Source organism: Poromitra crassiceps (genome assembly GCF_964638095.1).
Source record: "Poromitra crassiceps genome assembly, chromosome: 17".
Classification (NCBI taxonomy): Eukaryota; Metazoa; Chordata; class Actinopteri; order Beryciformes; family Melamphaidae; genus Poromitra; species Poromitra crassiceps.
The window spans coordinates 24,567,485-24,639,573 of NC_139635.1; the positions used below are offsets into that span (position 1 = coordinate 24,567,485).

The 72,089-nt window shown below is 42.7% G+C and overlaps 1 protein-coding gene across 1 annotated transcript; it reads right to left on the reverse strand.

Moving 5' to 3' along the window:
* Positions 1 to 10,876: 10,876 nt before the first annotated feature.
* LOC310792273 (uncharacterized protein) lies at positions 10,877 to 34,753 on the reverse strand (the record flags this gene model as incomplete). The annotated part of the gene is made up of 9 exons (XM_083653995.1): positions 10,877 to 14,335; positions 14,417 to 14,839; positions 14,921 to 15,343; positions 17,622 to 18,068; positions 20,227 to 20,658; positions 23,698 to 23,859; positions 25,772 to 27,488; positions 27,684 to 28,064; positions 34,738 to 34,753. 9 exons carry the CDS (start codon positions 34,751 to 34,753, stop codon positions 13,069 to 13,071), a joined length of 5,268 nt encoding a protein of 1,755 aa, XP_083510121.1. The 3' UTR covers positions 10,877 to 13,068.
* Between the last annotated feature and the right edge of the window lie 37,336 nt (positions 34,754 to 72,089).

The following is a 72,089-nucleotide window of genomic DNA, read 5'->3' on the forward strand; positions in this document are numbered from 1 at the left end:
ATGAAAAAGTATTTGTAAAAAATTTTTTTACCCTCTCTGGCGCCCCTAACGGCTCAAGCGCCCCTAGCATTTGCCTAGTTCGCCTAATGGACGGCACGCCACTGCCGGTAGGCTACAGGGAGACCGCATCAGCCTTGCTGAACAGATCTGTATTTGCCTGGTTGTAGGTTGAATAGTTTTATTCAGGCTATGATCTGTGATGCATTCTGAGATATCCAAATTGACAGAGACTAGTGCAGTGCCCGTTCCCCCATGCACCACCCCGTGGGTGCTCCCCCCGCACACACACTGCACTCTGTCAGGTCCCCCTAAGCGCAAGTTTGAAGTCGATCCAACAAACGGTTCTCAAGATATGCGAAGAAAATACATACAGACAGTCCTGGAATAAGTCCAAATTGCACCGCACTCCATCGGGGTCCGAGCAGCGCACTTACAGCACACTCACCAAGTTTGAAGTCGATCAGATGAATGGCTATGGAGATAAAGCACTTTTTGTGTTGCCAGTAGGTGGCGCTATCCCAAATTGCACGGAATTCAGCTCCCTGCACTCCCTTGAGTCCCCCTAAGCGCACTCCCCAAAGTTGAAGTCGATCGGACGAACGGTTCTTGAGATAAACAGCATTTTTTATGTTGCCAGTAGGTGGCGCTATGCCGAATTGCACGGAAACAGGGCACCGCACTGCATGATGGCATGCAGCAGATGATGCTCATCCATAAGCAGTGGTGGAAATGGCCAGGTTTTACTCTGGGAACCCTACTTACACAGGATGGGGGTTCCTGGAAGTGGTGTTGCCCTAGAGCAGAGGTTCTCAAATGTTTTTCAGCGAAGGACCCCTTATAAGATAGAAAATCTACCGGGGACCCCCTCATTCTGATTTGTGATTTTGGGCTCAGCTTGTTTCCACGGTAACGTGCTTGACATTTAAATTCATAGGTTTGTCAGATTAGAATGTAATCCATGAACCATTTTAGATTTAAAGCATAACATATTTTGTTAAACCCCCCCCCCCCCTTTTTTTCTCTCCCTGAAAACCTTTCGCGGACCCCCTGGCAATGTGCCATGGACCCCTGGGGGTCCCCGGGCCCACATTTGAGAACCGCTGCCCTAGAGGATATTATTTCTGAATGCGTGACTCATTATAGCCTACCATTATAGCCACGTAAGAATCTCTTAGAAATCTCACTTAACTAAGATCACTGAGCTCTAGTGATTATTTCCCCTTGATTTTATTCATGACCGACTTGAGTATTAATGCTGCTTATTCAGCTTACAAATACATGTTCTCTCCTCCTTTCATAGTGCCCTCCCCCCCCCCCCCCCTCCTGCCATTCACTCTCAAGGAGTCCATTGTTGACTTAATTAACGACCCTGCGTTGACTGTTCGCACCTCCTTAACGACCCTATGGCCAGATCAGTTGGAGCTTAAAGGGAGCGCAGAACTGAAAACAAATATCGAACGTGTTTCGTGTCCGAATCGCACGGAAACAGGGCACCGCACTCCGCCGGGTCGCCATCAGCGCACCCCGCGCGTATCTTGAGATACACGAAGGAGAGAGAGACAGAAAGAGAGACAGACAGACGCTCCCGCAATTATAGTATAGATGACAGCATAAAGCCGCAACCCGCGGACTGGATCGAGTGGATCGGAGCGTCGAAAGGAAGAATGTCATTGAGTAACTGCAGTTCACCAATGAGCACAGTTGTGAATAATTCTACGCTTAAAAGGTGTGGTTATAATGCTTAAGGCCACATGTAGCGCCGACAGGAAGATTGGGACAGCGCCGGTCCACACGCACTAATATGGGCTGCGCCTGGCGCTAAGCGCTAATTTAAGGCCAGTGGGATGATAGAGCCCCATATGTGCACCCTTCCACATCAACTCAAATATCACTTAAATATCAAATAAAAACAAAACAGACAGACAGCACCGAAAACATAACCTCCATGGCAGAAAGTAAGTCAGCCGTTATGGCCTTCATGAGCCTACATCATTTCCATGTATGTGTGTGTGTGTGTGTTCTGACATATATACCACCAACAGAGCGCTACACTGCAGTATATATTTGGGCACCCCCAGATCATGGTTCATATGTTTTGAGAATATAAATATAGGGGCACAAGCAGCTATAGGGAGGAGCTACACTCAGCCCAGAGGTGGCGGGGCATTTTCAGTGGGCCCTTCTGAGTCTTTTAAAAGTCACAACTGTAAAATTGCTGAAATGTCCCCTGTCCTATCCATAAACACAATGTGTCACGTATTGAGCCAAGTGATACAGTAGGCTATGTCTAAGAAAGCAGACAGTGAACCTTGTGACTAGTGAACAGGGTCTGTCTGAGAGCAGGTCACGTGGGGGCTGGGTTTACCCAGGCTAGCTCTATGCATCGATTGATGAACATTTCAGCACCACCGCCGATGGACAGCGACTGGCTGCACAGACGATGGTCTGCCCATGTCACACACACCCTGTTGTGAAGCTCGATTAAAATATAAAAACAAATCTCTAAATCGTCATAGACGATGGTTTAGCTGGCTCAGCCTGGCTGGGGGCGTGGTCAGGGTGGGGGAAAACCCCCCGTTCTATCCATTCAGCAAAGTTAGAATTTAGCTGATAGCTCAGCCCAGGCAGACACGATCGGGGATTTAACCACCGCAGTAAATCTTTATTGTCACACGAACACTACAACACATGCATGCGGCCACAACACACTCATGCTGACGGTGGCCGGTGAAATATGTCCTCTGCATTTGACCCATCCAGGCTTGTCCTTTCCTCCAGGGGGCAGGCCAGGAGCAGTGGTCGCTTTTTCTTTCCAGCGCCCGGGGACCATCATTGGACCAACTTCAGATGTTGTGGTCACTGGTCGGATGACGATCTTCTGCATGTTTTTAGTGGGGGGTTATGTACGGAGGAACCCCCGGGTGCGGGGAGAACATGCAAACTCCACACAGAAAGGCCCTTTCGACGAGATAGCCCACCTGGGCAGTAGGCATTGAAGATATGGGGGGGTCACAACTCCAGCGCCCACAGCGTCCCAGGCGAGAATCGAACTCAGGACATTCTAGCTGTGAGGCGACAGCGCTACCGACTGCGCCACCGTAACCGTACCCATACCCGCCACCGTACATGTAGTCTTTTGGTGAGTCAGCCCATGAGATATATGGGCGGTTTTACCCCACTCGTGCGCCAGCCGTTTAACATCTTGTGGGCGTTCCCAGACATGCGGACTGTCTCTATATAGACACATGTTCAATCGGTCAGCATGGCCTGATGGTACCACTGAAATATTCTTACCGATGGTATATAAGTACAGATCTTGTTACCTGTAGTTACAGGCTAAATTCACTTCTTGTATCCCGTAGTTACACTGTAAGTACAGGTGTGGTACCCCGTAATTACCCTATAAGTAAAGATCCTGTTACCCTGTAGTTACAGGCTAAATTCACTTCTTGTACTGCGTAGTTACACTGTAAGTACAGGTGTGGTACCCCGTACTTACCCTATAAGTACAGATCTTGTTACCCTGTAGTTACAGGGTTATTTGCGGGCTGTATTCTAAAGCGTTACCGCCGGGGTAAAACACGGGGGTGCGAACCAGGCCTCAGTTCTTTTGTCCAGATTTGTTTAGCAGCTTGGAGACCTCCCTAAAATGGAACATTAGTGTACAATGATTCAATGTCCATAGAGAGCCAAAAATGTATCGACGTCACTTCCTCCAGCGTGACGCAAATCATGACCAACAGACACCGCCCGCCACCTATTATAGGATTTCAGTGAGCCAAGACAGAGGAGCATAGAGGCAAACAGACAACCTGTATCTGCTGTATATCCGATCTAGCGAGACCTTTGTGTTCAGCAAGATAATCTTCACAAATAAACACTTTTATGATTTTTTAAGTGTTTGCCTTCAAATTTTTGGGATCACTATGCTTCAAAAATAATAATTTGTGAATATTATCTTGGTGAACACAAAGGTCTCAGTTTAATAAGCTTTTGTTAACAGACCTTATTTCATAACCAAAAAAAGCCCACACAAAAATCCCATTGACTTAGATGCAAACTTTCGAGTTGCCCTACAAAAAGACACCATCCCTGCAGCACCATCTCTCTAACCCAGCGGTTCCCAACCTTTTCCGGTTCATCATGGCCCACTTGAAATGTTCACGGACCACATCCGACCATAAACAGTAAGCTACGGTGAGTCTGAGACCAAATTATGTCATAATTATTTTAAAGATAAAAGGAGCTGCACATCATTAAACAATGAAAAAAATGCATACATAATTCAAAATTTTCCACTAATCAAGACTATTTCAGACTCAAGGTCCATATGAGAAAATACATTCTCATGCATGCACGCACACAGGCAGTATAACAAACATACAGTACAGCATAGCCTTCACAAAAGAGAACTGTGCAGTGCCTCCAGAGGTGACTGATATCGAACATCCTTACACCAGGGATTAGCCAGCAGCATTCAATGTCATCTGAATGCGACACATTCAGATGGCAGATACATTTATACATCAGGTTCCTCAACAGTGCCTGGGGAGTGTTAACACCTACCGTCACAAACATCTCACTTGCAGAGCTCCATCTAGGTCTACTGAGCAATATCCTCATGGCATCATTATATATGCCACCCGGTCTCTGCATGCTCGCCCTCCTGTAATCTTACAAGTGGGCAGTATAGAGTGGCGTGCAGTATGCTGTAAACAGGGACACCTTCACTCCATCCATACACATTAAACTTGCGTGACAAGATATTTGCTTGTGAATAATACATTTTGCAGCATTACTTGTAAATATCATCTGGCATTTGTTCTGTGATAAAATGTGCAAGATATTTAACCTTATATTACAGAACAGTATTATTGAGGATATAGTCAATCCTGGTAAGAGCTGTCTTCGGTTCTCGTCCAGGCTGCGTAAACACTGGAGAGTCAGCCTCTATTTATGATCTTATGTTTGTTGTTTCTCTCTCTTTTTTTTTTTTTAACTGTATAATTTGTTGTGTGATGTTGATAATATGTATGTACTCTATAGACCCCCTGTGTGTCTGGAATAAAGTTTGAATTTGAAAATGATTTAGAAATAGCTAGTCTAAACTTTACAGAAAAACTACAAACTACAGTCAATGAATTTTCAATCATGATGAAACGTAAAAACAAGAAAGACTCTCCCATGGGCGAACAATAATGTCCAAAAGTTAATCAAGGATATATATCAGGGGTGAGCAACATTTTTTTCCAGAGGGCCATACTGATAACCTGACTCCGCCAGATGGGGCAGTATTGAGTTCACAAATTCGTCAGGTTACCATACTGACTTACATAAAGTAACCGAAGGGCCACACATTCGACTCATTAACTATGTATTATGTGTAATTGATTTACTTGTCTGACGAAGATTATCGAAATGAGCAATGTGTCTTGCTCTCATGGCTCATTTCCACCACATTTTACAGCCCTGCACAGCTCGTCACCACTCTGCTCTACTCGTTTCGACCTGAAGGATGTTTTGCTTCCACCCATTCCACCGCTGCTCGATCTGCCCCCGCCCACAACTGGTCGTCAAAGCGACCGCATATCTGCCCTCCGCCAATAGCTGAAGTAGGCTATAACATATAACGTTACAATTAAATCCATACACAGAACTTTTAAACTGTTTATGAAATACTGGTGCCTCTAAATTACCTACAGTGTACATGGGCAAATGTGACAATCGGCCAGGAGAATGGATATCACTTTGTTGTTAGTCAAACTCACATGCATGCACTGCGCGAGGGACGGGGGTTGCACTACAGGGAGGAGTGAAGCCCCTACCCCGGCGGCCTCTCACCAGGCAAGACCGTGGCTTCACCCCCGCCTGCGGCCTAGCGGAGCCGACACAAGGGCTTCCTGAGGAGCGGATTTTTTCTCTCTCACAACAATTGAAAACCACCGTCATGTTAAAGCCGAGTAAGGAGATCGATTTTATTTCACCAAAGCCGAAGGCAGCAACACAAAAGACTGATGGAAATAACATAACAGAAGAGAAGGTAAGCCCCACTAAACTGACAGTCAGTAGATAGAGTAAACACGATTCTGCCTGACCAATCAGTCGTCTACAGTGTTTTCACGTCACCGTATGAACCCGGGTTCACAGCACTAGAACCTCAACAGAGCAGGGACCAAAAGCAGCACGACTCAACCCGGGCTGTCCACGTTTTTGATCGGTGGAATGAGACAAAAAAGCGAGACGAGCTGGGCGGGGCCACGTTGATACCAGCGGTGGAAATGGGCCATAATGGTATTATGTATTTGGTGTATGTGTGTGTGTTATGCGAGTGTGCGTCTGTGTGTGTGTTGGTGTGTGTATGCGCAGGGGGTGGGGGGTGGATGGATGGGTGGCTGGGTGTGTATGGCGGAACTATCGTTTGCCATTTTGATGTCTTGGGTCCCCTACCATAAGCATTTGTTGCTTCTTTGGGGTCTCCCTTTCATGCGCCCCTCGTTGTAACTGTATTCAACTGTGAATCTGTATGTGCCTTCTGGATGCATGAACAAAATCAAATCAAATCAAACTGCAAACACTCCTGATTTTCGTGCATGGGAGTCTCTATTTTTAACACTCTCTCCCACTGCGATTGGTAATTTCTCCTGTTAATCTTCCGATATCATAGTGATACAATTTAAATGGCTTTAGCGGATGAGATTAACATAATGCTGTCTTTTATTGACTTTTTGTGGGTTGTTTTGTTTTTCTTTGAGGACGTTGGGTGCCGGATTGAGATGGTCCAGGGGCCGGGGCTGGCCCTGGGGCTGCATTTTGCCCATGTGTTCTGAAATTCTGAATTTAATCTTGAGAATTCTGACTTCAATCTCAAAATTCAGACTTTTTTTTCAGAATTCTGACCGTAAATTTGAATTCTGACTTTTATCTCAGAATTCTGACTTTATTATCAGAATCCTGATTTAAAGTTATAATCTAACATTTTAATCTTAAAAAAGTCACTCACAATGTTGATTGAATTTGAGGCTATGTCTATTTGAATGAAGCCTTTGCAGTATATAGTGACATTATGTGACATTACAGTTTGGATCTCACCTGCAATTACCACCCACTGCCATAGGTGTCACCCAAGAGAACAAAACTGAAATCTTAGAGATGATGACTGGATGATGATTAAACTCAAAACTAAAAAGACAAACAATAAAAGCAAGTGACCCTAATCATCTTCAGTAATATTAAATTGTGTGTGGTGTAAAAAAAACAAACAGACACTATTTGAATTCCAGGGGACTCCACTTAGGGTCGCGACCCTAAGGGCTAATGTACATCGCATCTGGAAAAGATGCGAACAGACCCACACTCATGTAATCTGTCAGACACATGCGGGATCCGACAAAAATAGAAACAGCTGTGTAATTTTTCCGTACCGCATGTATCGCCCATCTATTAACATGGGCGAGAGTCGATCTGGCAGTTTTACGGGATCCGCAACGCACCTGGTGTACATTGCCTGTAAGTTTGGGAACCACTGTAATAGATCAACAGCAGCAGCAAACAGAGCTTGAGCTCCTGATACTTGTTTTAATCTTATTGTGATATTTCTAAGTCTTGAAAGTTTTCCATTTGGTGTGCAAATTAACATCTCATGGTAAGCAAATTGCACAAACGGTCTAAAACAGTATATGGTTTCTACAACTTTTGATTTCTGGAGGATTCACTCTATCTCGGCCTACACCCTCTGCTTGCCTGAATCAGCCCAAGCCTGCAGCCCAGCTACTAGCAGGCTAGCCACCAGGCCAGCCCAGGAGCAGCCACCACCACCAGGCAGCAGCTAGCCCCAGGCCAGCCCAGGAGCAGCCACCACCACCAGGCAGCAGCCAGCCCAGGAGAAGCCACCACCACCAGGCAGCAGCTAGCCCCAGGCCAGCCCAGAAGCCACCACCACCAGGCAGCAGCAGCTAGCCACTAGGCCAGCCCAGGAGTAGCCACCACCACCAGGCAGCAGCTAGCCCCAGGCCAGCCCAGGAGCAGACACCACCACCAGGCAGCAGCTAGCCACCAGGCCAGCCCAGGAGCAGCCACCACCACCAGGCAGCAGCTAGCCACCAGGCCAGCCAAGGAGCAGCCACCACCAGGTTCCAGGAGGCCAGCACTAGCCAGTCATCACCAGGTACCATCTGCTGTGTGACTCGTCTTTAGTCTAGATCAGCAGATACAAAATGGCCATGAAAATGCTTCAAAAGGACATTGAGGAGCTGAAGGCAGCAGTGGAAATGATGTCTTCTAATGTGGAAACCATGATGAAGCAACAGGCCATCATAACAGAGCTGATGGGTGAGGTGAAGCAGCTCAAAAATCGAAGCATGGAACAAGAGAAGAAAATTGTTTTCCTGGAAAATAGATTGGACAGTTTGGAGCAATATTCCAGGATGATGTGATCATCTCAGGTTTGAAGGTCAAACCAAGGAGCTTTCTCCAGGCGGTGAAAGGCCCTGCATCGGAGAGCAGTTCTGAACATGAAGGGACAACTGAGGAACAGGTACAGTAACAACATTCCTCCGTGGAAAAAACATTGATATTAACATTGACAGTATTGAAGCATGCCACACACTGCCAACTGGGAAGCAGAACGACAGGCAAGCAATACCTTCCATAATTGTTCGATTTGCAAACAGAAAACATAAAGTAAATCTGCTGAAACAGGGTAGAAATTTAAAGGGCTCAAATGTCTACTTAAACGAACATCTCACCAAAAAAAATGCTGACATAGCCAGAAGAGCAAGGGCTCTTAGAAAACAAGGTAAAATTCAGTCCACTTGGACTGTCAGCTGCAAGGTCTTTATTAAACCTATTGGTGCAGCAGAGGATTCCTATGGGCAATGCATCAGTAGCATTGACCAACTTGATAAGTTTGACAGAGACCACTGATCTGTATTGTTTCCATCATTGTTCTTGTATGGGTAAAGAAATACATATATTATGAATGTATTTGAACATGACATTGACCCTGAGAGCAAATTCTTTAAAAATATAAGTAATAATTGTGCTTACTATACGGAAGAGAAGTTCAATAAGAGCATTAAATTAGATCAAGGATTATCAATCATTCATTTTAATAGTAGAAGCCTATATGCCAACTTCGGAAAAATTGAAGAGTATATAAAGCAGTTTAAAAAGCCATTCAATATTATAGCTGTGTCTGAGACATGGCTCAACCCTGAGAAGGGATTGGAGAACATGGAGTTGTATGGATATGAACTGAACTATAGGAACAGGGTGAACAGAGGGGGAGGGGGAGTGGCTTTGTACATAGACAGGAACCTAAGGTACAAGATAATAGAAAGTATGTCAACTATTATTAATGACGTAATGGAATGTATTACCATAGAAATTTGCATGGGTACAAAAAGAAATGTAATTGTCAGCTGTGTATACAGAACTCCAGGGTCTAACATTGAAATATCGGTAACACTTTACAATACTGGTGCAAACATGTGCATGAATGCATGCTTAACTCATGATGAATTAAGCCATTAATTGATGCTTACCGCATCATCAACTAATGAAAGGTATGTTTGATGAACACACCGAGTCATATATGAATTACTATTAATTAAGTAGGCTATGCCTATATCATAGTTAATTCCTCATCAACACATACATTAACACACTGTGTTCAATAATACCGTAATTCATGTGTTAATTACCACTATTAATGTCACTTTTCCCCAACCAATCTGCATTTTCCTTCCTTCTTAGCTATGTTTTATTCCTGCTGTAATTTGCCCTGTTTTTAATATGTATATGTTCTTATTACGTGAAACTGTTTTTATATGCACTGTAAGGCGACCTTGGGTGTTCTGAAAGGCGCCTCCCAATAAAATGTATTATTATTATTATTACTATCGACATCCAGCTCGCTGCAACCGGAACTTTAGCGTTGCATAACGAAGACGGGATGCGCTAGCCACGTTCCTGAGTCCTCCTTGTCCGAGCTAGCCTGGTAAACCAGCCCGTCACATGAACTCACATTTCATTTGGAAATGAAACGATGTCCGAGCGACATCTCAGGGAAAACATACTCGACTTCGGGGAAAGAGAGTTCTCTTTGTTTGACCGGTGCCTAGCTGGCTGTAAAGAGAGGCGTTCGGGGTGCAGCGGAGTCGCCTCTGCTGTTTACGGTAGTTTGTCAGTGGTGGTGGCCTCGCGGGGACACTGGCGCTATGGACTGGTGCCCCGGCCGGCCGGCTACGGCGATTTCAGCAGCTGTGCTGTAGTCTATCAGTACGCTATCATTCTGATTACTTGTTACTAGTGTAGTAGTGTAGGCTACGCTATTTTATGGAGGTTCCTCTCGTGGCTGGCTGATCGAGTGATTGATGCTTGGTGCTCACGGGTAAACTCAAATTGACAGTAGCCTAAAAGAGGCTTGCCCATGGGTTTACCCAATCTGGCATCCGCTGCATTGCCCCTGGTAATCCGAAATACGGTAGGCAAAAGCGCACTGTGAGTGTGCTACTGGGCCACTGTCAAGGTAGCCACGAGAAAACATATTGTTTCCGGCCAAGACTTTCAGAATAAAAGTCGAAATTCATGTTGTAACCAGCTACGCAGTACTGAGCTCTGCGTGCTTTTATTTTTGATGGCAGGCTGAGGCAACGGAAGTAATTGTTTGTGTGCCATGTCTTTCGTGACACTTATTCTCGTGGTCGAGCAAACAAGCGTAGACACATTGAATCACCTTGGATTACAAAGGGGTTACAGAATGCCAGCAAAAAAAAGAATTTATTATATAGGAAATTCATAAAAAATAGAACCAATGAAGCTGAATTAAAGTATAAAACATATAAAAATAAGTTTACAAATATTATGAGGAGTTGCAAGAAGGAATATTATAATAAATTATTAGAGAAAAAGAAAAATAATAGCAAAGGGATATGGAACATATTAAATAATATTATTAGAAAAGGAACTGCAAATAATAATTACCCTGATTATTTTATTGATAATAATAATACGATAAACAACATGAATGAGGTGGTTAATGAGTTAAATGATTTTTTTGTAAACGTGGGACCAAGATTGGCAGATGGAATCCCTGATCGGTCAAGAGAAGGGGGGGCAGCGGCAGATGGCATAGATATAAATTCACACTCCATTTTCTTAAGAGCTGTTGATGAAAAAGAAATTGTTGATATTATTAACACCTGCAAGAAAAAAACTTCAACTGACTGGAATGGGTTTGATATGACCATGGTAAAGGAAGTGGTTGAGGGTGTTGCAAAACCATTAAGTCACATCTTTAACTTGTCATTTCAAATGGGCATATTTCCAGGTAAAATGAAAATTGCAAAGGTGATCCCTGTATATAAAACAGGGGATAAGCATCAATTTACTAATTATAGACCCGTGTCCCTACTATCACAATTCTCTAAAATCTTAGAAAAACTTTTCATTCATAGATTAGACAACTTTATCGAGAAACATAACTTGTTATCGGATAGCCAATATGGATTTAGAGCCAACAGGTCAACAGCTATGGCATTAATGGAGCTAACAGAGGAAATAACTAATTGTATAGATAAGGAAAAGTATGCTGTAGGAATATTTATAGATTTAAAGAAAGCGTTTGATACAATTAATCATGATATATTGCTTAGTAAAATGGAAAGGTATGGGATCAGAGGAGTGGGGCTTAAGTGGTTAAAAAGCTATATCAGCAACAGGCAACAATTTGTACAGTTGGGAGATCACAAATCATCATGCTTAGACATTATATGTGGAGTCCCGCAGGGGTCAGTACTTGGTCAATATTGTTTATTTTATATATAAATGATATATATAAATTATCAAAATTATTTAAATTGGTCATATTTGCAGATGATACCAACATCCTTTGTTCCGGAGATAATTTAGAGCAGATCTTAGCAATGGTTAAAATAGAAATAAATAAATTAAAAACATGGTTTGATGTAATTGATTATCATTGAATTTGAATAAAACCAAATTAATGATTTTCGGTTTGTGCAACTGGTTGTGGACCAGGTAGATATTGAGCGGGTATACGAAATAAAATTTCTAGGGGTATACTAGACTGTAAAGTTTCTTGGAAGCCAAAGGTAAAATATGTAAGATCCAAACTCTCAAGGTGCATTGCTGTGTTGGGGAAAGCCAAACATATACTGGAACAAAGGGTGTTGTACATTTTATATTGTTCACTTGTACTGCCGTATTTGACTTAATGTGTGGAGGTTTGGGGGAATGCCTATAAAACAACTTTACAACCATTATGTATACTCCAAAAAAGAGCATTGAGAAATGTACACCATGTTGGGTACAGGGAACATACATACAAATATATTATTTCTGAATTCCAAGTGTCTCAAGTTTATGGATCTTGTCAAGTTCAAAACTGCTCAAACAATGTACAAAGCAAAGAATCATTTACTCCCCTGTAACATTCAAAAGTTATTTAAGGACAAAGAATGTGGGTATAATTTAAGAGGGAAAAATAATTTTGAGAAACGCTATGTTCGTACAAATTTGAAGAGCATGAGCATTTCATTTGGTGGAGTGACTCTGTGGAACAGTTTGGATGATAAAATAAAACAAAGTAGAACTATTATACTGTTTAAGAAAAAGTTAAAAAATATTATGATTGAGGGATACAGAGAAGAGGAGGCGGCGGGGGGGGGGGGGGGAGGGGTGAGGGCACATGGTAATAGGGTACATTATGGCCCAGGTTAAAAGGGAAATAAGAAAATATGAAAAGTAATCAAATAGAATGATGACAGAGACCTGATTTAAGTTTATTTTGGAATTAAATAGGGGTAGGACCAGATAAGCAGAGGCTTCCTACTCCTCTTCGAACAAATACTGTTATTTTTTATTGCAATTATGATTAATATTGTACATTATTGTTTTTTCCTTTTTTTGTTTTAATGTTTTAAAATGTTTTTAATGTATTGTGTATTATTATTATTATACTTATTTTTTATATTGCCTTTTATGTTAATGTTCGAAATAAACAAACATTCATTCAACATCCAGTACATTGTCCTTGTTCTTTTTGTTTCAAATCAACTGAAGATGCCCACTCAAGAAAGGGTCAATCTCACACAGAAATGCCATCATCTCTGAACTTGCAGCTTCCCCTTTCTTCCTTACTGTGTCAATGACAAAACACGCTTTATCTCTTCTCTGGTGCATCTCGGCTGCTTCCTCCCTCTCAGCATCATTTATCACCCCTTTCTCAAAAAGCTTGTCCAGCAGAGCTGCGAGCACAGGTCCTGATATCGCACTGATAAACCTGCTCCGCATGTTCCACAGCCTGTTGGAACACTGATTGCTCTGAACCTGGGACCACCTTTTTTTGACAGCTGATGAAAACTCAAATAGCCCTTGCCATACACACTTGGAATGAGTACTGTCTTTTAGAAACAGTTCAATATATTTCATGGCTGGCTCTAAAACGACTTGAAATGTGTTGAAGTAGTTGTGGTAGTATCCACGGCAAAATTCTGCCTTATGTGGTTGTATTACTATTGATGTATCCTCAGGAGAAGTGGACAGTGTGTATTTCTGTTGTGGGTGTAGTATACACTGTGAGGGGATCTCTATGAACATCTCATCTCCATTTCGTTCGTTCCTTTTGTTCAACACATCTCTGAGCTTAATGTTTCCAGGAAGCAATAACACATTAAGGAAGGACCTAAGATCAGGATAAACCGGGGCTTTGTAGAACACCAACACCTCTGCCGGGATTGGGTCAGGGGGCGAGTTTTCATCCTTGGCTGAGAGATGGCCGGCTGTGGCCTCTAGCACCATTTCTTCTGTGGAAGTGTGCTTCTGCACTGACATGGTTAGTGACACAAATCCCTTACATGCATCTTCTGCTGGGCTTTCCTCAGTGTTGGTTGGGGAATCCTGGAGGTGAAGGTGAGAATGGGCTGGCAGGGTGTCTGTGGTTGAGGGGTGGCCCGCTGTGACCTGTCTCTGCTGGAAACTCCACACTTCACTGTCTTCATCTGACCAGCCTGTCAGCTCCACTGGTTTCTTCTCCAGACTTCTCCAGACTGCAGGAGCTGACTGGTAAACTGACTGCAGTGCTGGAAGGACACTCCTGCCTGTTTGAGTCTCATATTCCTTCACATGGGAGTAAAGGTCCAGGAGGAAATCACATTTCTGATACCAACATGTAGAGAGTGAAAACACCTTGTCTATGTAACTTTGTATGGTGGTCCTCTCATGGAGCGCTGCTTGCAGACACAGATTCATTAGAAATGTTTCCTTCTTTCTCTCCTCTACAAGGGATCTTGTTTGATTCTGAGGAACAGTGAATCTGCAGAGGGTTCAAAACATACTCGCAAGTGAGATTATTTTCATATGTTGACTGAAATTATGACAATGATAATTAATGTACCTGAGCTGTGAGATGTGAGGCAGACACTGTAGGAAACTCCACACTTCACTCTCTTCATCTGACCAGCCTGTCAGCTCCACTGGTTTCTTCTCTGATTGGAGCTTCAGCACTTCCAGGAGGAGGGAGGCCTTTCTCTCTGAGAGGTTGATGGTCCAGACTGCAGGAGCTGACTGGTAAACTGACTGCAGTGCTGGAAGGACACTCCTGCCTGTTTGAGTCTCATAGTCCTTCACATGGGAGTAAAGGTCCAGGAGGAAATCCCATTTCTGATACCAACATGTAGAGAGTGAAAACACCTTGTCTATGTAACTTTGTATGGTGGTCCTCTCATGGAGCGCTGCTTGCAGACACAGATTCATTAGAAATGTTTCCTTCTTTCTCTCCTCTACAAGGGATCTTGTTTGATTCTGAGGAACAGTGAATCTGCAGAGGGTTCAAAACATACTCGCAAGTGAGATTATTTTCATATGTTGACTGAAATTATGACAATGATAATTAATGTACCTGAGCTGTGAGATGTGAGGCAGACACTGTAGGAAACTCCACACTTCACTCTCTTCATCTGACCAGCCTGTCAGCTCCACTGGTTTCTTCTCTGATTGGAGCTTCAGCACTTCCAGGAGGAGGGAGGCCTTTCTCTCTGAGAGGTTGATGGTCCAGACTGCAGGAGCTGACTGGTAAACTGACTGCAGTGCTGGAAGGACACTCCTGCCTGTTTGAGTCTCATAGTCCTTCACATGGGAGTAAAGGTCCAGGAGGAAATCCCATTTCTGATACCAACATGTAGAGAGTGAAAACACCTTGTCTATGTAACTTTGTATGGTGGTCCTCTCATGGAGCGCTGCTTGCAGACACAGATTCATTAGAAATGTTTCCTTCTTTCTCTCCTCTACAAGGGATCTTGTTTGATTCTGAGGAACAGTGAATCTGCAGAGGGTTCAAAACATAAAGGGAGAGCCTTGATCACCAAAAACTGAAATATAAAACATTACTGATATAGAAAGCATCACATCACTAAGGTTTTACATGTCAATTTGCATTATAATGTACTGTGTAGAAAAACACGTTATTAAAATCCACCTTATATGTTTTGGAATCCGAACTGAAAGGCAGATGTTTTAATTGGACAATGTTAAATGTTGCTTCACGTAAATTGTCACCATGTTTTAATCTGCATTTTGATGTTTAAAGGCAGTTGAAATACTGAATGTATGCTTTATTCTAGGAAGTTGTAGGAGGTTGGCTGCCCCCCCCCCCCCCCAGTAAATTATAATGGATTTATCTACAGGCCCTGACTGGGAATAAAAAAAACTTTCCTCATGGTTAAATATTGTTTTGAAATAATTAACTAAATAAATAACTAAACCTAGTACTATACATACATGCACACATGCACACACACATGTTACCGCTTTCAGACAGAAACGGTTCTGGTTCTGGCTCTGGCTCCGTTCTGGAGTCTCAGAACCTTGGTGCTTTCTGGCGAACCAGCCCGCGTTCACACCAGTTTAAGCGGAACCAAAGTGGGAGGACATTATTCGGTAATCCTTCTTCAGTTTTTTAAGTTTATTAATTATTTGGTCTGGCGTTTGAGTGAACCCAGCCTTGGCCATCTCTTCCACAAGTTCGGCATACGACTTGCTCTTTCTTGTACTGCTTTCTAGCTTTTCTTGAGATTCTGTAAATGCCCAAATCGCCACTAGACATTTGGTTTCCTCAGGAGACCACTGCAAATTATTATTCTCCATGTTGTCACTGCCTTCTTCTCCTTCCTGCTCGTTTTCACAGCCTAGAATGAGACACGGCCACTGATGATGTCACGGTTCCCAAGGAAAAACCAACTATTTTTTGGTTCCGCTGAGAACCAACTTTTCAGGTTCCGAACCAATTATTTTTTCGGTCTGAACGCGCCGGCCGGTTCAAATTTGGGTTTGGGAACCGGAACGGAGCTCTGCCGGTGTGAAAGCCCTAACTGTGTGTGTGTGTGTGTGTGTGTGTGTGTGTGTGTGTGTGTGTGTATGTATATATACATATATATATACATATACATATATATATATATATATATATATATATATATGTATATGTATATATATATATATGTATATATTAGGGCTGTGAATCTTCACTGGCCTCACAATTCGATTACGATTAATCTGTCAACGATTCGATTCCACGATGCATCTCGATACAGCTCAAAGTATTGCAGCTCCAAGTATCAAATCCTCAATTTTCTGTATTATTACTGCACATGGCTACTTTTTCATCAATTAATACAAGCAGTCAGATAAATATCAACTCCCTTTTTGACTTAGAAAGTGCTTTAAAATCTGAATGTCAACAGAAATTTTGATTATAAAAAAAAAAGACATTTTTTTTTTTTTTTTACATTTGTGAATCGATGCAGAATCGTGCACGTCCGCATCGCGATGCATCTTATGATCTATTATTTTTGACACCACTTTTGACACCCCTAGTATATATATATATATATATATATATATATATATATATATATATATATATATATATATATATATATATATAAAATAATCGTTTGTGGCAGCTGCCACAAACGATTATTTTGATAGTCTGAATAGTGAATAGGTGAATAGCCTATTGCAAGTAGGCTACAATGTACAAGTTTTCTCAATTAATTTACCATAACCCCTCCTTGCAATGTGATAAAAGTTTCTCAGCGAATTATAGTTGATTGCCTCACTGAATAATCTGCTGGTTACCCAATTTTAGCAGCAGAATTTGATGTACTGGGGTGGCACGTCCGTGCGTAATGACGTTTCTGCGCTGCGCTGCACGGAGATTATGGTGCGATCCAGCTCAGCGAGGTATTTAGCGCGTAAGAGGTCCTTTTCAAAGCTCTTAGCGCAAAGTAATTGCGCGCTGCTGACGATAGGATAATGCCATCTATCCCCACATTTTAGCGCTGAAACGCCTGCTTTGGCATGTGGCACGCCTATGCCCAGTGCAATTATAACAGGCATGCGCTTGTGCCCGCCCTCAATTTGCATTGCGAACGGCGTTAAACGAGCGCAAATGCTAAATTACCGCTTTTGGGAAGATAGGGCCCATAATGTATCTGCGTGAAATAGTGATTTAATCAGGCAAAATATCCTCAAAATCATACTGGGTAAGTGAGATTATTTTCATATGTTGACTGAAATTATGGCAATGATAATCCATTTACCTGAGCCGTGAGATGTGAGGCAGACACTGTAGGAAACTCCACACTTCACTCTCTTCATCTGACCAGCCTGTCAGCTCCACTGGTTTCTTCTCTGATTGGAGTTTCAGCACTTCCAGGAGGAGGGAGGCCTTTCTCTGTGAGAGGTCGATGGACCAGACTGCAGGAGCTGACTGGTAAACTGACTGTAATGCTGGAAGGACACTCCTGCCTGTTTGAGTCTCATAGTCCTTCACATGGGAGTACAGGTCCAGTAGGAAATCACACTTGTACTCATAATAATTATCATTATCATCAGCCCAAATGAGAGGGAATGTGTTGTAACTGCACACTGATGATAACAGCTCCAGTATCTTCTCTCCGGTCTGTTGTTCCCTCTCTGCTGCTCGACAGAAGAGATTCCCCAAGAACTTGGCTCCTTCTGACTGTTTTGGCCATTGAGGTGCAAAACTGCAACAAGGAGGAAATAACAGGGTTCGTACAGCTTTTTAAGAGTAAAATTCAAGCACATTTCAAGGACTTTCAAAGCGCTGAGAGCAGATGGTCACCCTCAAGCTGGAATTATGCTTCCTGCATTGGCGAGGACCGCGAGTGTCCGTGCGGAAAACTGACTTCAAATCAGCAGACACGCCCCTCTGCAAGGCTCCTGTGTGGACGGTTTTCACCTGGCCGTGCACACCCCGAATTTTGTAACTACGCGGACACGGCTGGGCGGACAAAGAGTTTTCAAGACTCCCGCTCACTTCCATGAGCAGAAACCTGTACAGAGCATAAAAGCTCCACACGTTTTCTCTCAGGATTCAGTGTCTCTCATTTCCGTGCGGCCGGGCCAAACGTCAAGCATATTCCCAGCTTCATGAGGCGGAGCTGAACAGAAAAATGCTCCTTTTGATTTCAGAGCCCATGTCAGTTAATGTAGCGCCGGTCCACTCCGCTGTCTGCTCAGCGTCTTGTGTGAGACGCCAGGTGACAATAAATATGACGACGGGATCGTTGCATTTCAGGCATTACATGAGTGATTGTGTCGATGAAACGTCAGATTATGATGAAAATCAAGAACTTTTCAAGGAGCATATTCAAATTCAAGCATACCGGTATTCCTAACCTTGAAAACATGGCTAAAATCAATCATTTTCCAAACTTTCAAGATCTCTGCAAACTAAAGACAACCATGACAAACTGACATACTTAAATGCCATGATTAAAATGGGAATGACAATAACATAGGGCCCTATCTTCGTACAGGCGATATCCCCTATTAGCGTTTGCGCACCTGTTTGCGCGTGTCTTAAAGCAGGGAAGATTGCAGTCCGCTGTCCAGGTGTTATGGCGAGTTTTGCACCCCCGCCAGACAGCAGCAAAACGCATCCCCACCTCACGGGAACATATTGTAATGATTTATACAGAAACATAGCTGTTTAAAAATGATATAATTGTTTTGGTAGATGTGACCTCCCTGTTTTTAAATTAAAACAGTCCCAAAATATGGTGGCGATGCATGGTGGTGCAGGGAAGCATAACTCATCACAACAACGGGCGCAAACGCAGATTAGAGGCGTGCCAAATCATTTATGCACGGCACAAACGGGATTTGGGCGGTGTTAACCACCAGAATTATTCACAGGTGTGGCCTGGCAATGCCTGGGCATTACATCAATCAAACCAGATTCCCGTCTTGCTGTCCATGTAATACAGTTTGCGTGAGGCATGCTGTAATTCTTCCCATGCGTAATTTGGATAGGTGTAGGCCTATTGACTGTATATATTATCTTCATCTCATAACGACACCATCACATCATATACCTGTTAAAAACATCTGAGTTTTGATGCAATTCAGGTTATTTTGTTGACTGGGGTGGGAGAATAGAAACATGTTTGCAGCGGGTAAATGGCAGAGACAAAAGAAAAAATTTGAGGATTTACAGTGGACTCAATTAAAACTCGACTCGTGCCGAGGCTTGTGCCAGATCAGCTGTGATGCCAACGACCCTCCGGGTTATAGCAGGTGAAGGTGAATAGTCTATTGCAAGTAGGCTACAATGTACAAGTTTTCTTAATTCATTTACCATAACCCCTCCTTGCAATGTGATAAAAGTTTCTCAGTGAATTATAGTTGATTGCCTCACCAAATAATCTGCTGGTTACCCAATTTTAGCAGCAGAATTTGATGTACTGCGGTGGCACGTCCGTGCGTAATGACGTTTCTGCGCTGCGCTGCACGGAGATTATGGTGCGATCCAGCGCAGCGAGGTATTTAGCGCATAAGAGGTCCTTTTCAAAGCTCTTAGCGCAAAGTAATTGCGCGCTGCTGACGATAGGATAATGCCATCTATCCCCACATTTTAGTGCTGAAACACCTGCTTTGGCATGTGGCACGCCTATGCCCAGTGCAATTATAACAGGCATGCGCTTGTGCCCGCCCTCAATTTGCATTGCGAACGGCGTTAAACGAGCACAAACGCTAAATTACCGCTTTTGGGAAGATAGGGCCCATAATGTATCTGCGTGAAATAGTGATTTAATCAGGCAAAATATCCTCAAAATCATACTGGTAAGTGAGATTATTTTCATATGTTGACTGAAATTATGGCAATGATAATCCATTTACCTGAGCCGTGAGATGTGAGGCAGACACTGTAGGAAACTCCACAGTTCACTCTCTTCATCTGACCAGCCTGTCAGCTCCACTGGTTTCTTCTCTGATTGGAGTTTCAGCACTTCCAGGAGGAGGAAGGCCTTTCTCTGTGAGAGGTTGATGGTCCAGACTGCAGGAGCTGACTGGTAAACTGACTGTAATGCTGGAAGGACACTCCTGCCTGTTTGAGTCTCATAGTCCTTCACATGGGAGTACAGGTCCAGTAGGAAATCACACTTGTACTCATTATCAGCCCAAGTGAGAGGGAATGTGTTGTAACTGCACACTGATGATAACAGCTCCAATATCTTCTGTCCGGTCTGTTGTTCCCTCTCTGCTGCTCGACAGAAGAGATTCCCCAAGAACTTGGCTCCTTCTGACTGTTTTCGACATTGACGTGCAAAACTGCAACAAGGAGGAAATAACAGGGTTCGTACAGCTTTTTAAGAGTAAAATTCAAGCACATTTCAAGGACTTTCAAAGCGCTGAGAGCAGATGGTCACCCTCAAGCTGGAATTATGCTTCCTGCATCGGCGAGGACCGCGAGTGTCCGTGCGGAAAACTTGACTTCAAATGAGCAGACACGCCCCTCTGCAAGGCTCCTGTGAGGACGGTTTTCGCCTGGCCGTGCACACCCCGAATTTTGTAACTACGCGGACGCGGCTGGGCGGACAAAGTGGAGTTTTCAAGACTCCCACTCACTTCCACGAGCAGAAACCTGTACAGAGCATAAAAGCTCCACACGTTTTCTCTCAGGATTCAGTGTCTCTCATTTCCGTGCGGCCGGGCCAAACGTCAAGCATATTCCCAGCTTCATGAGGCGGAGCTGAACAGAAAAATGCTCCTTTTGATTTCAGAGCCCATGTCAGTTAACACATTGAGTGCCAGCGACGCCATATGGCGTCATTAGAAATTTACCGTAGAGTGCCAGCGACGCCAAATGGCGTCAATAACTCGAAATTGTTTTTTTGACGGGGGGGTGTCCATCTCAGCTTCTTACATCGCCTCTTACAATATGAGAGCTATTGAATGTGTCTAACCTATTTTACAGAACCCTTAGGTGGCGACAGCGCTCTCCAGATGAGAGAACGTGGAGTAAAACACAGAAGAAGTCGTTGGGGAAAAGGAAATCGCATCGCATCCGTCCGTATGCAGCTGCTTCATTGAAGCATAACGTTTAGCTGTGCCCCTGCAGCAGCCAATCTGCTATCACAATTGAGCACCTCGGTGTCCGCTGCAACAGCCCATTCGCATGATCAGCCGTGGATTTGTTATTATTCTCAACTGGAAGCATGAGAGCTGGTACACGCGGCTGTAAAAAAGCTGGATCTAGCGGACTTTTTCAGTGCTGAGCACACGCAAAGCAAACAGCCGAGCAGAGCAGAGAGACACTCCTCCCACAACGGGGGGGGGGGGGGAGGAGGGGGGGAGGTGGGGCACGCAGAGCAGCATACACTTCACCCAGACAGACCCAGACATCAGAAAATTAGCTTCAGAGTCAGTGATGTGCTTGAAATGTTTAATTTCACAAAAGGCTCATTATCTCAGCTCGTAGAAAAAAAGGGCTGTTTTTGCTTCAATCAAGCTATCTTCTCCGGCTCATAACTAAAGAACGGAAAATGGGATCAATAAACTTTTTTTTGCAGGTGATAGAAGAGAGTCTCATCGTTATTTGTGCGTGTTCAGTGTTTACATAGTAATTATTAAAGAAATTATATGACTGTTTTAAAATGCATTGCGGCCTATGTGGCACAGCAAGCAACCTTTTGCCCAAGGGCCGTGGCACTCAAAGTGTTAATGTAGCGCCGGTCCACTCCGCTGTCTGCTCAGCGTCTTGTGTGAGACGCCAGGTGACAATAAATATGACGACGGGATCGTTGCATTTCAGGCATTACATGAGTGATTGTGTCGATGAAACGTCAGATTATGATGAAAATCAAGAACTTTTCAAGGAGCATATTCAAATGCAAGCATACCGGTATTCCTAACCTTGAAAACATGGCTAAAATCAATCATTTTCCAAACTTTCAAGATCTCTGCAAACTAAAGACAACCATGACAAACTGACATACCGGTACTTAAATGCCATGATTAAAATGGGAATGACAATAACATAGGGCCCTATCTTCGTACAGGCGATATCCCCTATTAGCGTTTGCGCACCTGTTTGCGCGTGTCTGAAAGCAGGGAAGATTGCAGTCCGCTGTCCAGGTGTTATGGCGAGTTTTGCACCCCCGCCAGACAGCAGCAAAACACATCCCCACCTCACGGGAACATATTGTAATGATTTATACAGAAACATAACTGTTTAAAAATGATATAATTGTTTTGGTAGATGTGACCTCCCTGTTTTTAAGTTAAAACAGCCCCAAAATATGGTGGCGATGCATGGTGGTGCAGGGAAGCATAACTCGTCACAACAACGGGCGCAAACGCAGATTAGAGGCGTGCCAAATCATTTATGCACGGCACAAACGGGATTTGGGCGGTGTTAACCACCAGAATTATTCACAGGTGTGGCCTGGCAATGCCTGGGCGTTAGATCAATCAAACCAGATTCCCGTCTTGCTGTCCATGTAATACAGTTTGCGTGAGGCATGCTGTAATTCTTCCCATGCGTAATTTGGATAGGTGTAGGCCTATTGACTGTATATATTATCTTTATCTCATAACGACACCATCACATCATATACCTGTTAAAAACATCTGAGTTTTGATGCAATTCAGGTTATTTTGTTGACTGGGGTGGGAGAATAGAAACATGTTTGCAGCGGGTAAATGGCAGAGACAAAAGAAAAAATTTGAGGATTTACAGTGGGCTCAATTAAAACTCGACTCGTGCCGAGGCTTGTGCCAGATCAGCTGTGATGCCAACGACCCTCCGGGTTATAGCAGGTGAAGGTGAATAGTCTATTGCAAGTAGGCTACAATGTACAAGTTTTCTTAATTCATTTACCATAACCCCTCCTTGCAATGTGATAAAAGTTTCTCAGTGAATTATAGTTGATTGCCTCACCGAATAATCTGCTGGTTACCCAATTTTAGCAGCAGAATTTGATGTACTGGGGTGGCACGTCCGTGCGTAATGACGTTTCTGCGCTGCGCTGCACGGAGATTATGGTGCGATCCAGCGCAGCGAGGTATTTAGCGCATAAGAGGTCCTTTTCAAAGCTCTTAGCGCAAAGTAATTGCGCGCTGCTGACGATAGGATAATGCCATCTATCCCCACATTTTAGCGCTGAAACGCCTGCTTTGGCATGTGGCACGCCTATGCCCAGTGCAATTATAACAGGTATGCGCTTGTGCCCGCCCTCAATTTGCATTGCGCATGGCGTTAAACGAGCGCAAACGCTAAATTACCGCTTTTGCGAAGATAGGGCCCATAATGTATCTGCGTGAATTTTCATATGTTGACTGAAATTATGACAATGATAATTAATTTACCTGAGCTGTGAGATGTGAGGCAGACACTGTAGGAAACTCCACACTTCACTCTCTTCATCTGACCAGCCTGTCAGCTCCACTGGTTTCTTCTCTGATTGAAGTTTCAGCACTTCCAGGAGGAGGGAGGCCTTTCTCTCTGAGAGGCTGATGGACCAGTCACACCTGTCATCAGAGGATTTGAAGAGAGACCGTCCCCTCATTATTCAGGTGTTCAACTCTACACTATCATTATGACAGCCTATGTGGATTAATGGTACAATATGTGAAAAAGGCCCATCTTGAGGTGACTCTTTCCCCTTTCCCCTTCATTCTCCATGCACTCTCTGTCTATACCCACATTTTGGGCCAATCAGAGCCCACTTTACAGCCTTGCCACATCTTCCTCCATCACACTATATAGCCGCTTTCAGACATGCCTTAGAACTCGGGAGTTATCTAGAGGGCATCCGGGTGGCGGTGTATGTATGAACACATTTTGGTGAGCTATGCATGCTCTAAAAGTGAGACGCATCTGGGTGATTCTAACCGATCATCTGCAGCCTGCAGTGAGCTAGACTTCAGACCTAGCAACAGGTCAGAAGAGCCAGGTTCATTAGTTCGTAGACATGAGCTGTGTTGGGCAAGTTACTGAAAATTACAGTTACTAGTACTGCTGCATAATAAAAGTAATTATTAGTTAAAAGGGAAAGTAACTTTTGCCTTACTTTTAATGTCTGATTTGATTGTCTTATTAATGAAACATTATTTTAGTGTTGCTGTGGCACAGTGTGGGATAAGACATACTGTCAAATGTTATCTATCATTGTACCTCCATGGGATGCTTGAACATTTGCTTATTGGGGAGGCTTATAGCCTATAGCTGGGCAGGGGTTCCAAACCTTTTTTGGCTTGTGCCCCCACTTTGACAGCACAAAAATGTAGGGACCGCAGACATTCAAATTCCAGTACATTGGTAATATCATCAGTGATGTCACATCTCATCTTTTTTCTCAGAATTCTGACTTCAATCTCAGAATTCTGACATAAGACTCTGAAAGATTACTTTTTTCTCAGATTTCTGACTTTAATCTGAGAATTCTGCCTTTAACCTCAGAATTCTGCCTTTTTTCCTCAAATTTATATTTTCCCCTCCCTTCTTCTTTTTTCCAGAATTCTGACATTAAACAAACTCAGAATTCTAACTTTATTCTCAGAATCCTGACCTAAACAAACACACACACGCACACCGGCCCTAATCCTCTTAGGTAGTTTTAAATTGTGTGTGGGGTATAAAAAAAATAAAAAATCCATGCGACCCCAAGATGGGGAACCTACTGTATAGGCTCTGACTGCAGCTGCGGCGTCTCATCCCAGATTAGGTCTAAGGACCATAAACCGGATAATAAATTTAAGCAATTAATTGCGTTACTAAATTTGAAAAAGTAATTATTAGTTACTAGTTACTGCAAAAAGTAGTTTAATTACAGTTACTCCCAACACTGTACATGCGAGGTAAAATGTTAAGATTATCAATTCTCTCATACAATGTGGACATATATGGCATTTCCACCACATGGTAGCATAGTACGGCTCGTTTCAACTTGGCTTTACTCGTCTCGACCTGAAGTAGTGTTTGCTTCCACCACAAGTACTCGCTCAATCTGCCCTCTGCCCACAACTGGTCATCATAGTGACGAAGCATATCTGCCATTCGCTTATAACGCTAAAATTAAATCCCTACACAGAACTTTTTTCTGGTTGAAATACTGGTGCCTCTGACCTACATGAGCAAATGAGACCATCAGCGAGGAGATTGGATTGGCTATTTCTTCATAGTATTAACTATGAAGAATGAACTATGAAGAGTACAACCCGGGCTGTACCGGTTTTTGACTGGTGGAAAGCTACAAAAAAGTGAGTCGAGAAAGGCGGGGCTGCAACAATACCAGTGGTGGAAATGGGCCAATAGTATATTATATTAAAAACATGAGACAATTCAAATAGGTGATTCAAGCAGTGTATGAGTGGTACCAGACTAACCTAGTTGTAATGTTGTAGCCTAAGCAATGCTGTGAAACTCAAAATACATGCTCACCCATACCATTGGACATTCTTGAGGCAGCTGGATGATGGTCTCAATCCTTGTTCTAATACCATTACATCCTCAAGCTTCAGCATTATTTTCCTCTCTTTAGATTGGCTGATTACATAGGACACAGCACAGCACTGGTAAGGATCAAGACTCTCTCCATTCAAATCAAGACAATAGTCCAGTTTGTCCAGAAGGTAGAGGCAGGCTTCAGTCGACTGAGCTTCATACAGGCTTTGGCATAAGAACAGTATATTGATATCAAGCTCACTGTCCTCAGTGTCACTGAGGACATCACTGTCACTGAGGACAGAACAGAACTGAGGACTGTCCTCAGTGTCACTGTGATCTGGGTCGAGTAGGCGAGGGACAAATCTGTCTACCAATTCTTTGAAGAGCCACTTCGTTGTGTCCTTGACCTGCTCAGCTGGAATCAGACACTTCAACATGTCTACATTCTTGTCATTCAACAATCCACACATAAAAGGGACCAAATGTTTCATGTGTTTCATCCCCTCAGTCAGGCACTGTTGTAAAACACCTGGTATGTTTTCTGGATTCTTCAAGAGCCACAGCCCTGCAAAAAACTCCTGCATCGTGTAGTGGAGAAAAGCAGTTGAGTTTTTCCAATCAGTAGGACTGAGCGTCTTCAGAAAGCCAAAATGAACACGGCTGTCTTCACATCTGTCTTCCTCCAAGTTCACAGATTTTGCTTTAGTTGCAAGAAAAGCAGCCTCAGCCAAAGACAGTATTCCTTCACGATTGTTGCTAATATAGTGATTAAGTTCTTCATATTTTGTTTCGCCATCGTTTTTATCACGGCATAAACGCAGGTTGTTGATACATATATGTGTATATAGCTCAGTTACCGTGCATGGTTGTTGAGAATATATTGGAAAGGAAAAGCAGGCAACTACCATCAGTGCATACATCGGGACATGGCAAAGTGTGAACAATTCCAAGTTGCTCAAAACACGGCTCAGGTGCTCAGTCCTGAGCATTTGAGATAAGTATGCTTCGATGGACTGTTGGCTGAAGCCCTTTACCTCCACTCTGAGAGAAGCCCAACGTGACAGGAAAGCTTCTGACTCAACCTCTGGTCTGCAGGTCATCACAATCTTTGCATCAGGTAGATGTTCCTTCGCTACAAGTTTCTTCACCACTGGCAAAGAAAGATCTGTGACTCCATCAAAAATGATGAGAACATTGTCAGAGTTCTCCTTTATATCCTGTAGGACCTCTTCTTTGCCCATATCTGGTTCACTGACACTGAAAAGAAGCTCCTCCAAACTCATGGTACTTGTGATGCTGGATGTTTCTCTCATGTCAAAATAGAACATGTAGTCTAGTTCCTTGTTGTCTCTTTCTGCCCACAGTTTCAACATCTGATGGGTGACTGCTGTCTTTCCAATGCCAGGCTTCCCAACCAAGAGGATCTTTTTCTCACGTCTTTTCAGAAGGTCAGTGGGGGAGGTTGCGGTTCCTTTTTTGTCCTCGGGGATGTATGTCTTCAGCTTTTTAGAACAAATTTTCTTGCCTTTTCTGCTCCTGGCGCTTATTATTTTAGATGGAATGTGTTCTTCTGTATCTAATACAAGTGAATGGTAAGACAGGTTAGGGGTCGTATTGTTTGAAAGGTCTTTGCTTTTGCTCCATTTTTCATCTGATATCTTTTGTGCTTTTGACTTCAACTTTGCCTGGTATTTGTGGCATGGTTTTGGGCCTGAAAGGAAAGTACAGTAATAATAAATTAATGAACTGTGAATTGACTGATGAGCCAATATATATATATTGCTAAATGAATCATGGATTAATTCCACATTGATAAATCAATATTCAAAATGCATATGTAATCATCACATCACTGTGTTCAATAATGAATATATGACACATAACCAACCACTAATCTTTGAAATACCTTTTAAGTACGTCACATCCATCTCTGTGTCCTCATCCATCTCTGTGTCCTCTCTGAAAGGAAAGCAGCTGATCCAGAGGTCCAGGTCAAAGCTACTGTGATGGGATGGCCTCTCTAAGGTCCTCTTCCTCGTGATTTCAATAATCTTTAGTAACTCATAGCAGGCTTTTTCCCCTTTCTTTGTGACCCAGTCCAGTATATTTCTGGCTTTGTCGAAGTCATCTGCCTCTATCTGTATTTTACTAACCTCTTCCTCATTGAGAACGCCTTTCTGATAAAGGTTCTCCACAATAACTGAGAGACTCTGTAATCCTCCAACAAGGTGGACTCTGGCAGTCCTGATGTATTCTAAGGCCGACTGATTTGTACAAGCCATGTTTCCTTATTTTTCAACATGCACACAGGCCCAATCCAGTGATCTAGAAAAAAGAAAACAATGTAAATAAATTATGTCAATTCACATGTCTGTCTGCCTATATTGCATTCTCTATTGTGAAATAGCAAATTAATTTTGCAATACTGCCTGAAGATACAGTACATTGAGTAGCTACTCTGACAGGCAATAAATTGAATAACATGTCTTCATATTCATTGTGAGAGATTAAAATGTAGCCTAATCCTACTACAGTACTATAATTGGAGAGCTGTCCCTCTGTAGCCCCTTTTAGATTGGCCAAAAACGCCACTGATATCCACAAACTACTGGCTTTTTCTTTGGTCAAACAGTTGCCAAGCCATCCCGTTTAGCCGATAGAGCAACCCTCGAAGTGAGGCGGGTTAATGCCTTGCATGTGAATGGCACGCAATGTAAATGTTGGCGTTCCAAAGCATTATTTTCTGCCCCTGCATCATCTCTTCTCCTCTGCATTTAATGTATTTGCTGCCCCTTTTCTGGCGTGAGTCCCAGGATGTGGGCAGTGAGGCTTGATAACTAACTCAAAATCGAAGTACCATGAGGCCAAAAGACGCAGACAGTGCAGGGGACGTAGAATTAGGGCTGGGCGATATAGCTAAAAAGTATATCGATATAAAATATTTAATATCAGTCGATATCGATAATTATTGATAATTTTTAATGACCTGTTTTTATTAATAAAAAACATCAGAAGAAAATGTGGTTTGCATTTAACCACTTTATTTTGAACCACCTTATTTTCAAGGCACACAGGTAATTTACAGACATGGTGACATTTTATTTTGATGACATAGCCTAGTGTTGCCAGCATTCTCAAACAAAGAACGTTTGGTAATGTGTGTTTCAGGGTTGTTTAACGTTAGGCGATTCAGTGAATGAGCTGCCTCGCATTCCACAAAGTAATGTTGGAGATGTCCGCATTTGTAAATGGTCAATCATCATATATGATATAAAAATATACCGGTCTCATCGCTGGTTGGAATCATGAAACTGAATCAGTGAGGCAGTCTCGCAATGCAAGTTCCAGTAAGGACCGTCATGTTAAAACTAAGTCTTCCATGTTGAGGACAGTATATATTACAAAATGCAGACAGAAACTAGGGATGGGCATTTTAAGCAATTTAAATACTTGAGTACTCTCCTTCTATTATGAACGAGTGCTCGAGCACTCGCGCGGGGGAGGGGGGTCTGTGTGATTACTATGGTAATGACTGAGCAGGGGTAATTTGCTGTATATGGGGCTGTTCACACATAACGTTTGCATTTTTGCATGGAAAAAGCGCTACCTGGAGCATTTTTTGTCAGGAGAGGGACTGACTGTGATATTAGGTGATGCTAAGCGAACATCTAAAGCCTACCTCAGACAGTATCTCCGATGGTTGGATGGATGGCATTAGCGCTTTGGAGCAGACAAGTTGTGAAACATGCGAATGCATTTCCAATAGCCTACATGTCCATTGTCCAGCAATGTCAGGTTATTGTCCAGTATCATCCATTTTACTTTATGATCACTGTTACACTAACATAAATCCACGGATTACAAGGTCTGGTGTTCTGCCAAAAAGTGAAAACTGACCAGTGTGATTAACGTTACAGCTGCAGCTGAATAGTGATCACCATGAAGCGATTGTCTCCCAAAAAGTGATTCTCGACATTTCTTGTGACTACCGTTATGGGAAACGACAGTGTAGTCAGTAAACTAGCGTTACTGCAAAGTTTTGAATTAGTTTTATTGGGCGTGCGCTATGAAGAAGTGTGCGTCTCATTCGGGGGAATATCTCCAGCCACCATGGATGAGCTGGAAAACTTCCGGTTAAAACTTCCAAAATAATGTTACTTAAACAAAAGTAAATAGCTTATTGATGCACGTTGGAGGAGAAAAGGTATTTCAACGAATGAAGCAGCAAACCTTGTATCAAAATACTCATGATGTTAAGGTTACGTTACAATAACCGTTTTATTTTGAAAGCAACAAAGCGGACGACGTACTTGTACATTCTGGCTGACTTGACGCCCGTGCAGAGTGCTCGAGTACCCGAGTACTCGCGCCCATCCCTAACAGAAACAACTACAAATCAACAGCCTAGTGGTTAAGACAGAGGACTCTGAAGCCAGCGCGCTGGGATCGAAACTCACATGAGGTCGTTATTTTTTTCCCTTCAATGTAGCAAAAATCGTTGAATCTGGACATACCATAGGCTATATGGAATGCTGCTCAATGCACACTGTGCAGATTTTTATCTGAATATCTTATAGCCGTTGTGGGAGCAGCATATTTCAACGTTGTGGGGAAGTAGACGAATTACGTCACTACGATTTCCATTCCGGATATATAATTTAAGGTGACCAGATTTTTTTAATGAAAATCTGGGACATTTCCAGTTCGGCACTCAATATCATTCAAATATCCAATGTTATAATCTATGAAATATAAAAAAAGGACAATCCAAAATTTTGCCTTAAGTGCAAATTATGCTTGAGCGAAATCGGCGGCACTGACTGCGCCGAGGGGGTTGCCGCAGCTGGGCGTCCTCTCGGCGTAGGGGGCGTGCAGCTCGTTGAAAATGTGACTCTGCGCCGTCAACTCCTTGTTGTGAGGAATGAGGAAATGCCATTTCCTCATTTGACGTGCTTGTCCCTCATCTAGCAAAGCCTTCTGCAGGCTCACCGGAATGAGTTTTGAAATGGAGGGACAATAAAATGTTCCCCCAGCGACATGATTGCAAGTTATTGGTAAACGACACGATAACGTTTTGGACAAGTTACGTTCAAGTATGCACAGTCTCGCTGTCGGCGCCAAGGCTCCAAGCCGGGCGCTTTAGTTTGGAGCATTATTTAGCCCCTTCCTGACAAGCTAGAATGACATGGTTGTCATAGTTTCATATGATGAAACCTGCATCTTCACTCTAGCTTTAAAAATGAGCCCGCTAGTAGAGCCTCTGAAAGACAGGGTAACGCTTTAGAATACAGCCCGCAAGTAATGTAACTACAAGGTAACAAGACTGTACTTATAGTATAACTACAGGGTAACAAGATCTGTACTTATAGTACAGATCAACTACAGGGTAACAAGATCTGTACTTATAGTACAGATCAACTACAGGGTAACAAGATCTGTACTTATAGTATAACTACAGGGTAACAAGATCTGTACTTAACTACAGGGGCGCGGGCTGTATTCTATTCTAAAGTTTAGAATACAGCCTGCTCCCCTGTAGTTGCACTATAAGTACAAGTGTGGTACCCTGTAGTTACACTATAAGTACAGTCTTGTTACCCTGTAGTTACACTATAAGTACAGTCTTGTTACCCTGTAGTTATACTATAAGTACAGTCTTGTTACCCTGTAGTTACACTATAAGTACAGTCTTGTTACCCTGTAGTTACACTATAAGTACAGTCCTGTTACCCTGTAGTTACACTATAAGTACAGTCCTGTTACCCTGTAGTTACACTATAAGTACAGTCTTGTTACCCTGTAGTTACACTATAAGTACAGTCTTGTTACCCTGTAGTTATACTATAAGTACAGTCTTGTTACCCTGTAGTTACGGTATACTATAAGTACAGTCTTGTTACCCTGTAGTTACACTATAAGTACAGTCTTGTTACCCTGTAGTTATACTATAAGTACAGTCTTGTTACCCTGTAGTTACACTATAAGTACAGTCTTGTTACCCTGTAGTTACACTATAAGTACAGTCCTGTTACCCTGTAGTTACACTATAAGTACAGTCCTGTTACCCTGTAGTTACACTATAAGTACAGTCTTGTTACCCTGTAGTTACACTATAAGTACAGTCTTGTTACCCTGTAGTTACACTATAAGTACAGTCTTGTTACCCTGTAGTTATACTATAAGTACAGTCTTGTTACCCTGTAGTTATACTATAAGTACAGTCTTGTTACCCTGTAGTTATACTATAAGTACAGTCTTGTTACCCTGTAGTTACACTATAAGTACAGTCTTGTTACCCTGTAGTTACACTATAAGTACAGTCTTGTTACCCTGTAGTTATACTATAAGTACAGTCTTGTTACCCTGTAGTTACACTATAAGTACAGTCTTGTTACCCTGTAGTTACACTATAAGTACAGTCTTGTTACCCTGTAGTTACACTATAAGTACAGTCTTGTTACCCTGTAGTTACACTATAAGTACAGTCTTGTTAGCCTGTAGTTATACTATAAGTACAGTCTTGTTACCCTGTAGTTATACTATAAGTACAGTCTTGTTACCCTGTAGTTACACTGTTACCCTCTAGTTATACTGTAAGTACAGTCTTGTTACCCTGTAGTTACACTATAAGTACAGTCTTGTTACCCTGTAGTTACACTATAAGTACAGTACAGTCTTGTTACCCTGTAGTTATACTATAAGTAGTCTTGTTACCCTGTAGTTATACTATAAGTACAGTCTTGTTACCCTGTAGTTACACTATAAGCACAGTCTTGTTACCCTGTAGTTATACTATAAGTACAGTCTTGTTACCCTGTAGTTATACTATAAGTACAGTCTTGTTACCCTGTAGTTACACTATAAGTACAGTCTTGTTACCCTGTAGTTACACTATAAGTAGTCTTGTTACCCTGTAGTTATACTATAAGTACAGTCTTGTTACCCTGTAGTTACACTATAAGTAGTCTTGTTACCCTGTAGTTACACTATAAGTACAGTCTTGTTACCCTGTAGTTATACTATAAGTACAGTCTTGTTACCCTGTAGTTATACTATAAGTACAGTCTTGTTACCCTGTAGTTACACTATAAGTACAGTCTTGTTACCCTGTAGTTACACTATAAGTAGTCTTGTTACCCTGTAGTTATACTATAAGTACAGTCTTGTTACCCTGTAGTTACACTATAAGTAGTCTTGTTACCCTGTAGTTACACTATAAGTACAGATTTGTTAGCCTGTAGTTATACTACAAGTACAGTCTTGTTAGCCTGTAGTTATACTATAAGTACAGTCTTGTTAGCCTGTAGTTATACTATAAGTACAGTCTTGTTACCCTGTAGTTACACTATAAGTACAGTCTTGTCACCCTGTAGTTACACTATAAGTACAGTCTTGTTACCCTGTAGTTATACTATAAGTACAGTCTTGTTACCCTGTAGTTACACTATAAGTACAGTCCTGTTACCCTGTAGTTACACTATAAGTAGTCTTGTTACCCTGTAGTTACACTATAAGTACAGTCTTGTTACCCTGTAGTTATACTATAAGTACAGTCTTGTTACCCTGTAGTTACACTATAAGTACAGTCTTGTTACCCTGTAGTTACACTATAAGTACAGTCTTGTTACCCTGTAGTTACACTATAAGTAAAGTCTTGTTACCCTGTAGTTACACTATAAGTACAGTCTTGTTAGCCTGTAGTTATACTATAAGTACAGTCTTGTTACCCTGTAGTTATACTGTAAGTACAGTCTTGTTACCCTGTAGTTACACTATAAGTACAGTACAGTCTTGTTACCCTGTAGTTACACTATAAGTACAGTACAGTATTGTTACCCTGTAGTTACACTATAAGTACAGTACAGTCTTGTTACCCTGTAGTTATACTATAAGTAGTCTTGTTACCCTGTAGTTCTACTATAAGTACAGTCTTGTTACCCTGTAGTTACACTATAAGTACAGTCTTGTTACCCTGTAGTTACACTATAAGTACAGTCTTGTTACCCTGTAGTTATACTATAAGTACAGTCTTGTTACCCTGTAGTTACACTATAAGTACAGTCTTGTTAGCCTGTAGTTATACTATAAGTACAGTCTTGTTACCCTGTAGTTATACTGTAAGTACAGTCTTGTTACCCTGTAGTTACACTATAAGTACAGTACAGTCTTGTTACCCTGTAGTTGCACTATAAGTACAGTACAGTCTTGTTACCCTGTAGTTACACTATAAGTACAGTACAGTCTTGTTACCCTGTAGTTATACTATAAGTAGTCTTGTTACCCTGTAGTTACACTATAAGTACAGTCTTGTTACCCTGTAGTTATACTATAAGTACAGTCTTGTTACCCTGTAGTTATACTATAAGTACAGTCTTGTTACCCTGTAGTTATACTATAAGTAGTCTTGTTACCCTGTAGTTATACTATAAGTACAGTCTTGTTACCCTGTAGTTACACTATAAGTACAGTCTTGTTACCCTGTAGTTATACTATAAGTACAGTCTTGTTACCCTGTAGTTATACTATAAGTACAGTCTTGTTACCCTGTAGTTATACTATAAGTAGTCTTGTTACCCTGTAGTTATACTATAAGTACAGTCTTGTTACCCTGTAGTTATACTATAAGTAGTCTTGTTACCCTGTAGTTACACTATAAGTACAGTCTTGTTACCCTGTAGTTATACTATAAGTACAGTCTTGTTACCCTGTAGTTATACTATAAGTACAGTCTTGTTACCCTGTAGTTATACTATAAGTACAGTCTTGTTACCTTGTAGTTACATGGTTATTTGCGGGCTGTATTCTAAAGCGTTACCAAAGACAGTCATCTAGGGCGTCGCAAAAGTGCCTAACGTCTTCATGTTCTAAGCAAGAGGAGGCCCTGCGTGCATCTTACCACGTAGCTCACCGCATTGCCAAACAAAAGAAGCCCCACACCATCGCAGAAGACCTCATCTTACCTGCAGCTGTTGACATGGCGAGAGAGGTGCTGGGACAGCCTGCAGCCGATAAGCTGAAAACGATACCGCTGTCAAATGATACCATAAGCAGGCGGATTCAAGACATGTCCGACGACATAAAACAACAGACCACAGCTCGCATCAAGAAAAGTGATCACTATTCATTACAGATGGACGAATCCACAGACAGTTCTAGCCATGCGATTTTACTTGTTTTTGTGAGGCATGTGTGGGAAGGGGACTTGGAGGAGCAATTTCTCTGCAGCAGAGACCTTCCCACCACTACAACGGCAGAGGACATTTTCAGTAGTGTGGATTTGTATCTGGGCTCGGTGGGGTTAAACTGGGATATGTGCGTTGGGATTACAACTGATGGCGCTGCCTGCATGACGGAGACATTCCGGGGTGGTGAAGCGAATACTTGAAAAGGCACCGAGTGCTACCTGGAGCCACTGTTTTCTGCATCGGGAGGCGTTAGCAGCCAAGGATATGGTGCCAGTGCTTCATGAAACTTTGAAAGATGTCATCAAAGTGGTCCACCACATTAAACGGAGCCCCAAGAACGCACGGTGCTTTCAAAAGTGATGTTATGACCTGGGCAGTGAGCATGTACAGGTGCTGTATCATGCAGAAGTCCGCTGGCTTTCGAGGGGAAAGGTGCTCTCACGCTTCTATGAACTTAGAACAGAAATAGCAGCTTTCCTATCAGAAAACAAGTCGCCTCTTGCCGACCTGTTAAGCGACGATGTGTGGCTCGCTCAAGTTGCTTACCTCGCTGATGTGTTTAACACGTTAAATGTGTCTATGCAAGGGAGGCGACACAATATTTTTGAACAGTCTGATAAAGTCGATGCATTCAAAAAGAAGCTTGGATTGTGGGCGAATCATGTTTCCAAAAATAGACTTGACATGTTTCTCAATGCTTGTCATGAGGCACAACAAATGGACACTGCAAGCAAAAATGCTCTGAAAAAAACGATTGCTGCACATCTCACTAAACTGCAGGAGCGGTTTAAGGACTACTTCCCGAAGAAACCCGAGGACAACGACTGGGTCCGTGATCCGTTCAGGATAGACATGGAAAGCGTCATGTTGCCAAGCAACGAAGAGAGTCAGACCTGTCATGTGATCAGACGCTGAAAAAGACATTTGCAGAGGTAAGCCTCAGTCGCTTTTGGTGCAGTACTGTGATGACTGAGTATCCAGCCCTTGCCACTCATGCAATCAAAATCATCCTCCCATTCAGCACTACCTATCTTTGTGAAAGTGGTTTCTCAGCTCTGGTCCAGCTGAACGCAAAGCAGAGGAACAGATTGGACGTTGAGCACGACCTCAGAGTTGCTTTGTCTACCATTACTCCAGACTTTGCGACTCTTGTCAGGAGCAAAAAGCATCCCCAGTTTTCCCATTGATTCCCCCAAACCTATAAGCCTGTTATGTCAGCCTTGTGATTAAGGTTTCATGTAAAGTAGCCTACTACTGGAATACTGATTTACTGAATATTCTTCTTGATAATCTGTTCAGTATGCATGCGTTTTTATTTCATATTTCATTTTAGTTAAATTCAGATTATTGAAACTGGATTAGCCTGACCAGTTTTACTTGTTTAACAAGCTGAAGCATATGCTCTGCCTGTAATTCAAGAGAAGTCTGCCTTTTCATTTCATATTTAATTTTAGTTCAATTCAGATGATTTAAACTGGATTAGCATGGCCCCAGTTTAATAAAAATTTATGACCAGTTTAACTAAAATGCATATAGCCTGCCTGTGATTCAAGAAAAGTCTGCCTTTTTATTTCATATTAGTTAAATTATTGAAACTGGATTAGCATGACCAGGTTAACTTGTTTTTATTATTATTATTATTATTATTATTATTATTATTATTAACTAGTTTAAAAACATATAGGCATGTAATTCAAGATAAGTCTGCCTTTTATTTCATATTTCATACAGTTCAAATAAGACTTTCTGAGCATGACCAGTTTGACTTGTTTAAATTTAAAAACATATAGGCCTGTAATTCAAGTCTGCCTTATTTCAATTGGTTTTTAGCCCTAGTTGCACTTCTGTTGCACTTTTTTGTTCATTTGAGGTTTATAACAGTGCATGAAGGCATTGTGTATTAATGCGCTATTTTTTGCGCAATAAATTTGAGTGGTTTAAAAAAAAATCTGAAATTTGGGTCGCGACTTCATGACAAGGAAAATAGTGGGTCCTGAGGCTACACCAGTTGAGAACCACTGTCTCGGCAGCGGACGAGGAGTAGAAAATCGGGGACGTCTGGTCACCTTATAATTAGACCCTGACTAGACTACTGGTTTGACGTGCAGATGAAAATGTTTGGGGCACAAATTGTTCCCCAAATTGACGAGCGTCAAGTTTCGCTGCCTGTGCTCGGGTTTACCCCTTCCTTGCCTCGCTTCCTTGCTCAGTGAATTCAGCAGTGTTATGTAGGCTCTACGACGCCATTTTGATCCTTAGTTCTGCTCATGGGAACATTTTAATACTGCTGACTTCTCCGCTGTATCTGTAACTGTCAGCAGTATTAAAATGTTTTCCTTGAAATCACCATTCCCTAAGATTATGTTTTCATGCCGGCCAATCATCATAATAAAGTCACGTCTTGAATCGTCTAATCCACGGCATGGACACGCCAGTCTTTCAGACTCAGACTTCTCTCTTTTTACTGAGACCATTATCTCACGCATTATACATCGTTCAGTATAGAATTGACTTTAACAATAAAAGACAAGCCTACCTTGTGAGCAAAGGCAGCAGGTATGTCAGAAACCAGTAGAATGTATCTCGTGAGCAGTATCTTCTCTCCTGTATCTTCTCTCCTGTATCTTCTCTCCTGTATCTTCTCTCCTGTCTGTTGTTCCCTCTCTGCTGCTCCACAGAAGAGATTCACCAAGAACTTGGTTTGTTCTGAGCGTTTGTCCAAAAGGAAACTGGAACAGTGAGAATGAAAGTTTATGCCATGATTTGATTTCTGCATCATATAGAGAACAAAACAACATGGACAGACACTGTATCTCTTAAACAGTCTGGAGAAATCAGTAAAGAGAAAGTAATGAATATTAATCAGCATCAAGTATAAATACAATCCATCAATCAAGAATAAATATCCTCATACTGTCTAGTGAGATTGCCCCGCCCCGCCCAGATGGAGGAGGGTGAGACAGAGGGGTTACATTTTCCATGTGTGTGTGTGTGTGTGTCTCTGTCTGTCTGTCTGTCTGTCTGTCTGTGTGTGTGTGAAGGTCCAATCAAATCGATGCGGGTAAAAGTTTTTTAACCAATCAAATCGCATTGGGCAGGTCATGTGTGTGAGTCTCTGAGCAGGGACAGTTGAAGGTAATTCCCCCTGCAGGTGTCTGCTCCTGCTGGCTGGCTGCCAGCCCTCAGCAGTCAGGGACAGGCTGTTCAAGGCAGCAGTGCTGGGTGGGTGTGGCCAAATATTAAGTTTGTAGTAAGTTAGAGCTATTCTGTGACAAGCATGATGAAATAAACACACTTCCACATGTTCCTGCAAAATGTACCTACGGTAGTCTGTATTTCCCAAAAACACTCATAGGCCACAAGGTGAACCCGTTTTTTGTTTCATCCCGTTCCGACCTAGCCTGACTCCACCAGACGGGGGCGGCATTGTTCCACAAATTCACAATCCACCTCAGTCTGGACCTGGCCTCAGATAGGCGTTCAAACCGGCCGCCACCCAGGCGCACCAATCAGCGTGAGCTACGGGCGGGCTTTAGGCGAGACCGGGTGTGACGCCACCGAGAGGCGCCTGTGCGTTTGTAGTTCTTTCACTATTCAACATGGCGGCGGCTACCGAGGCTAGCTCCAGTGAGCTAGTCAAACATTCTATTCAAAACAATAAGCTAACATAAACTAGGGATGTCGACGGTTAACCGTTAACCGGTTAACCGCCGAGAACGTCTTTGGTCGGTTAAGCATGTCGGTTAAACGGTCAATTTCCATGTTAATTTGCATATAACAGTGTTGCCAATGTGGCGATCCCCCCCCCCTCCTTCGTGGTCAGCAATGTAACATAAGTATATTAAATGATGGGGCAAGTATTAATCAAGCTAGATTTGGAAATAAACACATGGTTCATGTTGATTTTATCTACCTGATGTCTGATCAAACGCATTCCGCAGCGAAACACACACACAGCTGCTGCAGCCACAGTGAAGTGAGCGCACCGACTGCCCCGCCCCTCTGCTGCTCCTGTCTGAGCACACAGCTCAGATGTGCTCTGTGACCATTTCAGAATGAGTAATACACCCAGCGAAACAATCAGCTCATACATGTTCTATAGTTTTGTTAACTCCGTGTGTGCCGTCATTAGCCTACTTTTTCTTCACTGTCTCATTCGGTCTAACGGCCGGGACACACATCTTGCATGTGCGTGGCGTGTGCGTGGCGTGCTTGCTGCGGCTGGCAACTCTCCCTCTCTGCAGTGCATGTTCATCAGGCACACGCATGCATACGCTCGCACTCAATGATGAAACAGTAGTTTTTACCGCGTTACAAAAATGACATGAAGCGGTCGAATTGACGATTGAAAAGTATCAATTAACGTTAACGTTACTGTCCAACACATGGCAGTTCGGATAAATTGTTTCACAAGAGACTGCGTGCGGAGTGCGGACTCGTCTTTATAATGTTGTGGAGCCCTGCAGACACAGAGAGCACAGCCCTCGCCGCGTGTGTGAAGAGAGAGAGCGAACGGGTGAGACAGAAGCAAACTTATTTCTTGCAGATCTCAAAAGCAGGTAAACCACTGTGGGATTAGTGAGACTATTGCTAAAAGAGAAGATACTGTAGTGATGCTGCGCACTTTGTCAGTGCGCCCTGCAGCCTGGGCTGTCGTCCGCTCAAACACTACTTCACGGGGCGGCTGCATGTCAATTGACGTGTCCTTAATATGCAAAGCGTGCAGCTCTAAGCAGTATAGCCTATCGGAGGAATGTTTTTGTTTAGATGGCTGGAAGGTTCAACTTGTCTTCTCGTTTTGTTAATGTGTTTTTTTCTGCTTGTAGATGTAAAAATAAACGCTTTGTACTGAAAAAAAAATCAAGCATTTCGTAGCCTAATGGTTTAATGGGGCACAGACAGTAAAATAGCGCATTTTAATCTTCTCGGTTAACCGACAGTTGTCGGCTAATGAGTGTCGGTTGTCGGTCAAGAAAAATTATGATTTTCGACATCCCTAACATAAACGTTAAACACTTGATCTTACAGTGAGTACGAAACGTAACTGTATTGCTGTAACGTTATCAACTATGAACGTTAGTAAACAAGACATTGTTGTAGAATTTGGGGAGATAGCCTTCAGACCGTTGCTAGGCTGGGAGAACATAGCAGCCATCAGCTAGCTACCAGGGCTAGTTACCAGGGGCTGCTACGTCATGAAGGGAAGTCGATCTGATTGGTTGGCGTTGGCAAGCTCAGACGGTGACAGACAGACGGTCCATCCAATCACCTGCCTAGTAGCTTGAAAAAAGTGACCGCCCTCTTCAGCAATGTAGCTTGGCCGAATCCAGATGGATGTTGGTTGTGAAACAAATGTGAACGAACTTACATCCATCTGGCAGCGTCAGGTTAGTTCCGACCCATGTGGCACTAAATACTTTTTACTTCATTCGAAAGATCTATTGGTTTCGAGTGTGAGAAAAAAGTTCTCCACGTGAAATCTGGCAGTTTTTTTTAAATTGGCGTTTGCGGTCGGCAATAGTCCTTCCCTCGCGTAGTCCTTCCCCCGCTCCCTCCCAGCTGCTGTCGTTGTGTCCTTGGGCAAGACACTTAACCCTCCTTGCCTCATATGATTGGTATGAATGTAGACATGAATGATGGTGGTCGGAGGGGCCGTTGAGCGCCGATGTGTGGCTGCCACGCTTTCGAACCACCGAACCAACGAATGGTGTGAACGAATAATGATTCTGTGAAGCGCTTTGAGCACTTGGAAAGGCGCTATATAAATCCAATCATTATTATTTTATTTCATATTTCATACAGTTCAAATAAGACTTTCTGAGCATGACCAGTTTGACTCGCCTGTAATTCAAGTCTGCCTTATTTCAATTGGTTTTTAGCCCTAGTTGCACTGCTGTTGCACTTTTTTGTTCATTTGAGGTTTATAACAGTGCATGAAGGCATTGTGTATTAAATTAATGCGCTATTTTTTGTGCAATAAATTTGAGTGGTTTAAAAAAAAATCTGAAATTTGGGTCGCGACTTCATGACAAGGAAAATAGTGGGTCCTGAGGCTACACCAGTTGAGAACCACTGATTGTGCTTTTATTTTGAAGGGCACACGAGCCATACCAGGAAGTAGCGCGCATCAATGTGTCAAGCCTCTTGACTGTTTTTGTGTCATCGGATGTGCCAGTCGAGGTTAGTCGAGCATGTAAACATGGCGAAACGCAAGTATGACAGTGAATACATTAAGTATGGGTTTTCGTACATTGAGGACAAGAGCGGACAAAAGCCTCAGTGTGTTGTGTGTAGCGAAGTGTTGGCACAAGAAAGCATGAAGCCCTCAAAAATGAAACGCCATTTAGAAACGAAACACTCCGCTTGTAAAGATAAACCTGTTGAGTATATTGAAAGACGACTCCAGGATCTGAGGGCGTCGCAAAAGTGCCTAACGTCTTCATGTTCTAAGCAAGAGGAGGCCCTGCGTGCATCTTACCACGTAGCTCACCGCATTGCCAAACAAAAGAAGCCCCACACCATCGCAGAAGACCTCATCTTACCTGCAGCTGTTGACATGGCGAGAGAGGTGCTGGGACAGCCTGCAGCCGATAAGCTGAAAACGATACCGCTGTCAAATGATACCATAAGCAGGCGGATTCAAGACATGTCCGACGACATAAAACAACAGACCACAGCTCGCATCAAGAAAAGTGATCACTATTCATTACAGATGGACGAATCCACAGACAGTTCTAGCCATGCGATTTTACTTGTTTTTGTGAGGCATGTGTGGGAAGGGGACTTGGAGGAGCAATTTCTCTGCAGCAGAGACCTTCCCACCACTACAACGGCAGAGGACATTTTCAGTAGTGTGGATTTGTATCTGGGCTCGGTGGGGTTAAACTGGGATATGTGCGTTGGGATTACAACTGATGGCGCTGCCTGCATGACGGAGACATTCCGGGGTGGTGAAGCGAATACTTGAAAAGGCACCGAGTGCTACCTGGAGCCACTGTTTTCTGCATCGGGAGGCGTTAGCAGCCAAGGATATGGTGCCAGTGCTTCATGAAACTTTGAAAGATGTCATCAAAGTGGTCCACCACATTAAACGGAGCCCCAAGAACGCACGGTGCTTTCAAAAGTGATGTTATGACCTGGGCAGTGAGCATGTACAGGTGCTGTATCATGCAGAAGTCCGCTGGCTTTCGAGGGGAAAGGTGCTCTCACGCTTCTATGAACTTAGAACAGAAATAGCAGCTTTCCTATCAGAAAACAAGTCGCCTCTTGCCGACCTGTTAAGCGACGATGTGTGGCTCGCTCAAGTTGCTTACCTCGCTGATGTGTTTAACACGTTAAATGTGTCTATGCAAGGGAGGCGACACAATATTTTTGAACAGTCTGATAAAGTCGATGCATTCAAAAAGAAGCTTGGATTGTGGGCGAATCATGTTTCCAAAAATAGACTTGACATGTTTCTCAATGCTTGTCATGAGGCACAACAAATGCAACACTGCAAGCAAAAATGCTCTGAAGAAAACTATTGCTGCACATCTCACTAAACTGCAGGAGCGGTTTAAGGACTACTTCCCGAAGAAACCCGAGGACAACGACTGGGTCCGTGATCCCTTCAGGATAGACATGGAAAGCGTCATGTTGCCAAGCAACAAAGAGAGTCAGCTCGTGGACCTGTCATGTGATCAGACGCTGAAAAAGACATTTGCAGAGGTAAGCCTCAGTCGCTTTTGGTGCAGTACTGTGATGACTGAGCAGTGTTTCCCATACATAAAGGAATTTGTGGCGGGCCGCCACAATAATATTTTGACCGCCACAATAAGATGTTGACCAAAAAAAAAAAAAAAATTTTTTTTTTTTTTTTTTTACAGTGCACCTGAACGCAACATGCAAGATATCCGCTGAATAAGTGTCCAATAAATGTTCATGTCATTCTGGCCAATACTTCTGTTATAGCATTTCAGTCTGGAATATGGAATATCTTTCAATAATCTATGATTTAGCTGCTAAATTGTCAAATACCGCCATCTGCTCGCTACCCAGGCACTTATGTACCGTATGTACTTAACCCAACTAACTTAACCTAACTAACTATCCGGTGTGCACAACACTGTCAGCCTAAACTCCGGCTGACACCCCAAAAACCTACAATCCGCTACAGAAAAGTAATGATGACATGTTCTTCATAGATCTAGCCTTTTTAATTTTGCTCTTAAGCTTTCTCAAAGTACACCAAATTCATGCATTTTACTTTAAAATGTTTAAAAAAATCTCGCGGGGGGGCATTCCCCCGCACCCCCCTGGGGGGTCTGCGGTCCCCCACCACAAATTCTCTAAATCCTGTGGGAAACACTGCTGAGTATCCAGCCCTTGCCACTCATGCAATCAAAATCATCCTCCCATTCAGCACTACCTATCTTTGTGAAAGTGGTTTCTCAGCTCTGGTCCAGCTGAAAACAAAGCAGAGGAACAGATTGGACGTTGAGCACGACCTCAGAGTTGCTTTGTCTACCATTACTCCAGACTTTGCGACTCTTGTCAGGAGCAAAAAGCATCCCCAGTTTTCCCATTGATTCCCCCAAACCTATAAGCCTGTTATGTCAGCCTTGTGATTAAGGTTTCATGTAAAGTAGCCTACTACTGGAATACTGATTTACTGAATATTCTTCTTGATAATCTGTTCAGTATGCATGCATTTTTATTTCATATTTCATTTTAGGGCGGGTTCACACCAGAAAGTCCGGGTCCTTGGTTCGGGCCAGAGAAGAGGATGATACATTGTTTTGTTTTTCAGCTGGTTCGGTTTGCGTTCACAAGGCCAACATCCACTAGGCCTGCCCACACGAACCAAAGTCACGTGGGCAGAAATCTCGTTCTGTTATTGGCCATACTGACTTCCTCCCGACAGTTTACGTTGAGGCCATCGGCCATTGTTGATGACGTGTCACTATGCGACACACAGTTACTCCATGTCAGAAAATAAAGATGGACACACGTCGTTTAACCAGTCAATTTATGTCTGTTTATTTAGACAATTATATGTCAATAGAACAGTAAACATTACAGACTCCACGTTTGTCCCCTGCCACTAGTCATTTTTGTCTGTTTGTGATGTTGCTGGTAATGAGACGAGATAAGCTAGCTAACTGCTACAGTTAGCAAGCAGCTTCTTCTTCCGCGGGAGCTTCCAAAACAGGAAATAACACAAAGAATCACGTGCTTCCTCTGACTAGTCCGGGTGGGGTTCACACCAGAAATGGGCCGCTCCAGAGCTCGCTTGAGAGCGGACCGAGACCACCTCTCACAGGCGAACCAGAGCGCGTTTTTTAGTCCGCACCAGAGTTCGAGTAGGAGCGTTCACACCGACCCTATGGACCGTACGGGGGGGGAGTACTCGAGTACTCGAGTACTCTTTCATAACAGAAGGAGAGTACTCGAGTATTTAAATCCCTTACAATGCCCATCCCTACTACGAAGCTATCTTAACAGACCCGTGATCTGTCACTTTGATCTGGTTTGACTGAACAGGATCAAAGCTATCTAGTTTAAGGATACTATGACGCTGGTTTTCTACTCGATAACTGAAGCTGGGATCTGCCTGTGCACGCGCACGTTTTTCGCTCGTGCACAGGCGCGCGTCCACGCGAAAGAGGTGCGCTAGCCAATCACATTATGAACAGCTGAGTTGATCCACGCCCACACCCATTTCCTCGTTCAATGAAAGAGCAGTGTGATCAGAGTTTTAGCGGATATTTAATGTATCCGCGATTTAATGTCAGAATGAAAATCCGCGTTGGATATAGTCTGCTGAAGGGCTGTCTAAAGCAGCAGCTTGTAGGCCTATTCACATCAGTCATTTGATTTACTTTGATCAGCGATTTCTGTCTCCTACAGCAGCAACAAATGTAAATGTGTAATCTCAGTCTATACATTTCCACAATCTGTAAGCCTATTTAGACCATAGATTTAGAAACGCATGCTCGATGAATAATGATCTCTATCACTCATTATGTGTGTGGTTGCACTGACCGAATAATTCATATATAAAATAGCCTAGTATAAAGCCTAATAGCCTAATATAAAAGAGAAAACTGCTGAACTGAATTGAGACGATGCGGGCATAGTTTTCATTGATAAAAACTAGCCTATTTTTGCTCATATATTGGCATACAGCCTACAGGACACAGTTCCAGCTGAAACATGCAAGAGTAGCCTGCATATTTAGTATTGGGGCTATCCCATATCTATATTATATGTATAGGTTTTTCTGGCATGTAGGAGAATATCACCCTCACTCCATTTGAGGCTCCGTTCATGATATGCGCCGCGGTGATTAATAGTGATCATATTTCTCCAAGCATCATTGAGCTGTTAAGACATAAAGTGGTAAGTAGGCTTAACACATTCAGTGCCACAGCGCTTCAGTAAAATTGTCTGGAGCCTGTGCCAGATTCACTTCCATTCAGTTGAAAACAGCTATAGAATTTTTTCTATTATGGCTATATTAACGGGGCTGGACTTTAATGAAAGATTGAACACTCCTGCTTCTTCCAAAGAAGAAATTTTGTTTCTAGACAGTTCCATTATGAAATTACAGCCTCTCAAAAAAGTGCACTTTCAAGGGTTTTCTGTCGGGTTTTTTTTCTTTCCAAGATATAGCCCCTTTTATGAATACCTTTTGCACTCTAATTTCGAGCACATTCACTGACTCTGGCTGGTGTTTTCTGATGTGGTGGCGTGTGGTGTGGTTTCTGTGCAGCCACACACCCCTCTCCCCCCCACACCCCCCCCCCCCCCTCTCCACCTCTGAGCTGCGGGCTCCTCCCACACGCACAGAGTTTGCTTTCTCGACTCCGTTTTTGCCCCGGACAGATCCCAGCTTTGCTGCGCGCATCATTTCCTTGATGGGCATCAAGGAAATGATGCGCGCTGGCAAACGCGACTGAACGAAAAGGCTTGGCCCGTTCGGCTTCGGATGCTGGCTTTCTAGGAAATCGTGTGGAGATAGATAGAAGCATAAGAGCTCAGTTGTGAGCGCGGATGCAGCCGAGCCCACTCTCGCTGTAGACGGAGCAATATATACGGCTCTGGCAGAAAGCATGCATCGGTTTCCACGGCTTTCTCCGCTGTCTCCTGTACAAAGTAAAGGATCTGAGGTGGGTGGAGCAGCTCCTGTGACGATGTTTAAGGTGGCGCCGTGTGATCCCTTGAAGGGATTCATGCTCACTGGCTGGGTACGACCTTAAACAGCAGAATTATGGAATAATATGAATTATGATTTTAGGACGTCCACAGACGTCCTTGGCACTGAACGTTACTTTTTTTTAGGACGTGCACAGACGTCCTTGGCACTGAATGTGTTAATTTAATTATGTAGCCTACAGAGCCACGCATGTTTTTCTTGTTCTATTCTCAGTTGACTGCAATCTATTTTTCATATGGCGATCTTATATGAATGGTGAGTGACTCCAGAGAGCCGATTATATGGGTCTGTCATGGATTTTGATCTTATCCTCTGAAGCTAACCTGGTCGGGACCAGGTTAGCTTTGCAGCGTGAGTTGCCATGGTGATTAGAAGTTAACTTGCTTTGTAGTACGGCTAAACCAGGTTCAAACTCAAACTTACTCGGATGAGGCATTAATCTAGCTACGTAGTACAGGCCCCAGGTTAACTTGTTTTATTATTATTATTAACTAGTTTAAAAACATATAGGCATGTAATTCAAGATAAGTCTGCCTTTTATTTAATATTTCATACAACCCACAATGCCTTAGCCTCCATGCACCGAAGGGTCTTTCAATGCTGCGACGTAGCACTGGCTCTATTGCAGCGGATTGGGAGTGATCAACCCTTCCGCGGGCAACGTAGCAGACAGAGTAGGAAGGCTGATCCGTAGCGGCTGCTTCCGGGACGCGGGTCGGGGTCTTAATCGGCCTCGGCCGGGTCTACTGGGCGAGGGTGTATGATGTTGGAATGACCCGAAACACCTTGCGACCCCAGTCAACATCACTGATGACGCGTCCCAGCGCATGCTGAAGTATGTATTTTGAACGTAGAACCCTGGTTTCCCTGGCCAGTGACGCTTAGGAATAGACTAGGTGACAACCAAGGAATAGATTGGTGACAAACTGGAGAGACAGTTGACGGTCGGAGAGACGGCAACCCGGTACGGGATGGGTTAGCAACCCAGACTGGCTCTCTCGTGAGGGAGAAATCCACAAACGCTACGGATTAGTCTCCCGAAAATCTGTGTGAACATCGGCGCGGCCTGGGGTCCTCCAGGCTAGAGCGAGGTGCTCGGCGCAGCCGGATGACGTGCAGCGCACAGGCCTTCTTGAGGCATCTATTGTTCCAGTGGATGCCTGACAACCAGGTACAGACTAGCTGCCTGTGTTGTTGGGAGAGGGCCTGGTAAGACGAAGGAGGAGAGCGGCTGGGAGACAACCCACAATGCCTTAGCCTCCATGCACCGAAGGGTCTTTCAATGCTGCAACGTAGCACTGGCTCTATTGCAGCGGATTGGGAGTGATCAACCCTTCCGCGGGCAACGTAGCAGACAGAGTAGGAAGGCTGATCCGTAGCGGCTGCTTCCGGGACGTGGGTCGGGGTCTTAATCGGCCTCGGCCGGGTCTACTGGGCGAGGGTGTATGATGTTGGAATGACCCGAAACACCTTGCGACCCCAGTCAACATCACTGATGACGCGTCCCAGCGCATGCTGAAGTATGTATTTTGAACATAGTTCAAATAAGACTTTCTGAGCATGACCAGTTTGACTTGTTTAAATTTAAAAACATATAGGCCTGTAATTCACGTCTGCCGTATTGCAATTGGTTTTTAGCCCTTGTTGCACTTCTGTTGCACTTTTTTGTTAATTTGAGGTTTATAACAGTGCATGAAGGCATTGTGTATTAATGCGCTATTTTTTGTGCAATAAATTTGAGTGGTTTAAAAAAAAAAAAAAAAATTGGGTCGTGACTTCATGACAAGGAAAATAGTGGGTCCTGAGGCTACACCAGTTGAGAACCACTGTCATCTCGGCAGCGGACGAGGAGTAGAAAATCGGGGCCGTCTGGTCACCTTATAATTAGACCCTGACTAGACTACTGGTTTGACGTGCAGAAGACAGTCGTTATAGATGAAAATGTTTGGGGCACAAATTGGGCACAAATTGTTGGGGCCGGTGTGCAGCATGCACAGCAGGGCCCTTACATTCCACTCTGTCGCCGGCTCGCCGCATTTGAGCACGGATTCAGGGCGAGGAAATGTCTTTCCACACTCCAGTCCAATAGGTGGCGGTAATGCACCTCTGGCTAATATTGTGGCTAGCTCAGAGAGTTCCACAAGAGCCGGTCGTCGGACATTTCACCGTCTGGTGCCTCTCTCGATCTGACTAGGAAGTTATTGATTTGATTTTTGAGGAGTTGACATGTATCGTCTTTTTTGTCCTAATGTAAAGCAGCTGTGAATGTGAATAATCGTTTGCTCCTCGGACTAGGGCTGTCCCGGCGAGTCGACGTAATCGATGACGTCGACGCACGCTACGTGCCTCGACGCGCCCCAATCGTCACAAAACAAAAATAGTGTAGCTCATGTTAGCGGCTAACTGTTACTTGTCCTTACTTTACATGGCAGTAAAATGCTACTGAATGACCAAATTGATTTAACTTTTAACCATTTTGATTTCCACTTTCCATACGGACCGCCAGCATTGGTTAGTTGTTAACGTCGTGACAATTTATAACGTTTATAACGTATGTTGGAGCCATTGTGCTTATTCGAAGTATTCTCTTTCTTTATTCTAATATTCTCTATTCTAATTTCTCTATTTTAATATTGAAATGTATTTGCCTGCCATTTTGCACACTTTTCTAAGCTAATTGCTTTCTGAGCACCCCACCTGGCTTTAGACTGGTGAATTGCATGACGAGGGGTGACTTACAGACCTGTATCAGGAAATGGGTGAAGGCAAAATGTTTGAGAGGCTAGGAGAAAGGGCATACATTTTCTTTGAACCACATTTTTGGAATCCTGATTTATCCTTTTAATCCTGTGCTATTTTTTACAGGAGTTGACAAGAAAACAAAGATTAAGTTGCATGTTTTGAGCTGCCCTGATTATTTTTGGAAACATTAAATAAATCTGTTATTTTACCAACTTCAACCTGGACTCATGGACTCGCTTTTTTGGATGTGCGTATCAAAGTATGCCTAGTCGTCTCAACAATGGAAAACAAAATGGAATGGAAAAAAGCCGATACATTAAGTTCAAAGAAAATGCCATGGATTAAGTTTCAACTGGAAAAGGCATCAACAAAGAACAATGTGAGTGCACCAAGTTAAAGTGTTGAAGAAAGGCAAGCCTGCTTTAAGTTGGAAAGAATAAAGTAATTCTCTGCTGGAAATTTTGGATTTAAAGAACACTCATTGTCATTTAACTTTAAGATGGCTCAGGACGAAAAGTTACACAAGTTGATTGGCCATCGTCGTTGGAGACTTGGAACGCTGACAAAGAGGAAAAATGAAATAAGTGCATTGATGAGCAGTGGCAATAAGGATAATATGGATTATCATGTTGGAGAGTTCAAGGAATTTCTGTCTGCATTCATGGTGGTGCATGCAGAGGTGCAGAGCCTGTTACATGAGGATGAAAGACAAGCTGATCATGTTGACTGGTATGAACCAAGACTGCTGGTTTTCAGGGAGTTTCTTGGAGAAGTCCACACTTGGTTGTATGGTGAACTGAAACCCAGTGATGATGATGATGTGTTGCAAACTGAACCTGACTCTCATGCTTCTGTAACAAAAGAAAATGCTGCAATTAAGGAACCTGGCTCTCATGTCTCTGTAACAAAACAAAATGTTTCAAAGGAGGAAATGTGTTTAACATTACAGGACACCATTCAACCAGGTGACAGTATCTCTGCTATTTCAAGGAAGACACGTGACTCAAAGTCACATATATCTGCAGTATCAAGAACATCATCAGCCAGACTCAAAGCAGAAGTCGAACATGCTGCTTTGGAGGCTAAAGCTGCAACTCTACAAAGAAGACATGTCCTTGATTTAGAAGAGGCAAAGTTAAAGCTGGCAAGGGAATCACTGGAAGTGGAAGCCGAGATGGCTGCTTCTCGCGCAAAGATAAGAATTCTAGAAGAAGCTGAAAAATCTTCCCTTGCTCAAGCAAAAATCAGCTCAATAGTGGATGGCAAAATAAAGTGGGATGGAGCAGACAAAATGGCCGCTCCTCAGGAACCCACACAAACCACATCAAATGCACCTGCTACAATATTACAGGATTCATTTTCCCCAACTCCCCTTGACTCGACTCAATACATGATGCCGACCCCAGGGAGGCCAAGTCATGTAACAACAACAACAACAACAACAACAACTCCATCGCCTGCTCTATATACAAGAAGGGTACAGGCACCACCACCACCTGTTACAAGTTCAGGAGGAGGTGCTATACCAAGAACATATAAAACACCTGCAGGCAATGCACAGAATAAATACACACTTGCCAGTGCTATTGAAAGACAAAATGACATTACTGAATATCTGATAAAACAACAACAGCTTTCTCTTCTGCCAGCAAGGAATATACCAGTATTCAATGGTGACCCTCTCCAGTATAGGTCATTTATGAAAGCCTTCCAACATGGTATCGAAAACAAAACTGATAACATGCAAGACAGGCTTTATTATCTGGAGCAGTATACAAGTGGACAACCAAATGAACTTGTTCGCAGTTGTTTGCACATGGCTCCTACAAGAGGATATTATGAGGCAACAAAACAACTAAAGATTAACTTTGGAAATGAAGTAAAGATAACTTCTGCCTACATGGAAAAGGCTCTCAATTGGCCCATCCTTAAACCAGAAGATGGAAATGGCTTGCGTTCATATGCATTATTTCTAAGAAGCTGCTACAATACAATGCAAGACATGCTTGATATGAGAGAGTTGGAAAATGCAGCCCATCTTAGAACCATAGTCTCAAAGCTGCCATTCAAGCTCCATGATAAATGGAGGGCGGTTGTGTGTGACTTTCAAGACAATCAACAGAAAAGAGTCAAATTTGAGGATCTAGTAGAGTTTGTGGAGAAGCAGGCCAGAATCATCCTAGACCCTGTGTTTGGTGACATTCAAGAGAGTACAACTCAAAAGGTCAAGCCAAGGTTAATGGACTTAAAACAAAAGACTAAACTGTCCAGCAGGGGGAGCAGCTTCGCAACAACAGTAGGTGCTGTATCAGAAAAGGCTCTGGAATCATGCCCTAATGAGAAAAAGGATCAAAACAAATTAGAAAGTGCTTTTCAAATAAACTGCATATTTTGTGATGGTAAACATGCACTGGAATTCTGCCAGAAGCTGAAGCTCAGACCTAACAAGGAAAAGGTTGAATTCCTTAAAGTTAAAGGGCTGTGTTTTGGATGTCTAACAAGGGGACATATGAGCAAAACCTGTCAGAAACGCATGACCTGTCAACGATGCCAGAAAAAGCACCCTAGTTTGTTGCACATAGAAATTGGAAACAAAAGAGGCAAGCAAACTGCTGAAGAGGAAGCACCAGTAACAAGTGCAATAGTCTCATTCGATGTCAGCAGTTCTACTGGGGCTGGTAAAAAGGAGTGTGCACTTGCTATTGTACCAGTTAAAGTGAAGATCTCAGAAGGAAGCAAAACTGTGAACACTTATGCTTTTCTTGATAATGGGAGTACAGGTACATTTTGTACTGAAAAGCTGATGACAAAGTTAAATGCAAAAGGGAAAAGAGTGGAAATTATGTTGACTACAATGGGGCAAGGTGGAAAACAGTCAAGGGTTGTGCCCAGTTTCAAAGTCACTGGTTTAGAGGTTGCTGCTCTCAATGGCGAAGCTTTCCTTGAGTTGCCAGATGTTTACACTCAGGAAGCCATCCCTGCCACAAAAGACAACATTCCGACAGAGGATGACATCCAACAGTGGACATATCTGAAAGATGTGGAATTGATGCACATTGATGCTGATGTTGAGCTCTTGATTGGTGTCAACACACCAAAAGCATTGGAACCATGGCAAGTCATTAATAGCAGAGGTAATGGACCATATGCTACTAGGACTCTGCTTGGATGGGTGGTCAATGGACCACTGCATGATGACATCAGCATGAAAGATGGCCGCCACTGCATTAGTGTCAATCGTATATCCATTGAAAAGGTGGAAGAATTGCTCATTAAGCAATATAATCAAGATTTTGTGGAGCAACATGACAGTGATCAGTGTGAGATGTCTGTGGAGGATCAGCAGTTCATGCAAATTGTAAAAAGCTCCGCAACACTAAATGAAGGGCATTATCACATAAAACTGCCTTTTCGTAAGGAGGATATAAAAATGCCAAACAATCGCCATTTAGCTAAGCAGCGAGCACTACACCTCTTGGAGAAGTTTAAGAAAAATAAAACCTTTTTTGATGAATACAAAGGATTTCTTCAAGAAGTAATTGACAAAGGATATGCTGAAATGGTCCCTCAAGAGCAAGTGAAACGTGTTGATGGCAAAGTGTGGTACATACCACACCATGGAGTTTACCACCCACGAAAGAAAAGCATTCGTGTGGTGTTTGATTGTGCCTCATCTTTTCATGGTGTATCCCTGAATAAAGAGCTTCTCCAGGGTCCTGACCTCACCAACAGTCTCATCGGTGTGCTCCTCAGATTTCGCCAAGGTCAGATAGCCCTCATGGCTGACGTGGAAGGAATGTTCCATCAAGTAAAGGTGGCAAATGAAGATGTTGACTTCCTACGGTTCCTTTGGTGGCCCAATGGCGACATAAGCAAAGACCTTGCTGAGTACCGAATGACTGTACACATTTTCGGGGCCGTATCATCACCAAGCTGTGCTACATTTGCACTACAAAAGACTGCAGATGAAAATCAGGACGAATATCCACCAGAGGTGATTAATACAATCAAAAATAACTTTTATGTGGATGATCTATTAAAGTCTGTCAACACAGAGGACCAAGCTTTGTCATTGTACAGAGAACTAAAAGAGGTTTGTGCCAAGGGAGGTTTCAAACTTACAAAATGGACAAGCAATGTTCGGTCCATTCTCGCTCAAATTCCTGAAGAAGATAAAGCTAAAGAAATAAAAAATCTCGACTTGGATAGGGAAATCCTCCCTGTGGATAGAGCTTTGGGAGCTCAATGGAACATTGAACTGGACCAATTCAACTTCAACATTACAGTTAAAAAGCAGCCCACTACAAGGCGTGGCATACTCTCAGTTGTCAGCTCTGTGTATGACCCCCTGGGATTCCTCTCTCCAGTCATTCTTTCTGCCAGAAGAATCCTGCAGGATTTGTGTAGAACAAAGTGTAGCTGGGATGAAGACGTTCCAGAGGTAATTGCTCACAAATGGTACAAATGGCTATCAGAATTACACCAGTTGGATGCATTTCATGTTGACAGATGCTTTATCCCTAAAGACTTTAAAATAAAGATAGCCCAGTTGCATCACTTCTGCGATGCCAGTGAAGCAGGGTACGGGGCAGTGACATATCTGCGTATCACTAGTGCTAAAAATGACCATCATGTGACCTTTGTTATAGGCAAAGCAAGAGTGGCACCCTTAAAGCAGACAACAATACCAAGGCTCGAGCTCACAGCCGCCGTCTTAGCTGTTCGTTTGGATCGAATGGTGAGAAAGGAGCTGCAGCTTCAACTGGATGATTCAGTGTTCTGGTCTGACAGCATGACTGTTCTAAAATACATCTGCAACACTACTGCAAGATTCAAGATCTTTGTGGCAAACAGAGTTTCCACAATCAGAGAGCTGTCAAAGTCATCACAGTGGAGATACATTAGCTCAAAGCTCAACCCTGCCGATGATGCCTCTCGTGGCCTTCATGTCGACACCTTCTTGAAGTCCAATAGGTGGATCAAAGGCCCAGGATTCCTCTCAGGTCCAGAATCAGAATGGCCAACAGCTCCTAACGAGTCAGCAACAATCTCTACTGATGATCCTGAGGTGAGAAAAGATATCTCGGTTTACAACACGGTTATTAACCAAGAAGAAAATGCCACATGGAAACTTCTGAATCACTTTTCTTCTTGGCATAACCTGAAAATAGCAGTAGCTTGGATTTTAAAAGTTAAAGCACTGCTTAAAAGACTGTGTGAAGAAAAGAAAGGGCCTCCAAGACCCAGGACCCGTCAGTGGTCCAAACAATACAACAAGCAGCAGTTCCCCAGTCTGTCAGTTGATGATGTGGTCCAAGCAGAGACTGCGATCATATGCTTCATCCAAGAACAGAGCTTTCCTGAGGAGATTGCTGCAGTGAAAATAGGCTCAGTGAAAAAGTCCAGCCCATTGTATAAATTGAATCCAGTTTTGGTTGATGGAGTTCTGAGAGTGGGTGGAAGGCTTGGCAAGTCTGCCATGCCAGAGGAAGTAAAACACCCAGTTATCCTGCCCAAAAAGAATCATGTTTCAAGTCTGATCCTCTGTCACATACATGTGCTTGTAGGCCATGGAGGGAGAAATCATATGCTCTCAAGATTACGACGCAAATATTGGATTCTTAGTGCCAATTCTGCATCAAGAGCTGTCATCCGCAAGTGTGTAGCATGTCGACGCAAACATGGAAAAGTAGGAGAGCAGCAAATGGCTGACCTTCCTACTGAAAGAATCTCTCCAGATCTACCTCCTTTCAGCTATGTAGGAATAGACTACTTCGGACCCTTTGAAGTAAAGAGAGGAAGATCTTCTGTGAAGAGATATGGAGTGATATTTACATGTCTGACCTGCAGAGCTGTCCATCTCGAAGTGGCTCATTCTCTCAACACAGACTCATGCATCAGTGCCTTGCGGCGATTCATATGCAGAAGAGGACAAGTACTGGAGATAAGGACAGACAATGGAACAAATTTTGTAAGTTCCAACCGTGAACTAAAAGAGGCCATAAAGCAACTTAACCAAGAAAAAATCCAAAAGGTGCTTCTGCAGGACAACATAAAGTGGTCTTTCAACCCTCCTTATGGAGCCCACCACGGTGGTGTCTGGGAGCGGCTTATTCGTCAGGTAAAAAGTGTCCTACAATCAGTCTTGAACAGGGCTCGACGTTAACTTTTAAAAGTGGTTGCCGGAGGGGCAACCTGGCAAGAGCTTTTGGTTGCCCGAATAAAAATATGGTTGCCCAATTTTAGTCGCCTTATATTTTGAGTAATTAAGATACTATGCAGTCATAAGCCGGCTTAATAATGACGATGTGACAGAAAAGTAAGTATAATAGTCTATAGTATAGTATAATAGGCATATTCAGTGTGCGCACCGGGTGTAGTAGTAGTAATAATGATAATAATAATAATAATAAATTTGTGTCATTTCGTTTTCTAAACAAATCTTATTTTTTGTTTTTATAATGCATTTGCACTTTTTTAACAGTTATTGTTCATATTGTGCTTAATTTATTAATTAAAAGCGTTATTGATAATTAAGTAGCCTACCCTCCTCCAGGCCCAGCTCCAGACCCAAGTTACAGAGGGGGCCTGCCCCTAGCTTGGGGGGGCCAAGCTACCCAAGGGGGGTCCGGGGGGATTCTCCCCCGGAAGAAGATTTTGTACATTTTAAAGTAAAATTTGTCAACCTGGTGCATTTGAGAGCAAAATTAAGAGGCTAAATCTGTGAAGAACTACACACATCTCTAATGTGTTGTGACTTTACAAATAATTAGGCCTAAACAATTAATATTAAGTGTATAATTTTACACATTGTGCACAAATTGCATTCATTGTGACAAATTTACAATAGTTAATATCCAGCCAGAATCATTGCAAATGGATGTTCAAAGTAACAGTTAGCAATAGCATTGAGTTAATCAATGCCTAATGACAGCCAGATTCCATGTTAAACTTTAAAACAGAAAAACAGAAAAACGTTTTTAGCAAAAAAAAATTTTTTTTTTTTTTTTTTTTTTAACTCATTGAGTGCCAGCCACTTTTGGAGAACGGATGCTCCCAGTGCCAGAGTTTTCAGAGCGTTTTCAGTGATTTCTCGAGGCCCACAGAATATTGTGTGATATTACTATGTAAACACCGAACACGCACAAGAACGAGCTGGCTCTATTGTATCATCAGCAAAAAAAAGTTTATTGATACCATTTTCCGTTCTTTAGTTATGAGCCGGAGAAGATAGGTTGTTTTCAGCGTTTTCAGGCTTTTCAAATTATTAGCTGAGATAATCCGCCTTTTGTGAAATGCAGCATTTCAAGCACATTCACTGAGTCTGAAGATAATATTTTCTGATGTAGTGACGTAGTTGTGTGATGCCCTGCGTGCACCACCCCCCTCCCCCCCTCCCCCCGTAAACTCCTCCCCACACTGCACACAGCCTCACGCAACCATTATATTTTCGGAGTGCTGCGTTTGTGTGCTGCTGTCGGCTCTCAGCGCCACAGCAGGGAAGAGCCAACCCGGATTGCTGAATGGTTTGGCGTCAGGGGCTGCTTTCCTGGCTGCTAATCGGGTGGAGAAACTATACAGACAGACAGACAGACAGACAGGGACAGAGGGGCTCAGTTGTGAGCGCGGATTGACTCCTGTTCGGAGCCAATGTCAGCTCCCGCGACAGAGCAAATGGCTCTGGGAGCATGCATCGGTTTGTCTTTGATCCACGGCTTTTAGGCTGTTTCTCGGACCTGTCTCTAATCTGGACTGCACCGAGCAAGCACTGTCGCCACCTAATGAGTCCGTAAAATAGGTTATACACCTCCAATAGCTACTATAGTTGTACAGGAGCTGCGGAAGGCTTTGATCGACGTCCCACCGTCAAAAAACGCATTGGACGTCGAAGGACGTCCGTGGCACTCTACGTCACTATTTAATTGGACGTCGAAGGACGTCCATGGCATTCAATGAGTTAATGGGGGGGCCAGTTTGTTGAATGGGGGGGCCCGGCCCGGTCAGGCCCGGCCCGGTCAGGCCCGCCCCTAACGCCTGCCCTCCTCATGTTCATTCAGGGATACTATGATGACAGTGGTTTGGGGCCCCCACTCTGATGTTGCATAGGGCCCCAAAAGGCCCAGAAGCGGCCCTGCAATCCCTCTCTCTCTCACCCCGTATGAGAGGCTGACAGGCCAGGGATGCAAATCATTCCTCAGCACATATACGCGGTGGTAAAACGTTTTTGAAGGATGTCCTGGTCGAGGTGTATGTTGTAGGCTTGTTGTAGGCTACATGCTTTGCAGTATAGCGTTATGCTGGAATTATGCTTGAAGTTTGGACTGTCGCACGGAAATGAGAGACTGAATCTTGACGAGGAAACGTGTGGAGCGTTTATACACTGTGTGGGTTTCTGCTCGCGGAAGTGAGCTGGAGTCTTGAAAACTCCACTTTGTCCGCCCAGCCGCGTCCACGTAGTTACACAATTCGGGGTGTGCACGGCCAGGCGAAAGCCATCTGCACAGCAGCCTTGTGGAGGGGCGCGTCTGCTGATTTGACTCACTTTTCCGTGCGGACACTCGCCGATGCGGGGGAAAGCGCGCTTGTTGTAGGCTACATGCTTTGCAGTATAGCATTCGTTTTCCGTCCCGTTCAAAGACGCACTAGTATTTCACCTCAATGACAATTTCCTCGTCCTTTGTTTCTGTGCGGGGCTGCGGGCGGACGCGGTTCTTCTTGCATCTTGCAGCCGCTGTGATTGTGTGCGAGCAGCCCCACCTGTCCGAGTCAGTACTCGTTAAACATACCGCACGTGCAGCATGCATCACGTAGCTTCCGACTGGTAATTAGTAACATCGTTTCGATTGTAACAGCAATAAAATGTCACATATATGTCACTCACAACAAGTATTAAAACATTTATTTGGTGTATATTTTGCTGTTTGCTGCTGTACATATTTTGTTGCATGTTAAATCGTGGTTGCCCCTGGGGCAACCAAAGACCAAGAAATGGTTGCCCCATGTTTTTTTTGGTTGCCCGGGGCAACCGGGCAGCCGTTAATGTCGAGCCCTGTTGAACCAACAAACAATGGATGATGAAGCCCTGCAGACAGCTCTGTGTGAGGTGGAAGCGATTCTAAACGATCGCCCGCTTACTGCAGTCTCCGATGATCCAAATGATTTGGAGCCCCTCACACCGAACCATCTTATTCAGCTCAAAGGCAAACCCATCTTACCTCCAGGTCTGTTCAAGAAAGAGGACATGTATGCTCGAAAGAGATGGAAACAAGTACAGTACCTGGCAGACCTATTTTGGAAAAGATGGACCTCTGAGTATCTCCCTCTGTTGCAGGAGCGACAAAAGTGGAACACCATCAAAAGAAATCTAAGCCCTGGAGACTTGGTTCTTGTAGTGGATAGCACTGCTCCACGAAACTCATGGCTGATGGGACGAATAGTCAAAGCTATGGCAGACTCCAGAGGAGTGGTTCGTAGCGTGCATATCAAAACAAAGTATGGAGAGCTTGAAAGACCCATCACCAAGCTGTGTTTGCTGCTGGAAACAACATCTTAAAAAAAAAAAAAAAAAAGTGTTGAAAGTTTATCTATTCTTATTACTTATTCTTACTTATTCTTCTTCTAAGACCTTCTTCTAAATTCATTAACTAAATAATGTGATAATATACACAAAAAGAGTTGGCTAAAAGTAAAATGGTAAATGAACAAGAGCCAACATAAAAACAAAACAAAAAAAACAATTGCTTTACAATGATGCAAAATGCAAAATGATTTATTGTATAACCTGGCTCCATGTGTTTCTTCTTGTGGTAATTGCCATGCTTATAGCATTTAGCAATTAGGGGCTGGCGTGTTGGAGCCATTGTGCTTATTCGAAGTATTCTCTTTCTTTATTCTAATATTCTCTATTCTAATTTCTCTATTTTAATATTGAAATGTATTTGCCTGCCATTTTGCACACTTTTCTAAGCTAATTGCTTTCTGAGCACCCCACCTGGCTTTAGACTGGTGAATTGCATGACGAGGGGTGACTTACAGACCTGTATCAGGAAATGGGTGAAGGCAAAATGTTTGAGAGGCTAGGAGAAAGGGCATACATTTTCTTTGAACCACATTTTTGGAATCCTGATTTATCCTTTTAATCCTGTGCTATTTTTTACAGGAGTTGACAAGAAAACAAAGATTAAGTTGCATGTTTTGAAGGGAAAATTTTGAAAATTACCTATATGATGCTACCAAAAACGTTTTATATTTTATTTTTTAACATTATTTTTTATTTTCTCCTTGAAGCAAAAAACACATGCATGTATAAGTGATGAGATTTATGGCACATTAAAAAAAGAAAAGAGGCTTCCATAGGCTTCCATCATTAGGTCTAGGTCTAGGTCTAGGTCCTAGGTCATTTTCAAAACTTTCCCTTCATACATTTCCTTAACACTTTTTTTCCTTCATTGAGGACATATTGAGGATACAAAATCAGTTGAGTTTGGTTTTGTTGCAATAGTGTGAGGTTGACCCACATATTTGCGTAAAATGCCTGGACTACTTCTTTGCTCAGTGAATTCAGCACAGAAAAGACGCCATTTTGTTGTGCTTTATAGTATCTTTGTGCTAAAAGGAATTCTGCCCCAGGTACCGCTGTACCTGTAACTGTCAGCGGTATTAAAATGTTTTCCTTGAAATCACCATTCCCTAAGATTATGTTTTCATGCCGGCCAATCATCATAATAAAGCTTGAATCGTCTAATCGGGAGACCGACGTCATATCGGCATGTTTACTGGGGCATGGCTCTTTGGCTTTTACATACAGACTTCTCTCTCACGCGTTATACATCGTTCAGTATAGAATTGACTTTAACAATAAAAGACAAGTGTGGGCACCTACCTTGTGATGCAGAAAGATTATTTATCTCGCGTCCAGACCTTTTCTTCTTACCATTTGTGTGGCCTATGGGGTGGGACCATACAGTCTATCTTGAGTCTATCTGGTAAGAGAAGGAGAGCCAGCACACAAAAATGTACTTTCGTTGCGGAAACTGCGGTGAAGCCAGTCGGAAACTGCGGTGAAGCCAGCCTACTCTCAGCTGCGTTCTATGAGCAAATATAAGAGCTAGCAAATATAAGAAGTTCCGGTGAGATTTTTCAAAAAATTTCAAAGTAAAAGAACGATTCTGCACAATTATAGAGCAGACAGGGGCGAATGAAAAATGATTATTTTCCACATTAAACTAATAAACTAAGCATTTAAATAAAGCTATACAATACAAATGATGTTTTCTGTATGACAATAACTGTTTCAATAACATTGAGAACTTTCTTCTCAGTATCTTAATAGATAAAAGCTGTTCACTGGAGTGCATAGCCTTTACAAATTGGACACTGGACAGGTTTGTGTTCAGAGTGGGAGTTTGCCAAACATATGCACACACTCGGGTAGACCTCCTCTATGACATCCCACTCTCAGCTAAGGCCATTAGGAGTAAAAACAAATATGGCGGCCCATCAAACCCACCCAAACACACTACAGTGACATTTCTGGACAGCTTTTGAACAGTGGACACCCCCGTGTCCAAGATGTCGCCACAAACCATATGTGCACGCGCTCAGGGAGACCTCCTCTATGACATTCCACCCTCCGCTAAGGCCATTAGGAGTAAAAACAAATATGGCGGCCCATCAAACCCCATCAAACACACTACGGTGACATTTCTGGACAGCTTTTGAACAGTGGACACCCCCGTGTCCAAGATGTCGCCACAAACCATATGTGCACGCGCTCAGGGAGACCTCCTCTATGACATCCCACCCTCCGCTAAGGCCATTAGGAGTAAAAACAAATATGGCGGCCCTGTAAACCCCATCAAACACACTACGGTGACATTTCTGGACAGCTTTTGACACAGTGGACACCCCCGTGTCCAAGATGTCGCCACAAACCATATGTGCACGCGCTCAGGGAGACCTCCTCTATGACATCCCACCCTCCGCTAAGGCCATTAGGAGTAAAAACAAATATGGCGGCCCATCAAACCCCATCAAACACACTACGGTGACATTTCTGGACAGCTTTTGAACAGTGGACACCCCCGTGTCCAAGATGTCGCCACAAACCATATGTGCACGCGCTCAGGGAGACCTCCTCTATGACATCCCACCCTCCGCTAAGGCCATTAGGTATATCCTCAATGTGCCCACAAAGGTCTGTAATTCTTTACAGATTCTGGCAAATAAAAAGACAAATTGTACAATGACATTTTTTCCATAGTGTTTCAAATTGTTTGACAAAATATACAATCAGTTTTTCATATATTTTTAACTGTTATAATATCCTTGCATAGTAAGAACATGAATGTGACAAGGATTAACCAGGAATGAGAAAAAAAACAATTGTTTCACTGATGTCACAATGTCTATGACATGCAAAGTTGAGCAATTGTGCGCTGAGTGATGTCACCTTGAGCAATTGCGATGTCATCAGTGAGAGATGTCATCAGTGATGTGAATGCGAATCCGCACAGCGGGCAAGCACGCTTTGCGGGCGAGCCTAACCCTAACCCCTTCTAGTACTAGAAATCTGTGCGTGGAGACTAGAGAGGATGTGTCATGGGTGCACTTTTTTGGGGTGTATTTTAGCTTTGCACGCTCTGTTTCTCTGGCTGAAGTCAGAGATGTCACTTCAGCAATTGTGATGTCATCAGTGATGTCACTCAAGCAAATGTGTGCTGTGGGCCGCCTTATTAGTGTCAATAGGATACTATTATGCTATTAGTTTTTCCAATAGACATTTACTTTGCCCTACAGGCCTACACTGTTCAATCCTCCACACTGGATCTTGGAGGTATGCATGCATAGAGGCTTGCATATTGTGGCAGATCAATTAGCATACATTTTCTTTTGAACATTGTCACATCAAATATCTGTTTCCTGCCCTGCAAAACCCTTTTCAGACCAACTACATTTTCAACATTAATCAATGTACTGTGTGATATATCATACTCTCTTCCAAGAGCAAAGCATTTCCTGTTACCATGTTGCTCTACTACAACGTAATAGTATACAGTGATTATGTGTCCATTCAGCAACAAAACAGTGAAGCTGTTCCTTTTCACTACTCTTGTGAACTCCTGTGAGTAATACAGTTCTCCGCTGACTAGAAGTCTACTGAATATTTTCACAACTGTATCCGCGGTGACTGGAAGTTGCTCATGACCAGTGTCTCTTCACTACTAAGTTTTCGTGAATAATGCAAACCAAGGGTAATAACCTGATCGCCTACTCTTTCAAACTGCTTCAGTCTTTTTTGACCAGTTAAGTTTTTATACAGTTGGATGCATTCAGGCACAGCATTTCTCAGTGCATCATTCCTCAAAAGAGGCAATACTTGCCGATATGTGAATTCTTTCATTATCTGTAAAGGAACACATTGAGTGCCATGAAACATTTTTAGTATTTCTCCATTAAATGACTCAAATATATAAAAAAAAACTCGTAACGGGACAAGCCTTTTACAAGTCTTTTATTGTCACACGAACACCACAACACATGCATGCGGCCACAACACACTCATGCTGACGGTGGCCGGTGAAAAGTGTCCTCTGCATTTAACCCATCCAGGCATGTCCTTTCCTCCGGGGGGCAGGCCAGGAGCAGTGGTCGCTTTCTCGTACAGCGCCCGGGGACCAACTTCGGGTGTTGTCGTCACTGGTCGGATGACGATGACGATCTGATCTTCTGCATGTTTTTAGTGGGGGGGTTATATACGGAGGAACCCCCTGGGGGAGCACGGGGAGAACATGCAAACTCCACACAGAGAGAAAGGCCCTTACGACGAGATACCCCACCTGGGCAGTAGGCACTGAAGATATGGGGGGGAACACAACCACAGCGCCCACAGTGTCCCAGGCGAGAATCGAACTCAGGACCTTCTGACTGTGAGGCGACAGCTCTACCACTGAGCCACCGTGCACCCAGAATGAGCCCACAAAGGTCCCCAATTCTTTACAGATTCTGGCAAATGGAGACATAAATGTACATTAAATGACACATTTTGCTTTCCATACAGTGTTTCGAATTGTTTGACAAAATCTACTACGAGTTTTTCACATCTTTTTAAGTCCTCTGTTGTAATAACATCCTTGCACAGTAAGAACATAAATGTGACAAGGACTAACCAGTGCTGGTAAAAGGCCTGGGGCAGAATTCCTTTTAGCACAAAGATACTATAAAACAGTAACCAGTTCTGCCATTCACTAGCCTTCCAAAACCTCCTTTGCTGAAGAGATCGGGGGACTCTTGTCACATTGCAGGGAGGCTTAATTAGTAAGAGTTGTTCATCAAGCTCAGTCACTCTAGTCCCAATGTAATATGGCTTCTCATGGTTTTCACTGTCCAGCCACATGCTTGCCATTTGCCTAACCACACCAAGATGTATATTATGCATATGGTCAGGAGGCATGCCAGATACAATGTCAAAGTGTGGAATGTTTATCAGACATGTGGGCCCTTTAACACCCCTCACAGATTTTGTGGTACACAGAGCCTCCCTTGCATCATTTATGGTTGAAGCATGGTCCCTTTTTGGAACGTCTTTGTATGGGTATGCCCTAACAGTACCATTACCCTTTTGAACTTGTTCACCAGGATGTAAACAGAGGCTGCACCCATATAGACCATTAAACTGGGTCATGTTTTGAAGTATGGGCCTGGCTACTGAATCACACATCATAACAGCTGCCACAACTCGACATTGTTCCAAAATGCTGTTTTTTTTAACTTAAAGCCCACAGTCGACAACTTTTTTTTTTTTTTTTTTTTTTAGTTAGTTAGTTACCGTAGTTTATTTCGGTCCATTCAACAAATCATGACAATACACACATACAATGAGTTGAGGCAAGATGGGCCGAAAAGGTGTAGGCTGAAGCCGCAGCTTATTTTGCCTACCCTATGTAAATAAAAGAAAATTACAAAAACAAAACATGTTAACGCAGTTTCAATTATGGTATTTAACTGAACTTTAGAAGAAAAAAATAAAATTGGAAAGAAATTTACAAGTGATCGTGCTCATATATATACATACATATATAGATTTATTTTAACATATATATATATACATATACTTCAATATACCATATTTACACCATGTTAGACAAGTCAATGCAGTTGTTTCAGGTTAGTAACAATTACATTGGTCCTTGTTTGTTTAATTTGGTTTTGGTTAATCATTGTACAATCTTATCTTCGGTTTTATTGGTGGTTGGATTGTTTTTCATAATGTTTTATATTTATTGAGTACCTGAGTTTTAAACATCTTTTTAAATTTGGTGACAGAAGTGCAAGTTTTTAATTCTTTGTCGAGGTTGTTCCATAAGTGTACTCCATTTACCGATGTGCACTTGCCTTTAGTGTTGGTCCTTGCCATGGATGTCTTAAAAATACAAGTTCCCCTGAGTGGATATGGCGAGTCTCTGACTGTGAACAGCTCCTGTATGCAAGGTGGAAGTAGGTTGTTATGTGCCTTGTAGATTATTACAGCAGTGTGTAGGTTGACCAGATCTTCTAGTTTAAGTGTATTTGAACTGATGAAGAGTGGATTGGATGGTGCAAGGTAATCACTTCGATTTACAATTCTGATGGCTTTCTTTTGCAGGATGTAGATTGGTTTGACGGTAGTTTTGTATGTGTTCCCCCATACTTCCACACAATATGTTATGTATGGAAGTATGAGGGAGCAGTACAAAAGATACAGCGAGTTATTGTTCACTATATATTTCATTTTGTGTAGTATTGCAATTGTTTTTGAAATTTTTGTTCTTATGTTCTCTATGTGTGGTTTCCAGCTGAGTCTATTGTCTATGATGGTTCCTAAGAATTTGTGTTCGTGGACTTGTTCTATTTCAACACCTAATATGGATAGTTTCTGACACTCTAGAGTGAATGGCTTTAAAAATGTATTAACATTTGGCGTTTTATTGCCAAACCACAAGCCAAAAAGTAAAACATTTTCTTTCCGCACAGGGTAAGGAAGCTCATTTACAATCCCTTGTAATGGTCAAATACCATACAGCGATGATTTGAAAACAGGCACTCCGTCACAGTTGAGTGTTAAGGAGTATCCATGAGGACAATCAAGCGGGCCTCCATTTTTGTTCAGATTATGGTACATTTTACCACTGCATACATCATCATACATTTCAGAATTACACGTGCCATCTCCTGGCTTGAGACAATGTGCAATATCTTCCCTTTGAAGAAGATGTTCTAACTGTGTTTGGATTGGCAAGTATATGAAGAAGTTTCCATTCTTCAGCGAGCTCTTTTTATCCCACGTTGTGTTGCATACAACACATTGCCCTTCACTATCCTGGTCACCGATGTAATACTCACAGTTTGGACAGTATATGTGACATTGTAGGTGACCTTGTACTGGCTTAAGCTCTTTTAAGAACAGATGCTTTGAGGTTGACAGTGTGTTTTCTGGACAGCGAATATTAATCAAATCTAGAAGATCAGAGAGGGCCATGCCTGTGAGTCTGTGTCTCAAAACAAATGAAAGTATAAGTAAAAAATTCTGAGCTTGGGTTAGTCGTGAACCAGTGTAAAGTGGGTCTTCATTTCCCAGAGCAAACTTTTCATGACCGACTTCTCCCAAATGTGATTCCTCATTTACTGACTCATCAGGACTGTCATATACAAGGGGAAGTTGTTCTCCACTGCCAATAATGGATTCAGAGTCAGAGTCCGTAAAAGACTGCCTTGGTTCTAACACACCGATGCCAACACTGTCATCAGGAACGAAGTTACCGGTATTTTGTGACTCTGATGCGGGGCTACAATTAGGTAGATCATTGAAGTGAAGTTCACTCTCTGTGGAAAGTTCATCCTCAAATATGAGTGGGGATGTTGGATATCTGGGTATAGAATCACCACAGTCAGCATCCAGGCTCTGTAATAGGGAGAAAATAAAAAGCAAATTCTGATCAGAAATATTATCATTATTATCATTAACCATCAAGTTGTTTTGTGAGAACAATGATCAACAAATTTTCAAATTAAGCAGTTTCACTTCATCGCACACATTCACACAAGAAAAGGCTTATAGGCTACTTTGTTTTTCATCTACACAAAATAAATACCAGCACATAGTCTACAAATCTGCATGTGACCAAATTTACCAAGATGCAACATTGTTGGTTCTTAAGACAAAACCTTAATAAACATAAAATGTACACTATACTTACAGCAACATGGGTGACATCAGGTCCGTCTTCAGAGCCATTGTCAGAGCCGTGGTGAGAGGAATTATGATTTAGGTTCTTATGTGTAAGAATAAAGTCTTGATTAAATTTTAAGTAGCTTGAGTGAAATAGTCACTGGAGCTGCAACCAGCAGACACAATCTGGACATGACAGTGTTGTACACAATTGAACATATTTATTTATTTAGTTAAACAACTATGAAGACACTTAAGGGGAAATGTAAAGTAAAAACATTTGAGTTTAAGGGCTTAGGCCAGTCAAGCAAAACAGTTAAAAGTTTAAAAGATAAACAAGTTGCATGAGTAAAACAGTTCAGTCAAGGTTAGGGTAACATAAAAAAATCACACCCAGTTGTTAAGTTTTGTGGACCGGTTCTCACCATTTATTTTGAATGATGAACATCCAATCTGAAAATGATCCATCCAATCTGAAAAACTGACAAGGAGGGAAGTCTATGTTACCCATATTGGTGAGAGAGAGGATAATTGTCTCTCTATAATTCTTCCAACCTTCTTATCCCGCCAGGCTTTAATGCCGCCATTTTTTTTTTTTACTCCTAATGGCCTTAGCGGAGGGTGGGATGTCATAGAGGAGGTCTCCCTGAGCGCGTGCACATATGGTTTGTGGCGACATCTTGGACACGGGGGTGTCCACTGTTCAAAAGCTGTCCAGAAATGTCACCGTAGTGTGTTTGATGGGGTTTGATGGGCCGCCATATTTGTTTTTACTCCTAATGGCCTTAGCGGAGGGTGGGATGTCATAGAGGAGGTCTCCCTGAGCGCGTGGACATATGGTTTGTGGCGACATCTTGGACACGGGGGTGTCCACGGTGTCAAAAGCTGTCCAGAAATGTCACCGTAGTGTGTTTGATGGGGTTTGATGGGCCGCCATATTTGTTTTTACTCCTAATGGCCTTAGCGGAGGGTGGGATGTCATAGAGGAGGTCTCCCTGAGCGCGTGCACATATGGTTTGTGGCGACATCTTGGACACGGGGGTGTCCACGGTGTCAAAAGCTGTCCAGAAATGTCACCGTAGTGTGTTTGATGGGGTTTGATGGGCCGCCATATTTGTTTTTACTCCTAATGGCCTTAGCGGAGGGTGGGATGTCATAGAGGAGGTCTCCCTGAGCGCGTGCACATATGGTTTGTGGCGACATCTTGGACACGGGGGTGTCCACTGTTCAAAAGCTGTCCAGAAATGTCACCGTAGTGTGTTTGATGGGGTTTGATGGGCCGCCATATTTGTTTTTACTCCTAATGGCCTTAGCGGAGGGTGGGATGTCATAGAGGAGGTCTCCCTGAGCGCGTGCACATATGGTTTGTGGCGACATCTTGGACACGGGGGTGTCCACTGTTCAAAAGCTGTCCAGAAATGTCACCGTAGTGTGTTTGATGGGGTTTGATGGGCCGCCATATTTGTTTTTACTCCTAATGGCCTTAGCGGAGGGTGGGATGTCATAGAGGAGGTCTCCCTGAGCGCGTGCACATATGGTTTGTGGCGACATCTTGGACACGGGGGTGTCCACTGTTCAAAAGCTGTCCAGAAATGTCACCGTAGTGTGTTTGGGTGGGTTTGATGGGCCGCCATATTTTTTTTTACTCATAATGGCCTTAGCGGAGAGTGGGATCTCATAGAGGAGGTCTTCCTGAGCACGTGCATATGTTTGGCAAGCTCCCACTCTGAACACAAACCTGTCCAGAGTCCAATTTGTAAAGGCTAGCACTCCAGTGAACAGGTTTTAGCCATTTACATACTGAGAAGAGCTTTCTCAATGTTATTAAAACAGTTGGTGTTAAACAGAAACATAATTTGTATTGTATACCTTCGTTTAGATGCTTTGTTTATTGTTTTAATCTGCGAACTAACCATTTTTCTATGCCTTATAAAAACATGAATTACGCCGCTTTTACTCTGAAGGTAACCGGAAGTCTTATATTTGCTAGCTCTGCAAACCGGAAGTAAAGCGGAAGTCTTATATTTGTTCATGGAACACAGCTCCTACTCTCGCTGTTGCCTCGTCAAGCCAGCCGCTCCTACATTTCAAGGGCGCCCTTATTGCAGACCTTACGGTAAATACACCGCGCGTTGACCAACTTCAGGGTTTCAAAATAAAATGTCAGGTTTTTGAAAGGCAATAACAGAGATGTGTCGAATTGTCGATGATTTTACCAGCCAGCCAGTGTATTCTACACTGATTTTGAGTCATTAGGTCACATGACCTGGAAGGTATTCAGCCGAAAATGCTTATTTTTCGATAAAGAAAATAATATGAAATATATGGAGTATTAAACTCCAATAAAAATAGGTGTGTCCTAACCAGACTGTGCAGTAATGCCATTCTACACTGATTTTGAGTCATTCGGTCACATGACCTGGGAGTTATTGAGCCGAAAAGCCACATTTTTCCATAAAAAAATGAATTATGAAATTTGGGGAGTATTAAACTCCAATAAAAAAAGGTGTGTCCTAACCAGGCAGTCTAGTAATGTCATTCTACATTGATTTTGAGTCATTAGGTCATATGACCTGGGAGTTATTGAGCCGAAAATGCTAATTTTTCCATAAAAAAATCCATATAAAATATAGGAAGTATTCAACTCGAATAAAAATAGCTGTGTCCTAACCAGGCAGTGTAGTTATGTCATTCTACATTGACTTTGAGTCATTAGGTCATATGACCTGGGAGTTATTGAGCCGAAAATGCTAATTTTTCCATTAAAAAATCCATATAAAATATAGGAAGTATTAAACTCCAATAAAAATAGCTGTGTCCTAACCAGGCAGTGTAGTTATGTCATTCTACATTGACTTTGAGTCATTAGGTCATATGACCTGGGAGTTATTGAGCCGAAAAGCCACATTTTTCCATAAAAAAATTAATTATGAAATTTGGGGAGTATTAAACTCCAATAAAAAAAGGTGTGTCCTAACCAGGCAGTGTAGTAATGTCATTCTACATTGACTTTGAGTCATTAGGTCATATGACCTGGGAGTTATTGAGCCGAAAAGCCACATTTTTCCATAAAAAAATGAATTATGAAATTTGGGGAGTATTAAACTCCAATAAAAAAAGGTGTGTCCTAACCAGGCAGTGTAGAATGACATTACTACACTGCCTGGTTAGGACACACCTTTTTTTATTGGAGTTTAATACTCCCCATATTTCATGATTAATTTCTTTATGGAAACATGCATTTTCTGAAAAATTCACCTTTTCGGCTCAATAACTCCCAGGTCATATGACCTAATGACTCAAAATCAGTGTAGAGTCACATTACTACACTGCCTGGTTAGGACACAGCTATTTTTATTGGAGTTTAATACTTCCTATATTTATATGGATTTTTTAATGGTAAAAATTAGCATTTTCGGCTCAATAACTCCCAGGTCATATTACCTAATGACTCAAAGTCAATGTAGAATGACATTACTACACTGCCTGGTTAGGACACACCTTTTTTTATTGGAGTTTAATACTCCCCAAATTTCATGATTAATTTCTTTATGGAAACATGCATTTTCTGAAAAATTTGCCTTTTCGGCTCAATAACTCCCAGGTCATATGACCTAATGACTCAAAATCAGTGTAGAGTCACATTACTACACTGCCTGGTTAGGAGACAGCTATTTTTATTGGAGTTTAATACTTCCTATATTTTATATGGATTTTTTAATGGTAAAAATTAGCATTTTCGGCTCAATAACTCCCAGGTCATATGACCTAATGACTCAAAGTCAATGTAGAATGACATTACTAGACTGCCTGGTTAGGACACACCTTTTTTTATTGGAGTTTAATACTCCCCAAATTTCATGATTAATTTCTTTATGGAAACATGCATTTTCTGAAAAATTCGCCTTTTCGGCTCAATAACTCCCAGGTCATGTGACCGAATGACTCAAAATCAATGTAGAATCATATTACTAGACTGCCTGGTTAGGACACACCTTTTTTTATTGGAGTTTAATACTCCCCAAATTTCATAATTCATTTTTTTATGGAAAAATGTGGCTTTTCGGCTCAATAACTCCCAGGTCATATGACCTAATGACTCAAAGTCAATGTAGAATGACATTACTAGACTGCCTGGTTAGGACACAGCTATTTTTATTCGAGTTTAATACTTCCTATATTTTATATTGATTTTTTTATGGAAAAATTAGCATTTTCGGCTCAATAACTCCCAGGTCATATGACCTAATGACTCAAAATCAATGTAGAATGACATTACTAGACTGCCTGGTTAGGACACACCTTTTTTTATTGGAGTTTAATACTCCCCAAATTTCATAATTCATTTTTTTATGGAAAAATGTGGCTTTTCGGCTCAATAACTCCCAGGTCATGTGACCGAATGACTCAAAATCAGTGTAGAATGGCATTACTGCACAGTCTGGTTAGGACACACCTATTTTTATTGGAGTTTAATACTCCATATATTTCATATTATTTTCTTTATCGAAAAATAAGCATTTTCGGCTGAATACCTTCCAGGTCATGTGACCTAATGACTCAAAATCAGTGTAGAATACACTGGCTGGCTGGTAAAATCATCACAATTCGACACATCTCTGTTATTGCCTTTCAAAAACCTGACATTTTATTTTGAAACCCTGAAGTTGGTCAACGCGCGGTGTATTTACCGTAAGGTCTGCAATAAGGGCGCCCTTGAAATGTAGGAGCGGCTGGCTTGACGAGGCAATAGAAAAAGTCCTCACACAAACTCACACGTGACCGTGTGCTCATATCAGCAAGTTCACAAACTTATTCATGCAGAAGATTCCAAATAAACAAAGAGAGTGATTATGAAATGATGTACTTATGAAATGTGTTGATGGGAATATTTCCGGAACATGAAAAGATATTGTCATTATCAGCCTCCCGGTCACCATTAAAGAGTATCACATCATTATTACTACATTCAACTTAGTGCACTCAATGGAATTGAATGATTTATAATTATATTACAGAGTTTCTTAAACAAGAAAAAGCAGATTTTCATAGCAGGTCTTCCATCACCAACAATTCCACTTCACATTCATTAAGGAATAAATGCCAGTAGTGTAAATCCACACTTGTATACATGTTGTAACTGGTCTCTTAATGTCAGTAACCATTTGAAGTGGTTTGGTCATTGAAGTATCTACATTAAACTCTTTCTACAACTTATTTAAATGTTATTTTTATGCATCTGCCTGCGATAGCTGTGGCCGTCCGTCCATCTGTACCATGCTTGTTATCTCAGGAAGGAACCCCTTGAGGGTATTTCTTCAAATTTGGCTCAAACATCCACTTGGACTCGAGGATGAACCGATTAGATTTTGGTGGTCAAAGGTCAAGGTCACTGTGACCTCACGTCCGTTCCATCAAGGAAGAGGACAGGGCTAGGGAAAAGGGGTCATAGCTAGGGAAGGATAGGAAGGTCGTAGAGAGTCGCGGTAAGTGGAGTGTCTCTAAGCCCCCAGACCAGTGTTTCTCAAACTATGGGTCGGGAACCAATTTGGCTCGCGGACCCGTGGGGGGTGGGTCCCCAGCTGGTCGTCATGGCAACTCATTACCATTATGTTTCTTTGTGAGTTTGGTTCCCAGGGAGACACAACATGTATCTTTTGGGTCCCAAGATGAAAAGGTTTGGGAACCCCCTGCCCTAGACATTCATCTACCATCCCCCTACCTAGACAAGGGGGGTGTGGGTGGGAGCGGGCCTGTTGAGGGAAGGGGGGCTAGGGATATGGAAGGTCGTAAAGAGTCGGGGTTCGAGGGGTGTAGGTTGAGTGGCTGGGGGAATGTGGGTGTTTTAGGGGGTAGGGTTAGGACCATTTTCCATTTTGAAAACGATTAGCTGTGTTATTGAAAACATTGCCTAAAGTGCTATAACGCTGAATGGCCACAGCACTGCGCCGTGGGCTTCAAGGTATTTGCTCTTGAGTGAGT